Consider the following 56,600-nt stretch of genomic DNA (forward strand, 5'->3'; position numbering starts at 1 on the left):
TTAGAACTACAGACTCCCTAATTCACTTCATTGAAAATGGCAACCTGAAATTTAATGTGCAAAGCTATCAACTAAATTAAATTTTGTTACAAAAAGTGTGGCTTCATATTTTTTTAATTCAAACGTTTTAATACACATTTCAAGGTATATTTTGAAAGCCAAAGTATATTATGCTTCTTTAGTGCTCCTGAGGTTTTTACACTGGGGGCAAAGCAACATAACAATAAAAGGGTATCTTGTAAAATGGACTAATGTAAGAAGAGGAGGTTAATATGACTTAGCTCTAATATAAATTATTCTTTTTGTAAGTCATAATATAAAGGACAGTAAGTAGCAGTGTTTTGCATTACTTAATTTGAAATAACACAATGTAATATGTAGCCAAAATTACATGATATGTGGGAAAAGGAGTAAATAAAGATATGGGATTTCTTTTGGTAAGAAAGTGTGAGAGTGTGTGTGTGTATGTGTGTGTTGAGCTTTCTTTTTAATCTTCTGGAAATAATTAAGAATCATGTAAAAAATGAGAAATAAATAACAATTTCAATAGGCATCATAATTAAATTTTCCTATTTAATAAATTATAAGGGTATATTTGCTGTAAATGCATTGGACCACAATTTAACAGGAAGTAGAAACAAACAAAGTGATATCAGATCATCTTATGTAATCTATAATTGTTATGTAATTATGTAAGTGATATAAATAATTCATAATATAATTTGATAAATATGCTTTAACTCACGGAATATTTATTTCCTAACTTATTTATTGTTTCATAGAAAACAGCATTTACTCTGTTCCAAGCGCTCTGCAAATGTTTACTGGTCTATTGCTCATAGCAACTGTATGAGATAGCTTCTGTAATTACCCTCATATTATAGCCAAGGACTAATCCATAGCAAAGTACTTTGAACACATACATTGAGTCTGAAATAAATTTTTATCCTTAAATTTCATGTAGTTTGATTTGTAATATTAGGTAGTTCTGAATATCACCCTAGTTTCCTTTAAATGAAGCAGCATCACTAACTTTTCCTTCAGCCATTTCTTTTGAGATGAGGGTACTTCCTAGGACTGTGAGACTAGTGGGTACAAGTTAATTACATTTAAGTATGTGGAAAAGCCCTTTTGGCATTCATTATTTTCTACTAATGTTCTCTTTGCACTGCTCTTAAGAGATTTTCCTTGAGAAGAATTGTCTGAGAATAGGAAACTGAAGAGAAGAAGTAACTAAATGAACGGTATCTCTTCCACCTTCCCACACCACAATTTAAATTCACAACATCCCAAAGGAGATAAGTATCCCGTTTGTAACACTCTGCTTCTCTATCTTAAAGGAGGTATGTATAGCAGAGAAAGACCATTAATGGTGCTTTTGTCAATCATTCAAGTGTTTTAATGCATTGGCTAATCATTAAAGAAGAAATCCATATTTTAAATGTGCTCCTGAGGTTTTTACATTGAGGGCAAGGCAGCATAACAAAATTTAGAATAGGCAGGGGCATGTCTTTGTATCAGTCAGGATAGGCAATTTATGTTGTAGTAACAAACATCCCCCACCCCCTACATTTCAGTGGCTTAAAACAATGAGGTTTAATTATTTCTCATCTTACCTGTCATCTTGGTTTAGCTGGGCTCTGCTGTACATTATCTCCACTCTGGAACCCAGGCTGAGATAGCTGCCTCCATCTGGAGTGTTGTCAGTTATTGTAGCAAAAGGAAAAGGGCTCTAGAGTGTTTTGCTCTGGTAATTCAATGCCCTGAACTTTGTAAAGTGGGAAGAGTGTTTGTAAAGGGATTGGAGGAAAAAGACAAATTGTATGAACCTTAAAGTGAATGAAGCAGGCACTTTTAAAATTGTAGATCACTTTTAGGAAAGAATAGATATGAAAATTGAAAGCATAAAACTCATTTCTTTTCCATGATCTGGTATGCATTGGAAAGTTTTCACATACCTTTACAATGAGTAAGGAGATTGAGGAAGAGACAAAAACCTCCCAACAAAGAAAATCCCAGGGCTAGAAGGCTTCACTGGTGAATTTAACCAAACACTAATAGATGAGTTAATACCAGTACTTTTCAAACTCTTCCAAAAATTGAAGAGGAGGGAACACCCTCAAACTCATTTTACAAGGCCAGTTTATATTTAAACTGATAATAAAGCCAGATAAGGATACATCAAGAAAAGAACACCACAGGCCAATATTCATGATGAATGTAGACGCAAAAATTCTCAGCAAAATACTAGCAAACCAAATTCAACAGCGCATTAGGAGGATTATACATCATTATCAAGTGGGAACAAAGCCAGAGTTAGAGAGAACAGGGTACACTACTAAAACAATCCAGGAAAGAGAGAATGGTTTAGACCTGGGCAGGGGCAGGAGGCATAGTGAGAAATGGTGGAATTCTGAGTATACTGTGAAGTACTTGATGATAGAGTGAATGTGAGGTGTATGCAAAAGGAGGGAGTCAAAGATGCACACACACACACACACACACACACACACACACACACACACCACATTTTAACAATGGACTAGTACTCAGCCATAAAAAAAGAAGGAAATCCTGCTCTTTGCAAAAACATGGATGGACCTTGAGGACATGATACAAAATCAGATAATTCAGAGAAAGACAAATACTGTATGTTTTCACTCATATGTGGAATCTAAAAAAGTTAAAGTCACAGAAATAGAGAGTACATTGGTGGTTGCTAGGAACTAGTGGTTGTGGGAAGTGGGGAGATGGTCAAAGGGTACAAACTTTCAGGTAGAAGATTAATATATCCTGGGGATCAAATGTACAGCATGGTGAGTAGAGTTAACAGTGCTGTGTTATATACTTAAAAATTGTTAAGAAGGTAAATTATAAGTTTTATCACCACAAAGAAGAAAAAATGGAGTTCAACTTCAGTATGGTCCTGGAATTTAAACACTGCAAGATTGCATGAGACTGAGAAAACCATTTTCTGCTCTCTACCCTAGTTCCAACTGCCACTTACTCAGCACAAGTTACCATAAGGAAGGATTCACAAGTTGAACAGTTTATTTATTTTTTTGCCTTTGAGGGTCTTCCAGGATCTAAGCCATCATGCTCTTCTAGATACTCATTGAAAACTTGGCTGGTTTCTCCTTGGCTTTGGAAAGCTTGTTGTTCTGACCATACCTGGCCTCAAGGTGTGGGAGTGACTCCAGGTTCTTTTGCTCACCTGTGAAGGGCTTGTTCCTCCCAAGAATTACTTCATTAAGAGTAAGAACAACCACTGCTCTTTATAATTTTAATGAAAAGAACAGTCTTAAATTTATCTGGTGTTTTCCTGCTACCCTGTGAAGCATAGTATTTCATATCCTACATCTAAACTGCAAGTGGAACACCCCTTGCACATTTTTCCCTTAAATCCAAGTGTGAGTGACTGTGGATAAAATGAGAGTTCCTATGGCCAGGATTCTCACCTGGCCCTGGTTGACTAGCTCACTGCATACCTGTGGGCAATTTGACTCTATAAAAAGTGCTCTGCCCAGTGCTCTGGGCAGGACACGGTGGCAGGGCTGCAAGGCTGCAGGAGAGCAGAGCAGAGGCTGGAGTGGTGGCAGTGCTGAGGACAGAGGCCCAGAGGATGGCTGTGTGGGACGACTGTGCAGGATGGCTGTGCAGGCAGAGAGGCCCAGAGGATGGCTGTGCAGAGAAGTCCAGAGGACAGCTGTGCTCTGGGATGGCTGGCGGACAGTGGCACCCAGAGGCAGAGACTGGCTTGCTGCCTGCAGACTCACTCTGAGTGAACAAGATTTTAGTGACTGACCTGCCACCTGGAAATAAAGTTGGGTATAACCCTTTCACCCCAAAGAGCATTTTGCTGTCATTTTCTTCGGTCACACTGAATCCATAGCGAACTTGCCTGGAGCTGAAACCCATCGGCAAGACAATTGGCAAAAGTCGGCAGGGTTCACTGTTGACCAAGGAAAAAGGCAGGCTGCCCTTATGGGAGGGGTGCTTCAGTGGGCTGCCCCTGTGAATGTGGAGACAGTGGACCATCCCCCTATGGGTATGTGGTCTGAGGTGGCTTGCCTCCTAGAGGACTGGGCCTCACCCCAGGACTGGAGGCAAGTGGAGGTGACACCTGAGGCAGTAGGGGTGGCCCTTGGCATAGAAAGCAGGGCCTTTGAGAAGCAGAGTGCCCGTGAGGCTGTGGGGACTGTGGGTTGGCTGCTTCTCACAGTCTTAAAAAGGTCTACAGAGGAGACCCAAGAAATGGTGGCACGAGAACATGAGCTGCAAACTTGTGTGGTTTCCCTGAGGAAGGAGATGGCCTGGAAGTGGGAGGAGGCAGCATGGGAGCACCGGCAGCAAGGTGCCATTGGAGATGAGACAGCAGCGCTGCCAGGTGCTCTGAAGGAGGAAGAGGCCATCAAGGAAAAGGACAAACTCCTAAGGGAAGCACAGGAGGAGGTGACACGAGAACATCAGCTGCGAAGCATTGAGCTGAAGGTAAGAGACGTTCTGAAGACTGAGGTAGCATTGCTGCAAGGCACAGTAGAAAAGGTAACGGTTGTAGCAGAGGAGGCACTTGGGGGAGGGGAGAGAAAGGTGCCATCAGGCCTGGGAATGGAGGAGCTGGGGAAGGATGAAGGGGTGGTGCCCGAGGCACTGGCCCCTCCTGTATTGAAAGCACGCCCAGTGGTTGTAAAGAAAAGAAAGACCCAGCAGCTAAAAGTTCCCCAAGGAGAGGCACAGCCCCCTCCCCAGGTTGTGGAGCACTCTATGGTCTGCCCCTATACTCAGGCTGAGCTGGTGGATTTGGGCTCCCGGTTTAGGCAGAAGCCCTCGGAATCATTATCAGCATGGCTCCTGCGTCTGCGGGACTTAAGGGTGGATGGAATTGTCCTGTCGGGATCAGGGATGGGGAAGCTGTCTTTCCTGGCAGTGCAGCCTGCCTTGAGGCAGCGATTACAAAATGCACATCAGACCCCAGGGAGTCACTCCCTCCTCAATTGGCTAATGACTGCACTTCGTGCTGTGTGGCCCAATCCAGGTGATCTGCCATCCTCTCCTGTCAGATGGCAGATGTATGCTGAGCTCCAACAGGTGCTACGAGAGCTAGGCATAAGAAATGCCATCTATAGTCCAGAAAATTATAACCCAGATGAAGGATTTTCACTACTGGGATGAGAAATAATGTACTTCAAATGCCTCCTACATCCCTCTTTGGGTCTCTAGTGGCCATTCTTTCCCCTCACTTAGGGCAGCCTATAAGCGAGGTGACACGTACAGTAGCAGACTTAGGAGAGACAGAAGCAATGAGAATCCGGAAAGAACTAAGACCTGTTACTCACAAGAATTTACATGGCCCCGTGAGGGTTACAAGGACCCAGATGTGGGTTGATTTAATATGGGCAGGAGTAGATGGAAGGAAATTAGATGGGAAGCCAAATAGGATCTTACTGGAGCTATGGCAACAGCTGAAACCAGAGCAGCAGTTCCAGCCATTAAGACCACAGAGGCAGAGGTCAGAGACAGAGGCATGAGTCCGGCCTGTGTGTCTGCAAGACTTTTTGCTGGAGAGGCTGGAGAACAATGTTCGAACTTCCTTGCACAGGGACCATTGCAGAGGACTAAGGGCACAGAGATTGAGAGGAGAGAACCCTGGAGGGGTGGAGTGTGGATAAAATGAGAGTTTCTGTGGCCAGGATTCTCACCTGGCCGTGGTTGACTAGCCCACTGCACACCTGTGGGCAATTTGACTATAAAAAGAGTTCCACCCAGTGCTCTGGGCAGGATGCGGTGGCAGGGCTGCAAGGCTGCAGGAGAGCAGAGCAGAGCAGAGCAGAGGACAGAGGCCCAGAGGCCCAGAGGAAGGCTGTGCAGGATGACTGTGCGGACAGAGGGGCCCAGAGGCAGAGACCGACTTGCTGTCTGCAGACTCACTCTGAGTGAACAGGATTTTAGTGACTGATCTGCCATCTGGAAATAAAGTTGGGCATAACCCTTTCATCCCAAGAATGTTTTCTTTGGTCACATTGAATCCATAGCGAACTTGCCAGGGGCTGAAACCCATTGGCAAGACAGTGACATACAATAAAAAATATATATTCAAAGTATAATGTGATATGTTTTAGCTCTACCTTTTTGATTATTTTTCTCTCCTATGTCTTTGGATATCTTTCCAGTGTACACATAAATCATAGCCCTCACTAGAATACAGTTTCCAAAAGGGACCACGTCTACATCACTACTTTATCCTCAGGGCCTAAAATAATGTCTGGAACACAAAGTGCTCAGTTATATTTGATGAATACAAATGAATAAGAAGGCAGTACTATCTAGCCAAAAATATACAGGTGTGGGTCTGGAACCAATCTCTGTTAAGCCACTTTCTAACTGTTGTGACCCTGAAAAATAGCCTTTCTGAGTGCAGTTTTTCTCACCTGTGTACCCAGCTGGATAAGTGCATCCACCTTGTGAGATCCGACCTTAGATATGAGCATAGGACAGGTATCTGGCTTTGTAAGGATTTATGTGAAAAGGTGGGAGCATTGTAGCTGATCCGGTTATCAGTCAGGACGCTGCTGCAGGGACGGCTAAAAAGAAGGCAGGTACACTAAACAGTCTAAGTCTATAGCCAGGTACCTGTGAGTTCCACTGATCAGAACGTGTCTCTTGAATTGTGTTTTTAAAAAAATGTTATTAAGGTATCATTGATATACAATCTTATGCCCAGGTTTTACATGAGCAACACTGTGTTCTATACTTAGCATGAATTTTAAGAATGAAGTGGAAACTGGAGCACAGATGGGGAAGGGCTCCAAGCACCTTGAGGGGTCTGGAAACTCTCAAATGTCTTCAGTGGGATAGTTTTAGATCTGGGGATGATGGATGGTTTTTGGTAGAAACTAAGTGAAGATGTGATTGCTGTTGGCTAGTATTTGAACTTTCCTCTCAATAGGGAGGGCACCTGTTCTTTGTTCTAGAGGAAATGCTTATCTACTACCTGGTGTCATACACAGGAACATATCTTCTGACTTAATAAAGGGAAAAACTCTCTCACAGGTGGGATGCCTGGCAAAATAGGGCCTTACCTGTTCCCTGAAAACGTGCGGGGGGCTGAGTGACCACTTGCCAAGGAAATTGGAGAAGGGATTCTAGCAGGGAAGGGAAATTGGGCCAAGTGACCTTGACAACCCGCTTGGAACCCCAGGTTTCTGTGATTCGGTGACGCACAAACGGAAAACTGAATAATACCAGATGGTAACGGCTGAAGGCTGATTACCACTTAGCCTGGGTAGTTTTCCTAGGGGAAGATAAACGTAATTAGATAAAGATTGACTCAGCTGGAGACTGGGATTTGTAAATAACCAGGGAGGCATCCATATTGACAAAGAAACAGATCATCAGAGCTTTTGAGTGGCTGTTCATAATAAGCAGCCCCTTTGAAGTACAGATTTGAAGTATATTATTGGACAGGAATAACCTGACTCTAAAACTCTACACTTTTACCAGTTCTCCTTCTGCCAAAGTTCTACCATTAGAGATTTTGTTTTTAATCTTACAGAGTTTTGATTTGTCAGTGGTTACCTATCAAAGTGAGTTAAACCAGTGTTTAAGTCTTTTTTAATTGGTGGAATGGAATGAAAATTATTTTTCAAATAAAATTTTATATGGGATGATAGCATCTAAAATAATGCAGAGTTCTGGATGAAATGGGTGCCAGAAAGCTCTCCCTGTTGAGGCTCTCTTAATTTTTGCTACACTTGCTTCCCCAGAGAACCTCCCAAAGGCCCTCTGCCAAAGTTTTGCATTTCCAGGGTGAAGTTTAGAAAATAATCCACAAAATTACTATCAGCAATCAGTTAAGGAAGGGTTATACAGAGGGTCTAACCTGAGGGGAGAGGTTGGGGCCTGGGAGGATGGGGGAGAGGAAAAGAGCCAAATGCAAATTTTTCCTTTTAACCCCTTTTGGTGAGCCTGAGGCTCTAGGCTTCCTACTACCAGGAATGAGAGTTTTCTTCAAAGTCTGCACCCCTCCTGGATCTGTCTAAACTCATTCCAGGTTAATCATATCCAGCCATGAGGAGATGCTTCAGGGCAAAGCACAGAATATTCGTGTATCATATCCCAGCAGTAAAGAAATGACACATGAAAATTAGGATAATTTGAGGAAGATTATTAAAGGGAACATATACGAAGGTGTGAGTGTAGGAAAACCATAAGCACTGTGCTTGAGTTAGGGGCAGCAGAGCTGTTCTGCTTGAAGCCTGAAGAAATGAAGACAGGGAGAGATTTTGGAACCCGAAAGGAGAGGGTCTTGTCAAGCCTGCTCCCTAGAAAGAAGTAGTTAGCTTTAGTGAGAAATACAGCCAGAAAGGTGATTTTGCAAAGAGGAAGCCAGAGTACAGAATACACGTACTCTTCTCCTTCCCTCTAGTTTCTTATTGAGGTGTCCAATAGCCACCTCCAACAGGAAGCTGGAGGGCAAGAGGCGGCCTATTGCTGTGGTCTGTATAGGTGAGCTTGGGCAGGAAGGAGGATAGAGAAGGGTGGAGGGTAAACATATGGTAGCAAATGGAAGCTGTCAAACAATAAAAACCTTTGATGAATAAATCTGCCAGCCAATAAGCATGTTGTGAATGCTGGCTAATGCCAAATAATGCCCTAGATACAGCGTAAAGGAGGAAACAATTCTTCATCTAAAAAAAAAACTTTTAGCAGTTATTCAGATTAGAGAACTGCTGAGCCTTGGGGTGCTGGACAGTGGAATCCAGCTTCTGTGACTTGGGTATATCGTTCTCTCTCTTCATTGCATCAAGGGAGCCTAGCAACCACTGATTCCACAGGGTTTGTAGTCACGACTTTACATGTTAAGTCTCAAATGCCAGAAGTATTACACAGCTGAGTGCTTCTCCTTCCACTGTATCCCCTCCAAATTTACCACAGATGAAAGTCTTTGTAACTGCAGTGCTGTAGCATTCCAGGGGCTAGGAACAATTAGTTTAAGTCATTTGTATATTTTTATACATATTTTCATTATACTATATATTATACAGATATTAATATTTACTTCCTTGGTTTTTGGTATGATGAGTGGTCTTTTTACTGAAACTGAAGGGCCCCTACCCATAAGATGGCAAACCTCCTGCTTCTCTTCCAGGTCCTCGGTTCCCGCCGGCGCTCTCTGAACCCCAATCACCCCTCGCCCCCCTAATCCCAGCACCTAGCCAATAGCCACCAGCCCCGTAGAAGTAACACCACAATCACCCCACGCCCCTTCCTATATAACCCAGCACCTTTCCCTAATAAAGCAGAATTCTCCAGTGAATTGCTGCTGTGTGTCACTCCTTTCTTTTCAGAAACTTAGATATTCTGGGTATTATAAGACTCTTATTTTATTTAAATAAATAAGTCTTATTTAAACTTTCCATTTTAATTGACTTTTTGTGATAATACCTCTCTGTTAGGGAAAGAGAGGGTGCCTCTTGCTTTGTTACTCCAAGTGGGGACAGGAATCCGATTGCCCATTTGGTTTCCATTGACATCATGTCACATTACTGTGAACGAGGGTGAGAGTCCTGGTCTCCCAGTCGGTACTGCTCAGACCCTAGAGTCATGTTATTTCTTTGATCCCAAGGTTTCTAGTCTACTTTCCTTTCTCTACCTATCAAAGCCATCTTTTGTATTTAATGGGAAGGACAGGGAAAATTATGTTTATTCCATCTTTCTAAAAGAGGAAGTCTTTTTAACTTGATCTGTATTATGTTTCTTTTTCATTCATTGTATATTTTTTGATCAATCATGCCAGGAGTTTGCCTATTTTATTAGTTTTTCTAACGAATCAGGTCTAGGTTTATTGAGCTCTTCTCATTTCTTCTTTTCTGTATCATTAATTTCTAGGTTTATCTTTATTATAATCTACCTTTTATTTTCTTTGAGTTTATTTTTTTCTAACTTCTTAAGTTTATACCTAATTGATTACTTTTCATTCTGTTTTTTTATTTTCTGGAATAAGCAAATAAGGCTATGCATTTCTCTCAATGCAATACTTTTGTTGCATCTCACAAGTATTAGAATGTAACATAAATTGGTGTTGGTGATGGTTGTAGGAATTCAAGAATTTCATCTACGTTGTATTGGATGTCTTGTCCCTCTAGATGTTCTCTCCTCCTTTCTGTACCCAGTTGACCCGTATGGATTATATCGGGGGCTCCCTTGCCCTCTAACTTCTGGTTGGATATGGGCCAAAGGGAAGCCTAGGCAGGAAATTGGAGCAAGGGTCAAGGGAGTTCCCTAGGCTCTCCTTGAAGGGTGTTTCAGTCTGGGTGCATCCCTCTAATGAAGATTAAAGCTACTATGAGGTAGTCTTCTCCACGTGATGAGCTCCCTATCTCCCTCCAGTTCTCCCTGATGTCCGCTGCTGGCTTCTGCTAACAGGTCCTCGTCTCTTGCCCCTTCAAGCTTAGGCTCCTGATGTTAGTAGCTAGCCCCGGGGTATTGCTTTGATCCCTTGGGACTTCCCTAAGCCTCACCTATATTTTTATAAATAGTTCCTTTATTAAACTCTTTTCAAATGACTTCTTTTGAATGTGCCATCTGCTTCCTTCCTACTTGTAGCTCATCATCTTAAGTGAATCACTAAAATATGGGCTTAAACTATATTTCCTGCAACTAGAAATAAATGATGATAGCATCTTACTAAAAGGTAGGTTTCTGGATTTCAAACTGAACAATTTCCTCCTTCCACTAATGAAAGGAAATGCACTTTTTGACTTACTGGAGACATATTCAGTGGTGACGTAGGACTTTCAGGCTGTAAAAACTGCCTTAGAATTGGAAGCTTGGCCACAATATTATGATAGTGTACATACATATTTAAATTTTAAAATACAGAAAAGAACAAAGAATAATACTGTACATATTTTAACTGGAGCTGGGCTTCTTGACAATAGAGAAGGTGAAAAAAAAATCTATGAACATTTCAGTGCATGTGAACTCTTTCTAGTGTGTTCCAAGTTGTGCAGCAGGGAAACCTTTGGAGGAGCAAGGGATATAAAAATAAGTGAGGAAATGAAGTACATTTTTTAAGATAAATAAATCAGTTTTTTATTTGTTTAATAAATCATCTTCCCTTTGGTATTACTTTCTGAGAGTTTTTTTGCTAATCCTCATTCCAAATAGCCAGAAGCAGAATTTTGTACTTTTCCGAAGTTCATTACATTTGTTCATGCCACTATTTGTTTTGTTAGTGTTGATAAACATTCCCTTTTGAACACTGAGTTGGGAAACTGCTGTTTTATAATGACCTAATCAATGACTTTCAAGAGGTCAGTTTAAAAAATTTTGATGCCTTCTCCCTCTAGGCTCTATATGAATTGGGAGATAGAATATGCCCCCTTGGAGAAATATCTTAGAGCATTCTGTTCAGTTGTGAGCTGCTGGCCTATGGAAGAGTGAATTACTAATCTCACTTTCCAAATTTCTATTTATTAAGACCAAATTCCATAGATCTAAGGAAGATATGAAGATAAATGGGTAAAGAGAATTATGATAGATCAATGTGCTTGTTGAATTTATCCAACATAATTTGTTTATTTTTTTTTTTTACTTCTAGAAGGAAAACTCACACACATTACTCTGCTGTTCCTTGGAAAATTGGACCTTGATTATTATAATGTGAAAAATAGATTTTGTGTGTTAAAAGGTTGTTAAATTTCAACTTTGGCCCTAAAATGATAGAGATCAGATACTAAAATTAGATGATATTCAAAAATTCATTTTTTCAAAGTAAATGTCTAAGAACTAGTGAGACAATTAACCTACATTAAAGACATAAAAATGTTGACAGCATAGAGTAAGGGTTAGCAAACTTTTTCTGTAAAGAGCCAGATAGTAAATATTTTAGATTTGCTGGCTATATGGTCTATGTTGTAAATACTCAGCTCTGTTGTTGCAATGCAAAAGCAGGCAAAGCCAGTACTTAAACAAATGAGTGTGGCTCTGTTCTAATAAAACTTTATTTAAAAGACAGGCAGCTGGGTTTGGCCCACATGTTGTAGTTTGCCCACTGCTGGCATTGAGGAAGGAAGGGTTTATGAAGAGGCTCTTTGGCAAAAGTTCTCCCAGTCACCACAAGAATCTCATCTTAACCCAACAGAGAGGGGGTCCTCAAGAGGACTACTTGGATTGTTTGACCTGTGCCCCCTTGACTTTATGAGGCATGTTTTTCCCAAGACTGGCAATTAATTGCACTCCTTATCAATGGCAGAACAAATATCCATGAGTGTTTCCTGTGTACCCAAGGTAGGTCACAGGGGAGACAGCGCTTGCCTACACTGGTTTAATTTAATTTAAGTTCAAAAGAATCACCTCAGAGAGCAAGAGGACTCCAGCAGACAGTTCTATGTGGAGTAGATGAAAATCTGGGGCAGAGTGGGAAGTGGTCCCAAAGAAAAATGTGACTAGACATTGTCATCTCTGAACTGAGATTATATTTGACCAGAGGATTTCTTTTTTAAACCAAGAGTGAATGAACTGATAAGTTTTGGAGCTGAAATTTCATGCAGGAGCAAAGGAAAAACTTCCCCCAGTGAAAAAACTTGCATGGGATTGTGAAAACAGAAATAAATTGCATTTTTGTTTGTTTTCTTTTACAAATGTTTTATAACAGAAAATTTCAAAAGCATGGTCCAAAGAAGAGAGAAGAGTATAATGACCTCCCCTGTATTCATCTTGCAGCAATTAACTCAGGTCTGAATTTGTTGCAGCCACATTGCCTATTGACTTCCTTTTCTTCATTCCCTTATCCCAAACATGGAATTAGTTTGAAGCATAGCCAACATCTGTACTTCCTTTAAATTAGAAGTAAGAGCCAGAGACTTGATCAGCCTCCGGTTCAGTTATTTGACAAGACTATGTCATGGGTGGTGTATATACCCTGATAGTACTTCTAGGCCTACAATGTCTGGCTCTCTCTCTGAAATGTTAATGTTGATCAGGATTTGGGATAGTCTGATTCATCTGTTATAAAGTTCTTTATCATTTTCACATAAGTTTTACAAACCATTGATTTTTTTCCCATATCCATAACTTTTTAGGGAAAATTGCATTTTGATTGTATCTCACTGGTTGTGCTTGTGTAGCACATAGGTTTTATATATATGTACATATATATACTTGCTAGTTTGTTGAGATCCCCTGGGTGTGGAACTCATTAACCTTTTCTCAAGAGTCCTTTTCATTCATTAGTCTTGGAGTTTGGGTGTATTTATATTAGTTTGGAGTGATGTCTATAAGCTTATTAGCTGTAGAGATAAATTTTACTTTTGCTCAACTGCTTCGTCCTGCATGAAAAGGCAATCTAATTCTTTGTCCAACTTTGGTAAGAACAACTGACTTCTAGGGTATGGCCTTCAAAGAACTGGTTGGTCCTCTGCTTTGAAAGGTCCTTGAGTGCCAAGTACATGGTACATTTCTGGTCTGCCTGGTAAGAATAAAGTTGCTCCTCAGTCTGAGAAGTTGTCACTTTTTTTTAGGTGAAATGTTTCATAGATACTGTAATGTCTCAGAACCATAGCTTTCACACTTGAAAAGAAAGTGGATGATTTTCCTTAATCCTTGCCTTCATTGGGTAATTGGGTGAAATGATAGACTTCCAGTTGGCTGAATTATTACATTCACTTTTACGCATTCCATTCGTAGTTCCTTCTTATCTTTTCTTTGATGGTGTTATCCAAACCAGCAAAGATATTTGATACTTTCCACATCTCTCACTCCTTCCTATTTTACCACAGTCTGTATAGGACTCATAACATGCTTAAAAAGAAATGTAAATATTGTGTGTATAGGGCTGAAAAGCCAGGGGCTGTATCTACAAATTTGCCTATTTAAAAGTATAGGCATTTAGTTTAAAAAATTTAAGTGGTACTGAGATCACATTCCTGGAAGGAAAAGATTAAGCTCTTAAATAATCTCAGTGTCCTAACATAAGCAAGTGGGCCTGCAGTGAATAATCCCAGTAAAAAGACACCTTTTCTATGCTTCTGTCATTTCTAAGTTGACCCAAGAAAGCAGGTGTGACAGGTATTGTGATTTTTTTCATTGATTCCATATTCTATCTAGAACTAATTATTTTCAGCTCATGCCTTTAAATGAAGCAGAAGTTCTTGGATATTTTCCTCCCTCCATACATTTCTACTTGGCCACAAGGAATTAATGTCAGGTGTCTTTCCAAAGCATTCATCAATTTTTCTTCGGTCAGCAAGTTTGTTCATAGTTTTACCTTTCCCAAGAAAGAAATATGCAATTGGTCGCTTCGTCTGATACATATGTTTATATTGCCCCTTCCTGTGACTGAGCATTCTTGCCCTTTTGTTCAGAATCTTGATCTAGTTGGTTTTCTGGCCAGAATAAGAGGGAAATGAGGAAGTCAATGTCAGTCCTGTTTGTTTCAAGAGTTCTTGAAGATGATCTTTCAGTTTTTCTGATTGGTTTCATTATTTTGGAGTTAGGTTTAATATAGTAGAGAATGATGTTGGCCAAGGTGAAATTTTGCTGTTTTAGGGGAGCTGGGTTCTGACAGTGTATGGTTCAAAGAGAAAAGTATGATTGTTTACTACATCTTCCATGGTGATTCTTGACTTTTGATAAAGATATTCCAGGAGTCCAGAAAATGTGTCTGCTTTGAAAATGTCTAGGCTTCTTCAATATGGCTCTACTTGAAATGGCAAACTAAGCTTTGATCCAAGACTTTGTTTTGTGGTTCCTCTGAGACCAAACATATCTGCATACTTCTTAAAATATATAGCCACTTTCTCTGAGTTTTGGCCTGCCTGTTAATTTTGTTTACTGTTGTTCCTGGGCTTTAGAAGAACAAAATAACCATGAAAAAAGTCAGAGGACTTTTTCAAAGAAAACTGCAAATTAGTTAAAGAATAAAGTTATTGAGGGCCAATTTAAATTCATTGCTTGGATCTCTAGGAATAGCACTACTTTGTGATGTAAACTGATCATGTCTATTTCAGACAATTCATTTTTATTGTCAAAAAAAGAAATAATCTGGAGAATCTCGGTTGTGAAGAGTCCAACTTCCATCTCTCCTTGATAACTAGCAATATCGTAAGTATCATACTACCTTTCTGACTTCTGGTAAAACATTTCCTTCACTTCATACTCTCTATCTTCATTTTGCTGTCAAGATTCTTTGAGTGTACTTGAGGCATGTGCTGTAAAGTCCAAAAGATCAGTTAGATCATCAACTGAAATGTCCCTGTTTTTTATCCTCTATCCACCATCTTATATTATCTTATCTCAGATACATATAAGAATTGTCAGGTTCTATGTTTTTTTGCTTGATTTGTCCCACTGAGCACTGCTAAAGTCCTTTTCTTTAACGTAGAAATGTCTTGCCTAGGCTTAACAAATGAATGCATTTGGGTTGAATTGATGAATACTTTCAAACAATACTTCTTTAACTGCCACACTCCCTTAATCTTCATGTAATGCCTCAATGAATGGGGAGAAGCAAGTTTCTGTTTTACCTTCATCTTTGTTGTGCTGTCTTGTGAGCAGCAGTGCTTGCATATCTTGGAAAATGTGGTTTTCCTTATGCCGGTATTATAGAACAAATTTTCTGTTAACATATCCAGCATAGTTTGATTTTTATTCAAGTGATAGTTTATCTTCAATTCTTGCAGTAAGCAAAAGGCACTCAGAAGGTGGTAATATGCATTCCATGGTAGTTGCCACATTTCCACCAACTCTATTTTTATCAGAATTGTAGTGTAGGTGCCCGTTTTGTCCTTTTCCATTCCCAGAAAGCCTTCTTGTTTGTGATTTCTAAGAACTTTTCACACTGTGATAGGGAATGGTGGTACCAGACACACATGAATTAACAAGAGCCAGAAAAGAACTTTGCTTCCTTGGTGGAAATATTTTGTCCTTTCAGGATATGACCACATTTTCTATGTGCTTTTCATTCAAATTGGTTTTTATGATTATGAAGAAATAAAAATCTTTGGAGTTTTTGTGTTACTCTTTAATTTCTTTCAATTTAAGCTCAAAAGCTCTCTGTTCTTTGGGAGATAGCTGTATTACGGCAATACTGTTTGGGATCTTTGCACTTTTTTCAGGATTCTGTAATTTCATACAATTTAGGATGATGACTAGAGGTTTTTCATATCAAATGTACTTATTAGCTACTGTTATTTGAATAGAGGCCTGCAGAAGATAGACATTACCTTGTTCTTCAAAATGGTCACAGGTATTTGCTTGTTCAAAATGGTCACAGGTAAGTATTTATACTAGTTATAATATAGCTTATTAAAGCTTATTGAACTAGTCACTTGTTCTCCAATTTCAGAAAAATCCACTGTCTGTTTCTTAGCATGACACTTGATTTCTTCCTTAGTTCCCAGAGAATATACATGGCCAAAGTAATCTCACCACAGCCTGGGTAATGATGCTGATGAATAATTCTGACTTGTGCTGGTTTAGAAGAACCTGTCTAGTTTTGAATTTTTGCTTCAAGTCTGTCATACTGATCTCTTTTGACAAAAGGTGAGGAATAGTTTTCAGAAGAAAATATTGAAGTTCTACCATGATACCTGATGATTTCATCTGAAGTCTTCCCCTTCTGATACCTTGAATTCAAGAAGTTTATTTTTTTCCATCTCTAAGATTGTACTCTCACATTCATTTTCACAGAGAATTTCCAGTGCCACCATGGTATCATCTTCCTTTTGATGGTAGATGATCCAATACATGGCAAAAACCTCTGTAAAAATTGAGTCACAGAGTTTAGTTTAAGAGCAGGGCCATTTATCTCTTCAAAACTTAAAGCCCAAATACATTGGCTTGATATTCATCTTGCTGTTTGTTCATTTTGTGTAAATGTACACAAATGCACAGTTTATTTTCCATTACCTTGAGAACTTGGTAGAAAGCCCAAAAGCTCTCAGTGAAGGGATCTCTTGGGTCATGCATGGAGAAGAGTAATAGGAATACCACCAAAAATGTCCCTCTTGTCACAAAATCTTAATGTGTAGGAAATAACTCAGTTTCCTGACTTTAGACATTTTTTCTCTTTGCCAGGAACATGGACCTAAGGATTCATGTTTTTCACTGTCAGGGTCTAACCTGCCATTACCGAAAATCTAGCTTAGTTGTTGATAAAGATCCAGACTAGAAATCTCATTTGGTGTGGTTTTCCCTTCCATAAATGACTTGGAAAGTGAAGATTTGCTACTTGGCTTTCTTTGTAAGCTTTGACTACCCCCCTTGCTCACAGATTCATGATCAAACTCTAACACTGCAAACCATTTAACTTCCTTTAGTAAGTTTGGGTGTTTCATGTGATTCGGATGGCATTTATTGGTTAAAAAAGACTGTATCAGTCATAGTATGAATTATCTAACAAATCCTATTTTCCTGTCAACAATTTAAAAAGCTGTGGTTCCTCTGTGTATTTGCTTTTTACTTTGTATTTTTCTTCTGTCTCTTTTCTAGACTTGCCGGTTGTTTTTAAATCTAATTTATATGCTCTGAATCTGCATTATTTTTCATGATGTATTTTAGAGCTGGCCCCAACTCACACAAAGACTGAAAATTTTGGACTTTGTTCCCATGTTCTATTGTTGTAACTTTGCATTTTAACCTGGGAATAATCATGTTCACATTCAAAGCATTTTGGAATGACATCTACTTGAATAGCAAAACTGTCAGGTAGAGTGCTTTTTGGCAGTAAAACATGGCTCTCCAATGCACTTCTTGGATCTGATGGTCTTCAAAGTACTGGTGGATCATGAGACTGAAGTAGTCAGTGAGGACTTTGATGTTGACATTTGTGGCTTGTGCCAACAATTTTTCCATTGGTTCCAAAATTAATGCATCAATTTTCAAATAAGCTGAAGCAAATCTGAAAACTTTACTGCTAAATTTCATCTTAACATCTTCTGTGGCTGTTTCTGTATTCACAAAGGCTTTGAACTCATTTTGGATCAATGAGACTGAGTGGTCCAATTTTGGGCTGTAGACAAAATTTCAATTTGTAATGATGTGGATCACTGAATTCATCAAAAGGGTATGATACACAGGTCAGTTCTATGGATGTCTGCTTTTCCTTGTGTCATCTATTTCATCTTCCATGACGTATTTTTTAGTGACTTAGAATCTTCAGTAAATGTACTCATTGCAGAGGCATCATCCATATCTGCCTTCTCTTTATCTTATTGTTTTTGCTTTGCAGTTCTCCACTTCCCTCTTTCATCAGAGTTCATATTTTTAACTACCTTTTTCCTCCTACAAGTCTGAATGGGATCTTCAGAGGATGTTTTCTGCAATTCTTTGAGTAGGTGTTTTGTTTGGATAGCTAGTTTGTGTGTTAATGCTCATACCAACAAGGTGATTTTTAGTTAACAATTTCAGGATTGCTCCACTCACATCTTGTGCAGTTAAGATTTCCCTGTGGTTTTGGTCAGTTTCATGACTTTCTAACCATTGATTTATATCCTCTTTTGTCCAGTCATTTTCATTTTCTGGCAGGTTCAGTTGCACTGCCATTCTGAAGCCTGTATATAGAAAAAGAAAAATTGCTTAGTATTTCTGTAAGTGAATTTTTTAAAATAATCAATGGATTTTTCAATAGGATATATGATAATAGGATAATATATATAATATGTATATATAATACATAACATATTGCATAATATATATAATTTTAGAAGTTCAAAAGTATATACATGCCATCTAATTATCCTTCTGTGAAGAAACCACCATTATCTGTTTCTTCTGTGTCCTTCTAGAGGAATACTACCAAAGACAAATACATAAGCACTTTTTTTTTTCACATGAATGGCCACATACTATACACAGTTCTCTTCACCCTGCTTTATTCGGTAACTGTATCTTGGGGATGCTTCCAGTCAGTATATATAGAGATGTTCATCCTCTTTAGTGGTTGTTTGCTATAATGTGTGTTAGTTGTATTATTTTAAAACATTCAATTCTGTTATATAAAATAAGAGAAACAAAAGAGGATATATGAAAACTAAATAGAGAAAGATGTATAAAATAAGGATATATGAAACTAAGTATCTAATCAAGTAAGTTTGTGAAACCTGCTATGATAGATGTGGATAAAGTAAAAAGAGCATGTGTGTGTTAAACATAGTTAGGAAGGGATAGCAGAGTCAAATAGATATTCATTATTCATGAGACACAGTTGAAGCATTTGATACTTTTGAGGTCTCAATTGGGTCACCTGTGGGGGATACCCACTCTGATCTTTTGTGTCCTCTACTCAAGAAACATAAATAAAATCCAGAATAGTTTATCAGGCTAATTGTTGAGATATAGCTGTGGTCAGGCATACAGTGAATCTTCTGCATCTTCTCTGTTTATAGAGTAAGTGTCTGGCATTAACACAGGGCTTCTATCTGTTGATTCCCCTTAGGAAGACCTCAGATCTGATTTTCAAAGTTACACAATCAGTGGAGAATGCCAATATAGATGAGAGAAGGGGAGACGGGGAAGAGGATATATGAACTTATGTAACTCAGGTAGTAAGATCCTTCTACCTTGTCTAACTGTGTCACTCATTTCTTTCCCCCTGCTTTTTGTCATGTATTTTATTGATTTGATAAGGCATGTGCCTCAAGCATCTTAATTTGGTCTGTGAGCCATTCTATCCCATGACTTCTGGGATAGCTTACTGGGTGGTGAACTTGGAGGCTACTACTATATCAAAGTAATTTTTTACATAATGACTTATAATAGCTAATTCTTGGACAGTAACAAATGGCATCACTACTTGGTCTGCAAGCTGACAGACTACTATCTGGAAAATTAGTGACAATCTGGGTTACAGAAATATTGCAATGGTTAGGAAAAACAAAATCCAAATTATAAGAGTCAGCTTTAGGTACAATCCAAAAATGTCCCCCAAAATGTGAGCCATTCCAATGACTCCATCATGGGAAAAATAAAATTAACAGTGGAGATAAACCTGGGGTATTATGGCAAATAAATTATTTTATAGGCCCACTTCCATGAAGTAATGCACAGGAATATTGCCCCCCAGTGATAGATACAAATTCAGAACTATTATTTACCTGCACTTCCATCATAATGATTTACCTTACTTCACCATCATTATGTTGACAGAGCAATGGTTCAAGGTTAAGGCTGTTATTTTTTCATTAGTAACTCCTGTAAGCATAGAAATTGAATTAAATACATACCTTACAGCTATGTTAATACTAAGTAGGCAAAGATATGCAAAATTGATGGAAATTTTATTCCCCTAAAACACTACAACAATCATAAACCCAAAAGACTTAATGCTTTCTAAAAAATATAAATTAAATGAAGTTTCTTTTAGCAATTTTTCCTATAAAGATTAAGAAGCTCAAATTTAAAATAGGCTGGGGAGAGAAAAAAAGAGTGGGGGGAGGGGAAATTGCTTTAGGTATTCTTATCTTTAAGCCTCTTTTGTGGGACTACATCAAACTTAAAACTGTGCATCAAAGGACACAATTAACAGAATGAAAAGGCAAACTATGGAATGGGAGAAAATATTTCCAAATGAGGTATGTGTTAAGGGGTTAATATCCAGAATATATAAAAAATCTCCCTACACCCCAATGACAACAAAACAAGAACAAATAACTCAATTAAAAAATGGGCAAAGGACTTGACAGACAGTTCTCCAAAGATGATATTATGAACATCACTAATCACTAGGGTGATTTATCATTTCACATCCGTTATGATGATTGCTATTTTGGAAAACTCCAAAACGCCACAAACATTGATGAGGATATGGAGATACTGGAAGGAACCCTTGTACACTGTTGACAGGAACATAAAATGGTTTAACCTACATAGTCTACCCTACAATAATGGTTAAAGAAACTTTCCTGACAGAAAGGAAACAGTAAGAGAAGGAACCTTGGAACAGCAGTAAGGAAAAAAAGCATACAGTAAGCAAACATATTGATAAATATAATAGACTTTCTTCTCTTTGGTTTTTAAAATTTGATTGTTGAGGCACTGATATGGTTCTAAATGTATGTAGTGGAAATATTTAAGATAATTATGTTATAAGTGGATAGAGTAAGGGGATATAAAGGGAAGTAAGATTTCTACACTTCACTTAAACTAGTAAAAGAACAACATTATGTCATAAATCATATATATATAAAGTAACATTTATAGCAACCACTGCAAAAAGCTATACAAAGTGATATACTGAAAAATACTGTGGATAAAAATGGAATTGTAAAAAATATTCATGTCACACACAGGAAGCTAGCAAAATAAGATTAAGAAATGAAAAACAGAGAACAAACAGAAACAAAAGATACAATGGTACACCTAGTCCTAATATATCAATAATTCTTGTAAATGTAAATGGCCTGAATACAGAAATTAAACGACAGAATTGGTAGAACAGATTAAAAATGGCATAATTAAATCCATTTTAAAAGTGTTTAAAGACACTCACTTGAAATATGATGATACAGGTAGGTTGAAAATAAGACTATAGCTAAAGATATATAATACAAATATTAATCAATAAACACAACAGTGGCTATATTGATGTCAGATATAGTAGACTTCAGAACAAAGCATTTACCAGAGACAGAGGACTATTAAGTCATGATAAAAGGTCAATCCAACGATGGCACAGTCATTCTAAAAGTGTATGCACTAAAGAAGAAAGCTGTAAAATGTTTGAAGCAGACACATAACTTTTCAGTTTTAGACACATCCACAAATATAGTTGGTTAGTCTAACTCCTTTCTCTTAACAATTGATAGAACAACAAGACAGAATATTAGGAGGCTATACAAGAACATCAATCAACAGGTTCTAAACCACAATTATAGAACATGCCGTCTAACAGCAGCAGAATATCAGTCTTTTTAAGTGCCCAAGATAGACCACATCCTAAGTGATAGAACAAATTTAAAAGAATTGAAATCATACAGAATATGTTTGTCAACCACAATGGAATCTTATTAGAAATTGGTAGCAGAAAGATAAGAGGAAAATCATTAAACAACTAAAACCAAACATTCCTAAATAATTCATGGGTCAAGGAAAAATCTCAAGTGAAATAAAAAATACTTTACAATGAATAAAAATGAAAATTCAAAATATGAAAATTTATGGTACCCAGTTAAAGCAGTTTTAAAAGGAAAATTTTTAGCAATAAGTGCATGTATTAGAAAAGTCTCAAAAATAATAGGCTAAGCTCTTACCTCAAAATCTAGAAAACCTTGAAAAAGGACAATATGCACCAAGAGCAAGGAGGAAGAAGAAAATAATAAAGAGAAAAGCAGAAATCAATTGAAAACAAGATCAATGAAATGAAAAATTTGCTGCTTGAAAAGATCAGTGAAATTGACAAGCTCTGGCAAGACTGAAAAAGCATAAGAAAGGGAATACACAACTTACCAATAGCAGAAATGAAACAGTGGATTTTATTTTAAATCCTGTAGACATTAAAAAGATAATAAGGAAGTGCTGTGAATACCTTAACACACATAAAATTGACAACTCAAATGAAATGGATCAATTACTCCTAAAACATCTACAGTTCACTAAATATTAAATACATCATTTGAATAGTCCCATAAGCTCAAAGAAAACTGGATTTTTAATTCAAAAAGTCTACCCCTAAAGAAAAATTTCCAGACCCATTACAGGTTCACTGGAGAATTCTACAAAACATTCAAATAATTCATACTGATTCTATGCAATCTCTTCTATAAAATAGTAAAAGAGGGAATATTTCCCAGTTCACATTATGAAGCTATTATTACCCTGATGCAAAGCCTCAGTGGACCCAGCCTCCTGGTAGGCTCTCATGTGGTAGGCTTCTGCCCCACCCAGTACCAGGCCAGCTCCTGCAGGTTCAGGCTTCCCCCACAGCTGGGCTGCTTGCACTAGTGCTGGGCTGGGCTCCATGTACCCAGACTCCACATTGGTTTCTGAGGACCCAGATTCCTGGCCTACCCCAGCCTCCTGGCTGGTGCCTGAGGACCCAGGCACATTGCCTGCCTCAGTACCAGGCTGAATTGGAAAAAAAAAAAAAAAAAGACAATAGATAATAACTCTTGGTGAGGATATGGAGAAAGGGAACACTTGTACACTGCTGGTAGTGATGTAAAGTGATACAGCCATTATGGAAAACACTATGCAGATTCCTCAAAAAATTTAAAATAGAATTACTATATGATCCCACTTCTGGGTATATATCTTGAATAGACATATGCACTCCCATGTTTACTGCATTATTCACAATAGCCAAGATATGGAAACAACCTAAGTGTCCATTGAAAGATGAATGGATAAAGAAGATGTGAGATGTATATAGATACACAGACACACATATATGTCATTACACACACACACACACACACACACACACACACACACACACACTGGAATATTATTCAGCCATGAGAAAGAAGGAGGTCCTGTCACTGGTGACAATATGGAAAGACTTTGCTAAGTGAAGTAAGTCAGACAGAGAAGGACAAATACTGTATGATCTCACTTATTTGTGGTAACTCATAGTAACAGAGGCTGGTTACCAGAGGCTGGGCAAATGTTTGTCAAAGGGTACAAATTTGCTGTTTTGTAGGACAAGTCTAGATACCTAATGTACAAGAATGATGATTAAACTTAATAATACTGTGCTGAACACTGGAAATATGCTAAGAAAGGATAAGAGTGTAGATTTTAGATGCACTTATCACCATCACACACAAAAAATGGTAATAACCGTGTGAGCAAATGATACGTTAATTAGCTTGACCATGGTAGTCATTTCACTATGTATTTCTGTATTGTATCATTATGTTGTACACCTTAAATATGTTTTTATTTAAAAATTTTTATTTTAAAATGCTGCATTTGAACACTTGTAAGATACAGTGTCAATAATACTTGGAGAGATATAGCCTTAACCACTTTTATAAAATTAGAAGAATGAAAAGCATAAACTAAATGTCAATTTAATAAGTTCAAAGAAGAATATACCTGAAGTAAGTAGAAGGAAGGAGGAAATAAAGATAAGAGCAGAAATCTATAAAGAGGAAAACAAAGTTGTAATAGAGAGAATCAAAGAAGGCTGTAAGTTGTTCTTGATAAAGGGTAATAAAATTGACACATCTGTGGAAAAGAGTAACCAAGAAATAAAAAAGATGTCACAAATAAACAATATCAGATGCTGTAAAAATTCAAAAGAAGAGAGTATATTCTTTTTACATGAATATACTTCTAATGAATTTTTAAATGAACACATGAATGAAACTGTAAAAGAATACATTTGAAGACTGAGACGAACTGAACAAATCCCTTGAAAAATATAGTACACCAGAACTGATTCAAGAAAAAAATGGAAGAAGTCCCATTTCTCATGTAGTAGATCACAGCAGGCCACCAACACTCTCCCTGCAACAACTAGAAAAAGTCAGATAAATTACAAAATATATTTCTGAAGATACCACAGAGTCGTAGATGAACTTGAAGACAAGGACTGGATGTAAAATTCTGAAGAGGGAAGATCCCTTCCTATGTAGGCTTTGGGGCATTGGCTGGTCTGCGCTGGGATTGAAGACATGGCCTACTGCAAGGAAGAGAAACCAGCAGGGCTTTTGACAGTCACATGGATGGATGTGATGGATTGGAATCTAGAAGTGCTCCGAAGTCGTTAGCTGTCATGGAAATGCAAAGTAAAACTACAATGAGATAAGACAACATACCAGCAGAATGGCAAAAATCAAAGACTAACAATGCCAAGTGTTGCTGGCAATGTGTAGTCAATGAAACTCTCATATTTTCTTGCTGGGAATATAAATTGTTTCAGCCACTTTGGGGAACTATAGGGCAGTTTAAATAAAGCTAAATGTATACCAGCCCTAGACTCAGCAATTACAATGAAAAAGATCCAAGTGCCGGTACAGGCAACAGCATGGATGAACCTCACATATAATGTGGTGTGAAAGAAGCCAAAACATTGGAAAACACAGGATTCCATTTACATGAAGTTCAAGAATAAGGAAAATTAATTTACTGTAGTAAAAGTCAGATAGTGGTTCTGTTTTGGTGGGGAGATATTTACTGTGAAGGGGCACAAGAAAAACTTCTGGTGTGATAAAAATATCTTGTATCTTGATCTGGCTAGTGGTTACACTGATAAATATATAGAGAAATTTCACGAGCTTTTCTCTCAAGATTTGTTTATTTTATATAAATTATACTTCATTTAAAAAGCAATGATGCCTCCAAAATTCATAAAATGAACAGATGAATAAAAGAAAAGAAGTATTTGCACAGGAAAAGATGATGGAATATTACCAATCAAGGATAATGATTAATTCAATTCTGGACATCTGAGGTCTGAAAGTTTTCCTAGGGATTTATTATTGCAGCCTCAGATTACGTGATTAGCTTTTGTTTTCACAGGCCATTGTTGATTCATAATGGCTTTATTGTTGTCTAAAACCTGATCCCACCTTCCTCTATTAGCTCTGCTGTATCTGAGTCATTTTCATGTGTTGCTCTGCTAAGTCACCTTTACTCCACCCTGTAAAAGTACAGCTCACTTCTGTTGCACCTGCTCTATTGTAATACCCAAAGCAGGGGCACTCTGATCATTCTGCTGCTGGCTGTGCTCTGGCTCCTGAGTTCTCAGACCTGGAGTTATGCTCCATCTCCTGCCCCATCCTACCCATCTCCTGGGGGCTCCCTGACTTCCTCTCACAGTTTGACACGCTCAGCCCTTGCTCCCTAAGTGATCTCTCACAACCAGGTTATGAGACTGAGTTGTGAATTCGATGGATTACTTGATTTGTACATGAGCTGCGTACCATACATGTACATGTGAACACATACAGCCAGGTTCTCATATACAGGCTAGGGAATGGGGAGCTGAGCCTGAATGTTTGGTTGGGAATGTAAGCAAGTGAAAAAGGAATGACTTGTGACTGTTTTCTCTACCAGATTATGGATCTTTAAATTATGATTGAATAGCTTTCATTTTCACACTGCTTCCCCTAAAGCCTTTGTGATCTTGATAACTTTGCCTTGCAATAACTTACTTTTAAAAAATAATTGAAGATGACATTCTGGGAGAATATACGCTAAAGGAATGCCTGCTATATGACTTCTGCTTTTCTCCCATTGTGCCACTGTTCATAGGTATTTCATGTATTAATGATCTCTTTACCCTATCCCTTGTTACAAAACAGTTTTTAGATAATTTAGGAAGTGGTACAGGATCACAGATACATGAAAGCCCATGAATAAAGAAATCAGTGGGGAGGTAGGATGGGAAAACAAGGTGAAGCCTTGGAGTGTTTAAAATAACTGTTTTCAATTCTATATACTTTTTTAGAAGTGGGCTGAAAATTTGGTTCTGAGCTTCTCAGCAACCAGTATAAAAAAGGAAACATAATTTGTTGCATGATTGGACCCAAATATATTTATTATGTATTATATTATATATAATAACTCTAAGGTTAACTGTACAGTTTGTTAGCTTTTCTAAAGAGAGATGAAGATCAGGCCTTTACTTAGACATGTAATCCTCCATGTAATTCAGGCAGTTCAGATGAGGTAATTCACACATTACCTTGTTCCTCACTCTGGGAGAAATCAGACATAATGCTGCTAAAATTTCAAGGGCTTCCTGTAGTAATCTGTCTGTCTCTGTCTCTCTCACTCTGTCTGTCTGTCTCTCTAGTATCATCTGACATTAGTATTTGAGAAGCTGTTGGGCAGTTTTATTTTCTAGCAGCTCCCTACTCCTCAGAGTAGATGGTGGAAGGTCTCTTTGCTTGATGTAAAGTTCATCTTTAAATTTTCATTATAAGTTCTTTCAGAAGATGTTGCTAATGCCTCGGGAGAGCAATAAAAGTGCCTCTAGTTTTCAGTGGTATCTTTTATTGAGTGTTACAGCTCATTTTGCAACTAATATAAAGCAGACTCATGTCACAGCAATGAATAGTCTAGAATTTCTAGGCTTAAAATGTAATTTTTTGCTTTGGGATATATTTTAATTTTTCTAATTGAATAAAAGATTCCTTCCTATTCAATAAAATGCTGCTATAGATAGTAATGATAGTATTAATAATAGATATTGTACTTACCTAGATTGTCTTGAAAATTTTTTCTACATAAATGAGGAACAAACCATGTGTTTTGGTGTAGAAATATTTAACGAATGTGTTTCCCTCCTCCTACGATGTTAGAGAAAAATATTTTTTTCATTCTGGCTTTTATGAAAGTTTTATCTTAGCCTCAGCTCTAATTGTCTCAGAAACAACAGGGTGTGTCTCAGACACGGATGTGTGAAAAACTGGCAGGTGGAGGAAGGAAGCCCCTAGATGTGATTTTAGTTTCGTTTTCCTAGATCTGAGTTTACACAAGTGCCTTTTCTCTCTGAAACGCTTTTTTGGGTAAACCATTATTACTCTGCCACCTTCTGGCCTGTTTGGTTAAAATCCAAAGGCTTAAAATCTGTTCTGTGCTTGAGAGTTTTCAGGACTGTAGAGAGCCCCACGGACTCGGCTGCAGACCATCTCTGGGGCAGGCTGAGTGGCGCCTGGGAAGACCGGCTTCCAAGGCTGCGGGAGCCTTGCGGGGCTCTGGGTAGGGAACAGCTTATGTTGGTATTTCCCTGGCTTTCCATCCACCTCCGTTTTCCTAATGTTTAAAGGGTTGACTTTCGGGGACTTTTTGGAGCTCCCTATAAATGCTAAGGGCCTCTGGGTTAGTTCTGTAGGGCAGGCCGGTGACAGGGGCCCTGATGGCCGCTGCGGGGATTTATCTTTCTAAGGCCGCTCTCAGGGCCAGGTAGAGGACTGGCTGAGTGAGAGTCACAAAAATAGTTCACGTTAAAAAGTCCACGGCAAGAGCTAGCTAGCATTTACTTATGTGCTCAGTCAGCTTTTGGTCCCCACATTCCTCTGTTGATGCACACTGCTTTTACATGTTTTTTAAACATTTATGGGACACTTACTATGTAGCAGGCACTGTTCTACATGCTTTATATTAATATACTCTTCACAGCAATCCTCTGAGATAGAGGTTATTGTTATCTCCATTTCACAGTTGAAGAAACTGAGGTACAGGGATGTTAAATAATGTGACTGTTTCTTTCTACATAAATGTTTAATGTTTATATATTTATGTGTACATATAAATACACATACATTTCTAGATATCTGTATTTATATATATCCCATTGGTTCTGTTTCTCTGGTGAACCCTAACTCATGCAGCCAGGTCACAAATATTACTTCTGCTGTGTGTTCCATACTGAGTTTTATTCCACTAATTTGTCCAGTTGCTCAGACTCCATGATGCCAGACCCCACACCTTCAGCAGGAGCAAGCCCTGTCTTCCATCCACTTTCCTCATGTTGCCTTTCTGACTGCCAGACTAGTTCTCAATTATTACCCCCTTAAGGAGGGGCATTTTTTACCTAGCTGTTCCCTTATCCCTTGAAATGTTAAAACTATAGGTAATACTGTATATCTGTACTTTGTACATAAAGAAGGACATCCTATGTCATTAGGAAATTGCAAATTGAAACAACAAGATACTACTATACATCTCTTAGAATGGCCAAAATCCAGAACACTGCCAACAAATGGTGGTGAAGATGTCGAGCAACAGGAACTCTCATGCATTGCTGGTGGAAATGTGAAATGGTACTGATGTTCTGTAAGACAGTTTGGTGGTGTCTTACAAAACTAAAAGATTCCTGCTGTCCCATCCAGCAATCACACCCCTTGGTACCTACCCAAAGGAGCTGGAAACTTATGTCCACGTAAAAACCTGCACACAAGAAAGCATTTTAGTGGGCTCTTTGATTCTAGAGGAGTGAAATAAAGAATCTATTCTGAGATGTAGTGTTGCATTTCTTTGCATAATACTGTAAAATCTTGTCCTCATTGTGGGTGGTGATATCTTTACGTATTATATTTCTTTTCAGAAAAAAACATTAATTCTTTCTGGAGACTTCAGAGGATTTGTAACCTAATCTCTGAGTCAAGGATTCATATTTAGGGGTTGTGCCATCTGGGAGAGTTGAGCAAAAGCCATCCTACAACCTGGCTATTGAAAGTGGGGCTGAGGAGAGAGAACCCCCCTAAAAAACTTTGTAGAGGAGCTGAGTGTATGAACTGTGAGAATATTAATGGATAACAGAAACATTTAACAGTTTCCCCTCCTTCTGTTATAAATTTTGTTTTCATATGTCAAGGCTTTGCTTACGACTTACTAAATGTTGTAGCCCAATCTTAGTTGAGTTGTGAAGGATTAAGGGACAGGCCTGTGTCCACAGGCCTATGAACACTTTGGGGAGTGCAGCCACTTGGTAGAGCCTGTTACCACATGGACAGGTGGACTGCAGAAGAGGGAAGCAGCTGTTGGAGCTTGATCAGCAGCAGATGGGACTTCTAGCAATAGGGATGTGTTCATGCACCATGTGAGTATTCCTCATAGATGCACAGAATACTAGTGAAAAGAACCCTGATAGTGAATAGTCATTTTGATGACAAGAGAAATTGGGTTTGAAGCCTGGAATGCCAAAGTTACATTGTGAAGAGATAGACAAAGAAGTGGGTAAACAAGCAAATATTTATTAAGCATTCAATTCAATCTATATTAAGATATTTCTTAAAAGCCAAGCTCTGGAATGCTGTTTGAAGCTGTTCTGGCTGGTTTAAATCTAGGAGCAAGCTCCTAGGTTGGTCTTCCTGGCACTGGAAAGTTGAGAGCACAGATTGCCCTTAGGCAGTCATCTAATCAGCGGTCAGGGGAGGCTCCTTGGTGGAGTTGATGTGAACTGAGTTGTGATGGACAAATCAGAATAGTGACATGGAAGATTTTGGATGAAAATAAGGGAATATTTGACAGAGAGAACAACATGAATATGGGTTGAGAAATAAAGAAAGCAAAGAGGGTAGTAAATGGGAAAAAGAAGGGAGGGGAGATGGGATCTAAAGAACAGGTGGAGGCAAGACTGTGTAGACAGGAGGCAAGAACGGCCGAAGAAATGGATTCAAGTGCACATGGGAACAAGGCGAAGCAGGGCATTCAAGCCTGTGACTCCTCTATTTTCTGCTTTCTTTCCCTTCCCAAAGCAATGAGTTGGGAGAAGGGCAAGGGGTACGAGGCATTGTGTGTGTATGTGGAGGGGCAGATGGAGGATGGGAATGAAGTGTGCCTTCCATGTGTATTTTTAGGCCAGTGGAGGTAATTTTTAGGAGGTAAGTGGCATACTGGTTGATCTCTGGGTTTGAGTTCAACAAACTAAGGAGGGGCTTTTCCTTCCACCATCATCTTATTTAAATCTCTGCATTCATAGTGAAGAAATAATTCATAATTCAGAAAATTCCTAAAGTGATAGAATAGATTTTATTGACTTATAACAAGCTATTACAGGACCAATGGATACTAATTGAAACTCCTTAAATAAATAAATATATGAGTCTGAAAAATGCATATTTAAGACATTGAATAATTGACTCTAGCACATGCCAAGCTGTGTGTGTAGACACATTTCGTGCCCTAAAAAAGGCTGGTAATTCATTTGGGGAGATAAAAGCAAAATCCACGATTAGAGGTAAACTAATAATGTCATCAAAATGCAATGGGAATAGAGAGGGAATAAAGTCATAGAGAGAGAGGAATACATTTATTTGAGCTAATATAGCTTCTTAAATTACTTCTATATCATATGCTTGAGGGCCTTCAATGGAAAATCCTAGGAAGAAGGACACTCTTTCTATGTTCCTACCACTCCTGAGTGGACCTGAATAAACAGATATCACTGGTATTTTTATTTTTTTCTCTGTTCCATATTCCATAGAGATTAGCTTGCCTTCAGCCTGACCAGTTAGACGCCGCAGGTGGTCTCTGACTGCTTTTTTACCCTCCACATCTCCACTCTGCCAGAGGAAATTTGTATTGTGCACTTTACTGAAGTACTGCTCTATACTGGCCTTGTGAACAAAGCTGTTGAGACCCCTCTTCTTCCCCAGATAGAAAAGTGTGCTTGCCTCCTTAGATTTGCACATGCTTCTGTACTGTCTCTTGAAGGATCTATTTAAGGATGCAACATATTTTTCCATTAGCTTGGAATCTTCATCTAGCTCTTGATTTTCTGGCCAGAACAGAAGGCAGGCCAAGAAATAAGGATCTGGATATTGATGATTTAGTCCTAGGACTTGCAGCACTTCTCGGAGCTGCTTTTTTAGCATGCTCAGTGGCTGAATGAACTTGGAGCAGGGTTTTAGACAATTGAGAATAACGTTGGCCAAAATGAAATTTTGTTTGTCCTTTGTCAGCTGTTTATTTGGGTTTTGCTGCAATAAAAAGGAGTATTTGTTCACTATATTTTCCATATTGGTTGCAGCCTCTTTGTGACTTGGATTAAGATATTCCAGGAGTCCAGAAAACCTATCTGCTCTCAAAGCCTGTAGACTCTTCCTGCATTTCTCCTCTTGGATTAATGGACTCTCTGTGCTTTCTAATGGATTCAAATCCAAATGGCAGAAAAATTCTACGTATTTCTTGAAACAACGATTGATTTTCTTGCTTACTACTATCTCCACTGTTTCTTTTTGGATATTCCTCACTTTCAAAAGAACCATATAATCATCAAAAAACTCAAAGCATCTTTTCAAATCTGACTGTAAACTTCGTAAGTAAGATATGAAGTTGTTAAGAGCCAAAAAATAATCGCTTTTTGGATTTGCAGGAATATTCCCCTTTCCAGATAGAAAATCTACCAAAGATGTTTTAGCTAATTTATTTTCTTCATGGAAACAGGGAGTGAGCTGAAGAACCTGAATAGTGTAAAGACCAACTTCTATTTCACCAAAGAAACCAGCTGTGTTATACATGCCGTATTTTCTTTGGGACTTCTGTGGTGACCAGCTCTCTATTTCATAGCCTTTCCTGTAGGTTTGCTCTTGGGATGTTTTGAAAGCTCTCGAGGCATTTTCAGCGGCTTCTAGCATACATATTAGATCATTAACAGTAATATCCTTGCAGTTTCTGTTTTCATCCAACCACCATTTGATTTTACTTTTGTAGACTTGGCCAAGTGTATCTGAAATATAGGAATTTTTAGGCGCTTTCTTTTTGGCCTCATTTGCCCATTCCAGAGCAGTGTTAAAATTCTTCTCTTTAATGTAGAAATATCTTGCTAAGGCCTGACAAATGAATGCATTTTGTGGGAATCGGACATTTCCTGCAGTCAAGACCTCTTCAATTTCTTCATTCTGTAAAGCTTCAATTAATGGGGAAAACAAAGTGTCTATTTCATCTCCATACTCCTTGCGCTGTCTTGTAAGCAGAAGAGTTTGCACATCCTGTTCAAATTTTTCTCTCCCTATTCCAGAAATGTAGAATAAATTCTCATGTAATATCTTCAAGGCAATTTGACACTTATCCAAATGATAGCTTTTTTCGAGTTCTTTTAGACAGTAAATGGCGATCAAAGGATGAATGATGCGCACGCCTGTGTATCTCCCATATTCTGTGACTTCTGTGTTTATTAAAAGTGTAGCGTAGGTTCCCATCCTGTCTTCTAGGCTCTCTGGTTCCCAGGGTGTGTTAGTGTAGATGATCCCCAAAAACAGTTCACACTGTGACAATGAAATTGTAGAATCAGTAACGTAAGAGTTGAGTAGAGCAAGGTAAGAAATGAGTTGTGCTCTCTTGCTTTCAACATTATGTCCTTTTAGGATATTCCTGACTACATTTTCTATATACATTGCATCAAAATTGCTTTTCATGATCATGAAGGAATAAAAATTTTCACAGTTCTTGTGTTGCTTTTCAATTTCCTCTAGTTTGGCCCCAAAAGCTCTTTGTTCCTTGGGAGAAAGTTGGTAAGTTAGTGCAATACTGTCTGCTAATTTTGCACTTTCATCAGGATTCTGGGATCTCATGCAGTTTAAGATAATTACTAATGTTTTTTCATATCGCAAACCCCTGTCAGCAAAAATGGAATGAATGGAATTCTGTAGAACGTAGACATTTTCCTGTTCATCAAAATCATCCACAAGGAGAAGTACAGGAATGTAGTCCTGAGGGCTGGTTGCCTTATAGGTAATCAGATTGGTCACTTGTTCTCCAATTTCTGCAAAATCAGTTGCTTTGTTTTTTAACACAGCACATCTGAAGTTCTTCTTTAGGTCCCAGAGAATATTCATAGCCAGTGTAGTACCCCCACAGCCTGGGTGATGATAAATATTGATGATTTTTGCAAACTCTCGTTTGGGTGAGTCTGCCCAGCAGTCTATCAGTCTTCTAAGGGTTTCATAACTGTCCCTTTTGACGAAAGCTGATGAGTAGTTTTCAGAAGAAAAATAGAAGTTCCACCAGGATACTCTGCCACCTCGGTAAAAGTGCTCTTCTTTTAATTTCTTAAATTCTTGAAATTTAATTTCATCTTTCTCTATGTCTGTATCTCTGCACTCATTTTCACAGAGGATTTCCAGTGCGGTCAAGATGTCCTCCTCCTTTTTCTCTAAAATAACTGAAGAAGATCCACAGGAGGGTAAATACCTTCTTGATGACTGAGTCACTGGTTTTAGTTTAAGGATAGTACTGTTTATCAATTCTAAATTTAAAGTGGAAATACTGTGGTTTGATAATTCATCTGCCATTGTCAGTCTTGTTTGTAGTAGATCTTCCCATTGTTGATAAGTCTGTGAGTTTACACAGATACACAATATATTTTCCATTCCTTTGAGAGCTTGGTAGAAAGCACAGAAAGTTTCAATAAGGGGATCTGCTGGGCTTTCCACTGGAGAGAGTAATAGAAACACTACCAGAAACTTCCGTCTCATCATTATATTTTCATCTGTGAAAAATGAAATCAGTTTCCTGACTTCAGAAGCTCTTTCTCTCTGCCATAAATGTGGTTCTAGAGGCTTATGCCTCTCATTTTTCAAGTCTGATCTGCCATTGCAGAAGATCCAGCTGGGCTGCTGATAGAGATTCATACTAGAAATTTTCTCCCTTATGGTAGTTGTCTTTTCTTCATACTGATTTGGAAAGTGAAGGTTTGCTATTCGGCTCTTTTTGTAAGCTTTGACTACCCCCTTGCTTACAGACTCAGGATCAAAGTCCAACACAGCAAACCATTTAATTTCTTTTAGAAAATCTAAGTTCTTTGTTTGATTTGGATGGCACTTATTTGTTACAAGAATGTACCAGTTGTAGTAGGAGTTGTCCAGTGAGTCTCGGTTTCCTATGAGAAGTTTTACCAGTTTTTGTCCTTCACTCTCTGTCTTATTTGCTCTAACCTCATATTCTTTCTCAGCTTCTTTTCTAGATGCTACTAGTGACTTTAAATTTTGTATAAATGCTTTGAAATCTATATCTCGTTGCCTGACATTGGCCAGGATATCCTTAGAGCTAGCCCCGTCTCTCACAAACAGTGAATGATCTTGGTTTGGTTTCCATGATTCACTTTTACAGTTTTGCAACTTAATATAGAAATATTTTTCCTTACATATAGAATGTTTTGGAATGACATCTACTTCAATGACAAATCTGTCCGATGGTGTATTGTTCTGCAGTAGGACATCCACAAATCTTGGCTCACGAACACACTTCTTGGCTTCATTGATCTCGCTTTCTTCAAAGTACTGTTTGATCATTATGTTGAAGTGGTCGATGAAGGCATCCTTACTGGTGACTTTCACACCGATGATTTCTCCATGGGGTTTGTCCAAGACTCCAAAGTGGATGGTGCCATTGGTGCGAGAATTCATACAAGCTGATGCAAATCTGAAGACTTCATTGCTAAATTTCATCCTAATGTCCTTATCTGATGCTGCTTCTGTATTTGTGAGAGCTTTGAACTCATGTACTGGGTCTATGAGATTGAGTGGTCCTGTTTCAGGTTGTAGAATATAATGTTCTATGTAACGTTTGCTCTCATGGAACTTATCAAAAGGATATGGCATACAAGTCAACTGTTCAGTTTTTAGCTTTATTTTGTTTTTGTCTTTAGCTGTTGCTACTTCATTTAGTGCATTTTCTTCCTTAAGAATTGATTCTTGTTCTTTGCTTTCTCTGGTCTCTCCAAGATCATGATCAATATTAGATGACATCGCTTTTTCCTCTTCCCTTTTTGTTTGTTGGGACTTTTTTTGGTGTTCCTTTTTGGAGAGTTTTGTATGATCTAATTGTCCCAAACCCTGATGGTTACTGTCAAGGGCACTATTGTGCAATCTGTCATATGTACGTTTTATCAAAAGTGCTGGGCCCCGTGGTAGCCCCATTTCTATTAGGTCCTTCTCAGTTAATTCCTGCAGGACTAATCCTGTCACTTCTTCATTGAGCAGAATCTGCCCATATTTCTCATCAATCTTCAGGTCTTTGGTTACCCACTGTTTCACGTGCTCTTTGGTCCAGTCTTTGGTCATTTCAGGCAGATTTACTTGCTCACTCATCAAAGCTGGAACTTTCTTCCTTGGAAAAAGTAACAGAATAAGTATTTTAGTATTATACTTTTTTTCATTGATGCCACATATTCAATGTTATATATAATTTCATGTAAACAGCATATATAAAATATTGTTCAAAGCTGACTCTTAAAACTGATTGGTACTTATTTTAACTGTTTACAGTTTCAACTAGTGCCCTCATTTTCTAGGTGATTATAAGTGTTATTATGAAATAAGCAGTAGCTGCTATCTAGGGTGACATACCCCTTTATCCTTATAATAATTTTCCCTTTTAGACTTCACTTGGTGAAAGTTGGATTTTTGTAACTTAAAACCAGACTCTTAAGTAGCACAGAAGTTGGTATAGCTGAATATTGCAAAAAAACCTTAAAATATAAAACTGAGTTAGTGGAAGTGAGTTGTGGGAACAGAAATGCCATTTACAGCTAGGAAGCTGGCCACCTTTGTTACATAATAATGAAGCAAAGGGTTAACTCATCACCTGCAGTCTTTTGGAACTGGAGTTGTTAGACCACCAAGGCTGAGGCTTTGGGGAATGTGGTGGTAAAATGTTAGGATAATTAATTTGGTTGGCAATCTTGCAGCTCTCAGAGGTTTCAAAGATTTAGATGTAGTTCAAACTGGACTGGCCTGCTTGAAATTAAATAAGGAGAATCGTATGAGTTTTAAATTTCATTAAAACCATTTCAGACATGGAAGCAACCTAAGCGTCCATCAGTAGATGAATGGATAAAGAAGATGTGGTACATATACACAATGGAATATTATTCAGCCATAAGAAGAAAACAAATCCTACCATTTGCAACAACATGGATAGAGCTAGAGGGTATTATGCTCAGTGAAATAAGCCAGACAGAGAGAGACAAGTACCAAATGATTTCACTCATTTGTGGAGTATAATAACAAAGCAAAATGGGAGGAACAAAACAGCAGCAGACTCACAGAACCCAAGAAGGAGCTAGTAATTACCAAAGAGAAAGGGTGTGGGGAGGGTGGGTGGGAAGGGAAGGAGAAAGGGATTAAGGGGTATTATGATCAGCACACATAATGCAGGGGGGTCATGGGGATGGCAGTATAGCACACAGAAGACTAGTAGTGACTCTATAACATCTTACTACACAGATGGACAGTGATTGCAATGGGGTATGTGGGAGTGACTTGATAATATGGGTGAATGTAGGAACTACAATATTGCTCCTGTGAAACCTTCATAAGATTTTATAACAATGATACCTTAATAAAAAAGAAATCTAGGGAAATTTTCATATGAAAACAAGAAAGGAAGAAAGAATACAATATAATAATTACAATCTGGATCTGATTAAAGATCCAATAAATAAGATAAAGCAACCACTAAAAAAACACACAAAACATTTCAGCCTAAATTATTGATAGGAGATTAATGAAGGTCCCATAATTATAGATTTTGCTGAATTGCAAGAGCTGAATATCTGGAATGCTCTAGAGTAGGGGTTCCTAACTTCGACTGAATATTAGAAGCACATTCTGAGATTCTGCTTTAATTGGCTGAGGGAGTGGAAGGGGAACTCAGGCACTAGTATGTGTGTCCAGGCTATTCTGTTGTACAGATAAGGCCGAGAGCAGTTCTCAAAATGTAGTCTCCAGATCAGCAAACATCAGCACCGACTGGAAGCTTGCTAGAAATGTAAATTCTCAGGCCCACCAAGTCCTAGTGAATCAGGGTTAAAAAGATCAATAAAGTGATTTAAATAAGGGAAAACAAGAAAGTGAAAATATGATAAGGATAAATAGACTGAAAGCATTAAAGACCAAATGTGGAGGAAGTGGACAGAGTTAAGGGAATAAGAAGCAGTCTACCTGCTGGACCCTCCAAAGGCCCGTCTAGTGGTTCTAAGGAATTTGGGTGTGGTGGTGCTCCAGCAGCCCACAGTACCTGCCTCTGCTCCAGAGCCAGGTACCTGTCTTGCCAAAGTGAATTCCTGGGTAGAGGGAATTACAGATCAGTGGAAGATTCCTTGAACCTGGGAGTCTGGGAGACACATCCCTAATCCCCCTGTCTCCTTGCAGAGGTCTTAAGTATCATCTCAGGGAAAACCAAAGGGAGAGGTTCTGCCTTACCTGTTTACAAGCCCCAAATGGAACCAACAATATAAGCAGTTATTAACAAACATATTCCTACCAAAACATTTTTTGAAGTCACTTTGGAGGAAAGCCTGAATAAAAAAATATGCCTACCATATTATTTTAAACTTTAATCTTAAAATATTTCATAGTTGGATAATTTGCTGACTACTTTTATGCTTTTATGCATTTTAATGTATTTTGAGCCCACTTCTGTAGACAGCTGAAGGGAAGAGACTCTCATACCCTCAGACACTATTCTTGTCATAAGTTTTGGTGGCTCAATAGATGAGAGATGATCCTTCCAATGTATGGCCTTTCACCCTCTTGACTGCCTCTCATTTAAAGATTTTTGACCTCCACCATCTCCACTCTCATCATCACACCATTGGCCTTATCATAACAGTTAGGGGTTGATTGTGACACCCCCTGCCCCAACTCATGTGTGAAAGTCCTAGCCCCAGTACTCTGGAATGTGCCCTTGTTTAGAGATAGCATTGTTGCAGATGTAATTAGTTAACATAAGGTCATTAGAATGGGTGCTATTTCAGCGTGACTGGTGTCTTTATAAGAAGGGGAAATTAGGACACAGAGGCACACACACACAGGGAAGACAGAACATGAAGGTGGAGGCAGAGATGAGCGTGAGGCCTCTACATGCCAAGGAATGCCAGAGAGTGCCAGCAAACACCCAAAGCTGGGGGAAGACAAGGAACACATTCTTCCTCATGGCCCCTAGAAGGAAACTACCCTGCCAGTACCTTGATCTTAAAGACTTGCACCCTCCAGAGCTGTGAGATGATACATTTCTGTTGTTTAAGCCACTCAGCTTCTGGTGCTTTATGACAGCAGCCTTTGCAAACTAAGAGAATCACCAGTAGCTACATGCCTCCCGTCATCTGATATGCAAACATCCCCCTCTCTCGGCCCTTAGACTCACTACCATCAGTGCTCAAACTCACATTTCACCAAGACCTTTAATCCACGGACACTGTTGCTTTCTCACTTGCCCTCACCCCCACCCCACCCCAGGTCAACTTGGTTTGTTTTGTACATTCACTATAGTCACTTGCTTTCTCCTTTCTCCTCTTGTACCACAGTCTGCTACTCTGCCTATGTCAACTCCGTGCAACATGGCTGCACAGAGACCGGCCACACCCTGACTGGTCTCACTTTAAAGTCAAGGCCACTTTTCTCCAGGGGACAGTTAATGCTGCCAGCCTGTGCTCTGTCTCCCTATTTTACTCACTCTCTCCCTGTCCTAAATGACTACCTTTCACTTTCTCCTCTCTCATCAAATCTCCAACACCTCCTCACCATTGCCAATTTCAGCGGTAACCTTATTTCCTATTGAAATTGGGGAAATTGGAGCAATCAGAAAAGCACTTTCCTGAGCCCCTAAAGCCACATCTATCACTGACCTGCTTCTTGACTTTTCTTCTGTTGCTGGGTCCATATATTTTATCCTAGTTTCTGTTCTCTGAAGGGAATGTCCACACTCCAAGGGAGGTGGTCAACATCTCCACTTGGCCACTAGCCGTCCCATCCCTTCTTTCTACTCAGTGAAGTGGCTCTGACAATTTTCTCATCTCTATCTGGCTTCCTCAGACTTCCCTTGGCTACCAAATCTTCCCCGTCCGCACACAAAAGTGTTACTTATTTCATGTTAAGCTAGAATCTCTCAACTTTACTTTTGCCCCATATTTCTACTTTACTTCCCACAAGTTCTGACTATACTTGTTACTTCTGTTTCTCCTTCTTTCATTCCCTTTAAAACTCACTTCATCAGGTTTTGAGCCTTATCATTCCTCTGAAATTATACTTTGCATTGCTAGAGAACAATGATTGACCTGTCAGCAGCATTTGAAACAAGTAATTGTTCTTTTTTTCCTTGAATCATTCTTCTTCCAGGCTTTTGGGACACCAAGTTTCCTAATTTTTCTCTTCCCTTTCTGGCTGGTCCTTCTCAGTTTCCTCTGTCTACCCTTCTTAATTTTCCATTTTTAAATGTTGGAGGGACTTTCAGGCTTAGCCTGGGAAGCCTCATTTCTATCTGTAGTTTCTCCCTGTGGATTCACTCCATCTTTTAAATATAATATGTATGCCCATGAATCCAGATTAATATTATCTGCCTGGCTTCTCCTGTGATCTCCAGGTTCACATATTTACCTGCTTTTACCATAGGTCCACTTGAATGTCTAACAGTACTTCTAAAATTAACATGGCCCAAACTGACCTCTTGGTATTTGACCCTCTTACCCCCAAACTGCTACTCCCATCATCTTATCAGTTAATGGAACTTACCAATTGATCAAGGCAAAAGTTTGGCAGCATCTTTGAGTCAGTCCTTTTGCACACATTTCACATTCACTCTATTAGCAAATAATTTGAGCCCCACCTTCACAGTACACTCAGAATTCCACCATTTCTTACTACTCCTATTGCCACCACCAGGGGCTAAACCAAGATCTCTTTCCTGGATTGTTTTAATAGTATGTCACCCAGTCTCTGACTCTGGCTTTGCCCATACCTCCCACCCATCACTCTATGTTCAACATAGCAACCAATGTGATCCTGTTTAAATGTAAATGTAATCATGTCACTCTTCTCAAGACCCTCCAATGACTTCTCATCTCACTTGGAACAAAAACCAAAACCCCTACTAAGCTCCATGGTATGGCCCCCACTATTCTTTTTTTTTCCCCTGCTTTTTAAAAAATTTTGGTATCATTAATCTACAATTACATGAGCAGCATTATGTTTACTAGACTCCCCCCATCATCAAGTCCCCCCCACATGCCCCATTACAGTCACTGTCCATCAGTGTAGTAAGATGCTATAGAATCACTACTTGTCTTCTCTGTGTTGTACAGCCCTCCCTGTGTCCCCCACCCCTTACATTACATTTGCTAGTAGTAATGCCCCTTTTTTTCTGCTTATCCCTCCCTTCCCACCCATCTTCCGTAGTCCCTTTCCCCTTGGTAGCTGTTAGTCCATTCTTGGGTTCTGTGAGTCTGCTGCTGTTTTGTTCCTTCAGTTTTTTCTTTGTTCTTATACTCCACATATGAGTGAAATCATTTGATACTTGTCTTTTCCCACCTGGCTTATTTCACCAAGCATAATAACCTCTAGCTCCATCCATGTTGTTGCAAATGGTAGGATTTGTTTTCTTCTTATGGCTGAATAATATTCCATTGTGTATATGGACCACATCTTCTTTCTCCATTCATCTACTGATGGATACTCAGGTTGCTTCCATTTCTTGGTTATTATAAATAGTGCTGCAATAAACATAGGGGTGCATATGTCTTTTTCAAACTGGGCTGCTGCATTCTTAGGGTAAATTCCTAGGAGTGGAATTCCTGGGTCAAATAGCATTGCTATTTTGAGTTTTTTGAGGAACCTCCATACTGCTTTCCACAATGGTTGAACTAATTTACATTCCCACCAGCAGTGTAGGAGGGTTCCCCTTTCTCCACATTCTCGCCAACATTTGTTGTTGTTTGTCTTTTGGATGGTGGTGATCCTTACTGGTGTGAGGTGATATCTCATTGTGGGTTTTAATATGCATTTCTCTGATGATTAGCGATGTGGAACATCTTTTCATGTGTCTGTTGGCCATCTGAATTTCTTCTTTGGAGAAGTGTCTGTTCAGATCCAGTGCCCATTTTTTAATTGGATTATTTGTTTTTTGTTTGTTGAGATGCATGAGCTCTTTATATATTTTAGATGTCAACCCTTTATCAGATCTGTCTTTATGAATATATTTTCCCATACTGTAGGATGAGTTTTTGTTCTATTGATGGTGCCCTTTGCTGCACAGAAGCTTTTCAGCTTGATATAGTCCCACTTGTTCATTTTTGCTTTTGTTTCCCTTGCCTGGAGAGATATGTTCATGAAGAAGTTGCTCATGTTTATGTCCAAGAGATTTTTGCCTATGTTTTTTTCTAAGAGTTTTATGATTTCATAACTTACATTCAAGTGTTTGATCCATTTTGAATTTACTTTTATGTATGGGGTTAGACAATGATCCAGTTTCATTCTCTTACATGTAGCTGTCCAGTTTTGCCAGCACCATCTGTTGAAGAGACTGTCATTTCCCCATTGTATGTTCATGGCTCCTTTGTTGTATATTAATTGACCATATATGTTTGGGTTAATGTCTGGACTCTCTATTCTGTTTCACTGGTCTGTGGGTCTGTTCTTGTGCCAGTACCAAATTGTATTGATTACTGTGGCTTTGTAGTAGAGCTTGAAGTTGGGGAGTGTAATCCCCCTGCTTTATTCTTCCTTCTCAAGATTGCTTTGGCTATTCAGGGTCTTTTGTGGTTCCATATGAATTCTAGAACTATTTGTTCCAGTTCATTGAAGAATGCTGTTGGTATCTTGATAGGGATTGCATTGAATCTATAGATTGCTTTAGGCAGGATGGCCATTTTGACCCACTATTCTTTTGACCTCATCATGTCTACTTGCTCCACTCCAGTCGCTGGGGTTGCCTCGCTGTCCTCAAACATGCCAGGCCAACTGCTGCACCAGGTTTCATACTAGCCACTCCCTCTCCCTGGAATGCTCTTCCTCCATATCTACATAGCTGACTCCCTCACTTCCTTCAGCCTTATGTTTAAACTCCATAGGGGCTGGCTTGGCCTCCCTTTCTAAAATTTCAGTCCCTCCTCTTGCCCTTTCCATCACCCTTCCTTCCTTCAGTTTTTCCTTCTAGAATTTACATACTGCATATTTTACTTAGTCATCTTTCTTATTCTTTATCTCAGCAACTAGACTGAAACCTCCAGGACAGCAGACATTTGTGCCTTTTGTTTGATGGTAAATCACTGGCGCCTAATATAAAATAGGTACTCAATAGATATTTGTTGAAGAAATCAAGACGTTAGAGTAGTGGAACACTTGAGCTATGTTTTTGGAAATCCGTGAGTTAGTAATGCCTTTGGAACAAGGGGCTTGGGAAATTCTTTTTTTGCCACCTTCACCTGTCCCAGCCCCCAGCCTCTGGCAACCACCCATCTGTTCTCTGTATCTATGAGTTCAGTTTTTTGTTTTTTGTTTTTTAAGATTCCACATATAAATGAGATCATAAGGTATTTGTTCTCTGATTTATCTGACTTAGCATAATGCCCTCAAGGCCCATCCATGTTGTTGCACATGGCAGGGTTTCTTCTTTCTTATGGTTGAATAATATTTTAGTGTGTGTGTGTGTGTGTGTGTGTGTGTGTGTGTATCACATGTCCTTTATCCATTCATGCATCAGTGGACACTCAGGTTGTTTTCATGTCTTGGCTATTGCAAATGATTCCTATTTTGGCTGGAGTTTTGTATTTAATTCAAGGTGACAATGATTTGGGCAAAAATGTTGAACAATGATTTCACATAACTCCTTGGCCCAATTAGTGTCTTCAACCTTGTTTTTATGTCTAGAATGGGTAATAGTGTTACTCTCATTGTCACTGGGAGAAGTCTTCAACCTGATCTCCTTTATTCTGTTCTGGGAAAATGTTGAGATCCAGAGTTCTTCCTATGAATACTTAATTTCAGTATCCATTCCTTAAACACTTTTAGTTTTTCTTCTTAGTAGCTGATCAGGAAGGATCAAACCATGAGTTTTCAGGGCAAACCCAGGTACCCACACCCATCTCTAGGAGGCTGGGCCTCAGCCTGCAGTTCTTGCCTCCGGGAAAGAATGCTCCTGATCCTGGTCAGAGGCCGCAGCTCAAATCTTTAACTAGATGTAAACTTTTGATATCATCATGAGTTATGTAGGACAGAGTTTGGCAAGCTGCACATGGCTACAGTTTTCTGCACAAGTTAGTTGCTTCAGTTGCTGATCTTCTATCTACATTTTACATCTGTATTCCTGCTTCAGCCCCAGAGCCTTCTGTCTGCAGAATCCATCCTCCCCAAGCTTGCTGGAAGGTTTCTTTCTAAAGAATTCTGCAGTTGACACAAATACATCTAGCGATACATACACGAAAGCAGTGAGATTTCTCCTTCCTTTCAGAGTTATTTGTTAGAAGTAGCTTATGTACACTTGAAAGTATGCTCTTGTTTTAGAATTAGTTTTAAAGATAGCTTTTGAAGAAAGTTGATGGGAGGGGCGGAAGATGGCGGCGTGAGTAGAGCAGCGGAAATCTCCTCCCAAAACCACATATATCTATGAAAATATAACAAAGACAACCCTTCCTAGAATAAAGACCAGAGGACACAGGACAATATCAACACCACATACGCACCTGAGAGAACCCAGCGCCTCGCGAAGGGGGTAAGATACAAGCCCCGGCCCGGCAGGAGCCGAGCGCCCCTCCCCCCAACTCCCAATGGGAGAAGAATAGGCAGAGGAGGAGGGAGACGGAGCCCAGGACTGCCGAACACCCAGCCCCAGCCATCTGGGCCAGAGTGCAGACACAGTACGTGCCCAGGGGGCCCTGGATGCTAGGGAAACAGGGCAGCAAGAACAGTGAGCGGGCACTGGAGGCCTGGTGCCGGAGGACATAAGAAAAGCGAGCAACCAATTTTTTTTTTTTTGCTGTTTTGTTTTGGCGAGCGCTTTTTGGAAGTCTTAAAGGGATAGGGACCCCAATACTAGGGAAACAGGGCATCAAGACCGGTGAGCAGAGGCCTGAGGCTGGCACCGGAGAATAAAGAAAAACGAGCGACCACCTTTTTTTTTTTAATTAAAAAAAATTTTTTTTTTTTTTTTTTTGGTGGTCGTTGTTTTGTTTTGGCAGGTGCTTTTTGGAAGTCTTAAAGGGGCAGGGTGGGACACTTAATCCAGAGGTAGGGAATCCGGGGATCTCTGGGCACCCTAACCCCTGGGCTGCAGGGAGCAGGGAGGCCCCTTACGGAGATAAATAGCCTCCCAGCCGCTCCTGCTCCAATGCGACTCCACCATTTTGGAGTAGCTGCCCGAGCCAGGCCACGCCCACAGCAACAGCGGAGATTAACTCCATAGCAGCTGAGCAGGAAGCAGAAACCCTGTCTGCGGCAGCTGCGCAGCACAAGCCACTAGAGGTCGCTGTTCTCCCAGGAGAGGAGGGCCACAAACCAACAAGAAAGGAAGTTCTTCCAGCCGTCACTCGTCCCAGCTCTGCAAACTATTCCTATCACCATGAAAAGGCAAAGCGACAGGCAGACAAAGATCACAGAGACAACACCAGAGAAGGAGACAGACCTAACCAGTCTTCCTGAAAAAGAATTCAAAATAAGAATCATAAACATGCTGACAGAGATGCAGAGAAATACGCAAGAGAAATGGGATGAAGTCTGGAGGGAGATCACAGATGCCAGAAAGGAGATCGCAGAAATGAAACAAACTCTGGAAGGGTTTATAAGCAGAATGGATAGGATGCAAGAGGCCATTGATGGAATTGAAATCAGAGAACAGGAACGCATAGAAGCTGACATAGAGAGAGACAAAAGGATCTGCAGGAATGAAACAATACTAAGAGAACTGTGTGACCAATCCAAAAGGAACAATATCCGTATTATAGGGGTCCCAGAAGAAGAAGAGAGAGGAAAAGAGATGGAAAGTATCTTAGAAGAAATGATTGCTGAGAACTTCCCCAAACTGTGGGAGGAAATAATCAAACAGACCACGGAAATACACAGAATCCCCAACAGAAAGGATCCAAGAAGGACAACACCAAGACACATAATAATTAAAATGGCAAAGATCAAGGACAAGGAAAGAGTTTAAAGGCAGCTAGAGAGAAAAAGGTCACCTATAAAGGGAAACCCATCAGGCTAACATCAGATTTCTCAACAGAAACCCTACAGGCCAGAAGAGAATGGCATGATATATTTAATACAATGAAACAGAAGGGCCTTGAACCAAGGATACTGTATCCAGCACGACTATCATTCAAATATGACAGTGGGATTAAACAATTCCCAGACAAACAAAAGCTGAGGGAATTTGCTTTTCCACAAACCACCTCTACAGAACATCTTACAGGGACTGCTCTAGATGGGAGCACTCCTAGAAAAAGCACAGCACAAAACACCCAACATATGAAGAATCGAGGAGGAGGAACAAGAAGGGAGAGAAGAAAAGAATCTCCAGACAGTGTATATAACAGCTCAATAAGCGAGCTAAGTTAGGCAGTAAGATACTAAAGAGGCTAACCTTGAACCTTTGGGAACCACGAATTTAAAGCCTGCAATGGCAATAAGTACATATCTTTCAATAGTCACCCTAAATGTTAATGGGTTGAATGCACCAATCAAAAGACACAGAGTAACAGAATGGATAAAAAAGCAAGACCCATCTATAGGCTGCTTACAAGAAACTCACCTCAAACCCAAAGACATGTACAGACTAAAAGTCAAGGGATGGAAAAACATATTTCAAGCAAACAACAGCGAGAAGAAAGCAGGGGTTGCAGTACTAATATCAGACAAAATAGACTTCAAAACAAAGAAAGTAACAAGAGATAAAGAAGGACACTACATAATGATAAAGGGCTCAGTCAAACAAGAGGATATAACCATTCTAAATATATATGCACACAACACAGGAGCACCAGCATATGTGAAACAAATACTAACAGAACTAAAGGGGGATATAGACTGCAATGCATTCATTCTAGGAGACTTCAACACACCACTCACCGCAAAGGATAGATCCACTGGGCAGAAAATAAGTAAGGACACGGAAGCACTGAACAACACAGTAGAGCAGATGGACCTAATAGACATCTATAGAACTCTACATCCAAAAGCAGCGGGATATACATTCTTCTCAAGTGCACATGGAACATTCTCCAGAATAGACCACATACTAGGCCACAAAAAGAGCCTCAGAAAATTCCAAAAGATTGAAATCCTACCAACCAACTTTTCAGACCATTAAGGCATAAAACTAGAAATAAACTGTACAAAGAAAGCAAAGAGGCTCAAAAACACATGGAAGCTTAACAACACGCTCCTAAATAATCAATGGATCAATGACCAAATCAAAATGGAGATCCAGCAATATATGGAAACAAATGACAACAACAACACTAAGCCCCAACTTCTGTGGGACACAGCAAAAGCAGTCTTAAGAGGAAAGTATATAGCAATCCAAGCATATTTAAAAAAGGAAGAGCAATCCCAAATGAATGGTCTAATGTCACAATTATCGAAGTTGGAAAAAGAAGAACACATGAGGCCTAAGGTCAGCAGAAGGAGGGACATAATAAAGATCAGAGAAGAAATAAATAAAATTGAGAAGAATAAAACAATAGCAAAAATCAATGAAACCAAGAGCTGGTTCTTCGAGAAAATAAACAAAATAGATAAACCTCTAGCCAGACTTATTAAGAAGAAAAGAGAGTCAACACAAATCAACAGTATCAGAAACGAGAAAGGAAAAATCACGACGGACCCCACAGAAATACAAAGAATTATTAGAGAATACTATGAAAACCTATATACTAACAAGCTGGGAAACCTAGGAGAAATGGACAACTTCCTAGAAAAATACAACCTTCCAAGATTGACCCAGAAAGAAACAGAAAATCTAAACAGACCAATTACCAGCAACGAAATTGAAGCGGTAATAAAAAAACTACCAAAGAACAAAACCCCCGGGCCAGATGGATTTACCTCGGAATTTTATCAGACATACAGGGAAGACATAATACCCATTCTCCTTAAAGTTTTCCAAAAAATAGAGGAGGAGGGGATACTCCCAAACTCATTCTATGAAGCTAACATCACCCTACTACCAAAACCAGGCAAAGACCCCACCAAAAAAGAAAACTACAGACCAATATCCCTGATGAACGTAGACGCAAAAATACTCAACAAAATATTAGCAAACCGAATTCAAAAATACATCAAAAGGATCATACACCATGACCAAGTGGGATTCATCCCAGGGATGCAAGGATGGTACAACATTCGAAAGTCCATCAACATCATCCACCACATCAACAAAAAGAAAGACAAAAACCACATGATCATCTCCATAGATGCTGAAAAAGCATTTGACAAAGTTCAACATCCATTCATGATAAAAACTCTCAGCAAAATGGGAATAGAGTGCACGTACCTCAATATAATAAAGGCCATCTATGATAAACCCACAGCCAACATTATATTGAACAGCGAGAACCTGAAAGCATTTCCTCTGAGATCGGGAACTAGACAGGGATGCCCACTCTCTCCACTGTTATTTAACATAGTACTGGAGGTCCTAGCCACGGCAATCAGACAAAACAAAGAAATACAAGGAATCCAGATTGGTAAAGAAGAAGTTAAACTGTCACTATTTGCAGGTGACATGATACTGTACATAAAAAACCCTAAAGACTCCACCCCAAAACTACTAGAACTGATATCAGAATACAGCAAAGTTGCAGGATACAAAATCAACACACAGAAATCTGTGGCTTTCCTATATACTAACAATGAACCAACAGAAAGAGACATCAGGAAAACAACTCCATTCACAATTGCATCAAATAAAATAAAATACCTAGGAATAAACCTAACCAAAGAAGTGAAAGACTTATACTCTGAAAACTACAAGTCACTCTTAAGAGAAATTAAAGGGGACACTAACAGATGGAAACTCATCCCATGCTCGTGGCTAGGAAGAATTAATATCGTCAAAATGGCCATCCTACCAAAGCAATATACAGATTTGATTCAATCCCTATGAAACTACCAGCAACATTCTTCAATGAACTGGAACAAATAATTCAAAAATTCATATGGAAACACCAAAGACCCCGAATAGCCAAAGCAATCCTGAGAAAGAAGAATAAAGTAGGGGGGATCTCACTCCCCAACTTCAAGCTCTACTATAAAGCCATAGTAATCAAGACAATTTGGTACTGGCACAAGAGCAGAGCCACAGACCAATGAAACAGACTAGAGAATCCAGACATTAACCCAGACATATATGGTCAATTAATATTTGATAAAGGAGCCATGGACATACAATGGCGAAATGACAGTCTCTTCAACAGGTGGTGCTGGCAAAACTGGACAGCTACATGTAGGAGAATGAAACTGGAACATTGTCTAACCCCATATACAAAAGTAAACTCAAAATGGATCAAAGACCTGAATGTAAGTCATGAAACCATCAAACTCTTGGAAGAAAACATAGGCAAAAACCTCTTAGACATAAACATGAGTGACCTCTTCTTGAACATATCTCCCCGGGCAAGGAAAACAACAGCAAAAATGAGTAAGTGGGACTATATTAAGCTGAAGAGCTTCTGTACAGCAAAAGACACCATCAATAGAACAAAAAGGATCCCTACAGTATGGGAGAATACATTTGAAAATGACACATCCGATAAAGGCTTGACGTCCAGAATATATAAAGAGCTCACATGCCTCAACAAACAAAAAACAAATAACCTAATTAAAAAATGGGCAGAGGAACTGAACAGACAGTTCTCCAAAAAAGAAATACAGATGGCCAACAGACACATGAAAAGATGCTCCACATCGCTAATTATCAGAGAAATGCAAATTAAAACTACAATGAGGTATCACCTCACACCAGTAAGGATGGCTGCCATCCAAAAGACAAACAACAACAAATGTTGGCGAGGCTGTGGAGAAAGGGGAACCCTCCTACACTGCTGGTGGGAATGTAAGTTAGTTCAACCATTATGGAAAGCAGTATGGAGGTACATCAAAATGCTCAAAACAGACTTACCATTTGACCCAGGAATTCCACTCCTAGGAATTTACCCTAAGAACGCAGCAATCAAGTTTGAGAAAGACAGATGCACCCCTATGTTTATTGCAGCACTATTTACAATAGCCAAGAATTGGAAGCAACCTAAATGTCCATCGATAGATGAATGGATAAAGAAGATGTGGTACATATACACAATGGTATACTGTTCAGCCATAAGAAAAGGGCAAATCCAATCATTTGCAGCAACATGGATGGAGCTGGAGGGTATTATGCTCAGTGAAACAAGCCAAGCGGAGAAAGAGAAATACCAAATGATTTCACTTATCTGTGGAGTATAGGAACAAAGGAAAAACTGAAGGAACAAAACAGCAGCAGAATCACAGATATCAAGAATGGACTAACAGGTACCAAAGGGAAAGGGGCTGGGGAGGATGGGTGGGTGGGGAGGGATAAGGGGGGGGAGAAGTGGGGGGGTATTAAGATTAACATGCATGGGGGAGTAGGAGAAAAGGGAGGGCTGTACAACACAGAGAAGGCATGTAGTGATTCTACAACATTTTGCTATGCTGATGGGCAGTGACTGTAAAGGGGTTTATGGGGGAGACCTGGTATAGGGGAGAGCCTAGTAAACATAATATTTGTCATGTAAGTGTAGATTAGTGATACCAAAAACAAAACAAAACAAAACAAAACAAAACAAAACAAAAAGGGCAGTCCCTGTGTGGTAACCTCCAATGAGTTCTACACAAGGGTATAAAGGGCATATAAAAGTGTAGGCAAAGGGTCTGTTTGCATTTATACAGAAGATCAAAGCCTAATTGGGCTACCCTGAAAATGAACTAAGATACGATATGAAAGAGAACTTCCAACATCAGCACTCTCTGGAAGACTCATGCCAGAAATGATCATCAAAAAACCCCAACAAAGATCCATGCACTGCTACAGCTGTAGATGCACTCATCCCACCAACTCCTGGACTTGCCACGGGAATGAAGGAGATATCTAAGCTGGCCTGTGCATACAGTAAAACAACAAATTTGACTGGATCTATACTGTTGGAACTCTACCAAGAATTAGGAGAAGTGCAAATTGTAGCGCTCCAAAATCTTACAACTACAGACTATTTACTGTTAAAAGAACATAAGGGATGTGAACATTCCCCAGGAATGGGTTGTTTTAATTTGTCTGATTTACAATATCCACCATATCATAGATAAGTTTTCACAAATGCCTAAGGTGCCTAACTGGTTCTCTTGGTTTCACTGGAGATGGCTGGTAATTACAGATATGCTTTGGTTATGTAACTATACTCCTATTATGTTAATGTGTGTGCGCAATTTAAGTGGTAGCTTAAAACCTATACATGCTGAAGTTACTCTACAAGAAGATATGTCAAAGAAATAATCAATCTTTCCATGTTTTCTTCTGCCTGCTACTTCTATAGCTTTTCTTCTTCTTTCCTAATTACAACCCTTAAATAGAATTCGTGCCTCATATCAAATTTACTGAGTATCATAATTCTTCCAAGTGGTAAAGATACCTCAAGACAAATGCTGGGCATAGAAGCTACAGGGCATAAATATGCAAAGAAATAGAAAGCTAACCATTTCAAACAATAAGGCTTCTCTCTCACTTACCAACTCTACATTTCCTTGTATGGCCCCGGAAGATGACTGGTTAGCCAGAGACGGGTAAGATTCCTCAAGGGAGGAACAACCTAAGACAGGCACAGTCGCAGGGGGGTCATCAGGTGAGAAATTGGGGATCAACAGAGGTGAGGCTTAGAACCTCACCCCCCCATTCTGAGAGAAATCTTCTGCATATGTGGATGTTTTATTGCCCTTGTCTAGCTTGGATTAACACATAGTCTACAGGCACACACCTGATCATCTACATTTGCTCTCTTACAACACTAAACTATGCTTTCTACTTTTATCTTGCATCTACCTACCACTTCAGCATTTTATTAAAAATAATAATAATAAAGAGAGAAATGTGGTATCCACATATAAATCAAGTATAAAAACCAAATGAGTATTCATATTTGAACTGACTGTTTATAGTTCATAATGCATGAGCAAAACCAAAAGTTTCTGTGATGACTGCCCTTGTACTGTTCACTATGTAACTTATTCATTATGTAAGAATTTGTTCTCCATGTAAGAACTTGTTTGTTATGTCTCAGCAGATTGGAGACTGACGAAAATTAGGCTTGGGGTGGATTAATGATTGTGCATTGAGCATTGACTCCCCTATACAGAATTTTATTGTCGTTAACAACCATTTGATCAATAAATATGAGAGATGCCCTCACAAAAAAAAAAAAGGACAGACTTCCAATAGTAAAATAAATAAGTAACCGGGATGTAATGTATAGCATAAGGAATATAGTCAAGATATTGTAACAGCTTGGTAGGGTGATAGCTGGAACCTAGAATTATGTATATAAATGTTTTATCACTGTGTTGTACACTTGAAACTAATGTAATGTAATACTGTGCGTCAACTACCCTTCAATAAAAAATAATTATCTAAAAAAAATATATATATATATATAAATAAAAATAAAAAAATTAAAAAAAAAAAAGAAAGTTGATGAGCCATATATTTTTAATGGTTAGAAAACTTACCAGAACTTTTCTGAAAACTTCCACTTTTTATATCGGCAAGTTGAATTAAGTCTTCCTGAGAGTCTTTGATCTCAAGCTGTTAGATTAATTGCCTTTTCTTGAGAATTTGCAAGTCACCTCCAGGAAACACCTATGAGGAAATAGAGAGGTGAACAGAATAGACCTGATCCTTTTCCAGTTTTGCCTTAGGATACACTTGTTGAGAATCTGTTACATAAAAAAAAAAAAAAAATTATATAACAAATGAAAATGCAGTTGCTTGGACTGTTGCTTAGAAACTGTTTATGGGACAGATTCCACACCTCGCCCCCCAACCCTGCCCCCAACTTTCAACTATGAAAAATTTCAAACATATAGCAGATTTGAATAAATAGTTAAAGGAACATCCTTCACCTAGATGGGATCTCTTCCTATATTTTACATATTTTTAATGAAATAAATGAACATCCAAAAATACAGTGCAGGCAAACTTTTTCTTTCTTTTCTCCCACATTTCACTTTCAATAAGAGCAAATCCTATAGGGTGTGTCTTGAAAACATGTCCGGCATCTGACCCCCCAGCCACCACCTCTGCCACTACCACCTGGTCGGGGCCCTCATCTCTCTCTTGGATTACAGGGGTACTTTCCCTCTTGCTATCATTCATCCCTTTGGGGACTTTTCAGAACAGCAGCCAGAGTGAACCTGCTCAAGTGTAAATAAATAATATGCCAATATTCTGTGCAGTCCCTCCAAGGGTTTTCTGGTTGCCTTAGAGAGAAACCTGAGCTCCTCATTATGAGCTGCAAGGCCTCCAGTGACCTGCCACCCTGTTACCTCTCTGATATTACATCTTCCTTTTATTTCTCCCTCTAAATCTGGGCTGCCTGACTTCCCTGTTGCTCCCTGGGGGAAGCTGCTGGCTCCGTGCTTGTTTCTTCTCCCTGGAATGTTCTTGGATACCTGGCAGAGCTCCCTCCCTCACTGCCCTCGGCCCTGTTATCAAACGCCACCTTCTCACTGAGGCACTGCTTGACTTGCCTACTGAAAATTACTCCATCGCCCAACATTTCCTAGTCCTCTGACTATTTTTTTTTAATCTACTTAGGACTTACCACAATCAAATATTCCATATATTTCTACTTGTTTGTCTTGTTTCTTTTCTCTTCTACCCATTATTCTGTGTGCTTCATGAGGACAAGGATTCTGTACATTTTGTTCACTCTAAGGCCTAGTACATAGTAGCTTCTAAATAACATGTTTTCTCAGTCGTTTAAAATAATGGATTTTTGGAAACCCTGGTATTAGTACAGTCTGTGGGTCAAAGAACAATTTGCTCATTTTGCTCAGGCAATTATTTCACTTGACTTGAATCCTAGAGAGAAATCTGGGAAAATCTATCTATCTACTGTGCCACTAGTTCAGCCAGAACTAACTCTAGCTTCCATCACCTGGTCACAAAGAATGAAAAAAAAGTGTTATCAAGAGGAAAGGAAAATTAATAAATATCTTTCTGCCTCCAGTACTTCTAGGTACCTCGATTTCATAATATCCTATAATAGTTTTCTATGTGTCACTTAGGGTCCCCAAATGGGGTGCTTTCTCAATCTGGGTTTTCCTCAGGGGACTTTCCGTTCTACTTTGGGTCCTCAATGCCCGACCCTCCAGCTTCATCTGCAGCTGCTGCTCTGGAAACTGATCTGTGAGGTGCTTACCGCTGTCCACAGACACACTCTGCTCGGGCTTCACGCAATACCTTCTCTTAACCAGAATCCTCTTTTAGTAATTTCACCACCCACCCTCTCTCTGAATCTCCTAAAAATTGAGAGGACAGATTCTAGATTTTCTCTTTTGTTTTAGCCAGTGGTTTTAGCCATTCTAATGAGGCCCAGCATTCTAACACATCAGGAATTTCCTTCTGCAGTCCACACCATCCTCCAGAGCTCTGGCCTCTATGCAGCCAGGGGCGCACTGTGTACTGTGTCTAGTGTAGGGGAGACTGCAAGGGGAATGCTGTGTTACCTAACAGGCGACAGCTTCTCTCACTTTCTTTTGCTCAGGTTCTGCTAATAGATATCAGGGAGATAAAAGTATTCTTCTCAAATAAGGTCACTGACAATTATTCCCCAAATCTGGAGACTTTTCTTCTGTAAAATGGAAAAATTGACAATAATTTGTCTTAGTACAATATACTAAATTCTTCAATAATATCCTTGGACCAAAGGGAAAGGGTTTGGGAGGGTGGTTCAGGAGGGAGGGGAAGGGGATTAAGAGGTATTATAATTAGCACTCACAATATTGTTGGGTCACGGGGAAGGCAGTATAGCACGGAGAAGACAAGTAGTGACTCTACAGCATCTTACAACGCTGATGGACAGTGACTGCAGTGGGGTGAGGGGTTCTTGGTAATATGGGTGACTGCTGAAACCACAATGGTGCTCATGTGAAACCTTCATAAGATTGTATGTCAGTGATACCTTAATTTAAAAAAAGCTAAAAAAAAATAATATCCTTGGACCTACTATAATTTTTAAGTTTCCCCACCTCCCTCTCCCCTCATTGTGGCAGTGGTGAACATATGATTATTTGAGCCTATTATATTCAGTAACGCTTTTAAAATGGTTTACACCTTGTCGCTTTTCAGAGCATCTGCATACATGCTGGTGGATCTAAGTAAAGATCACAATAATGGCATGGAGAAATTCTAAGAATGCTCTGACGTAACTCTTGGCTTCCTAGGGGCCCTCATCTTCCTGTTTTGAAACAATTGTGAACACAAATCTTTTGATTAGTAGGAATATTAATTATTGTTAAATTAATTATTGCTACAGGATGCCTCTCGAATGACTACTTCAGTTTCCTCTCTAAATATTGAAGATATTCAAGCATTTTCTCTATTTAGGTGCTTGTCAGTACCAGATCAGCAGAGCGTTTAGAGACAAGCGCTGATGCTCACGGCTCTTATGTCTGGGGGTTCTTGGCAGCACTCCAGATACGCCTTTGCCTGAGGCGTTCTGCTCACAGCAGAGGGGGAAAGGCACTTAAAAATCCTGGCTCCAGACCGGGAGAGCCACACACACGCAATTTGATAAAAGGAAACCACACTCAAGCAAGTTCAGTTTCATTTCCTGACGTTAAGTTTCCATTTCAGATTTTAACCGGACTGCTGTATGAGGTGAATGTGAAGGAAACACATAGAAAAATAGCCTCTGGAGGGGGTTATCTTTAATTAAACGTAACTCCTAATAACATCTGAAGTTATATAAAACAGAATTTTGCATAATTGCGCATGACCACAGATTCCTCTACAATCTTTTATGCTTAAATTCCTGAACTTCTTTGCACTGTTTCTCTATGATCTCCCCAAGCCCTATGACCAGAAACATCCCTGTGACTCTTAAGCACACTCAACTCGTTTCTTTTTAGAAAGACTACTTGCAGTTAGCTTCAGTCAAAACTATTAATATATGTCCTCAACCCATCGATATTTCTAACTACTTTCAGTATTTTTTATAAGCATTGGTTTCTGTACAAACACATGTATTTATATAAAAAGTAAAGCTGGAGTTTTAAAAAATGGCTGTCCCCTCAAAGGCATATAAAAATAAAGTTTTATGATTCAGTAACTTACCAGGATTTTCGTGAAGCATCCTCTCAGAAACTTGAAACAGTTGATTTTAACCTTTGCTTCTTACTCTGATGGTTAGGACACATATGATTGTAAGGATCCTTTTAAAAAACTAAGCCATTAAGTTGTGAAGTTATCACAGAGTGATGACACTGACTCTGACTGTTTCTGAGGGTGTATGAGATCGGCAGAGCAGGAGCAGAAGGAGGAAGTGGAAATGCACTTTCAGTTTTGCTTAAGAATGTAGTTCCTCAGATTTAGGAGGATGTAAAATATTAACATCACAGGAAATTACAGAAAATTTGAACCATTGCTTAGAAACTGTTCACTAGACAAATTTTTAGAGTTAGGTGTTTAGAAATTGGGGTGGGGAGGTAGGGAAGTTGTGGGAGAACCTACAGAAAAAAATAAAATAGGAATACCTGGAAGAACATTAAAATCTCATTGTGATCTAAGTGCCTGTTAGGGGCTGAGCTGTGCTTTACCACAATTCATATGTTGAATGTTGAAGGTCCAATCTTCAGTACCCCAGAATGTGACTATATTTGGAGAAAGGGTCTTTAAAGATATAATTAAGTTAAAATGAGGTCTTACGGGTGGGTCCTTAATCCAATCTGACTGGTGTCCTTATAAGAAGAGATTAGGACGCAGACATATGCACAGAAAAGACTATGTGAAGACATAGGGAAAAGAGGGCCATCTATAAGTCAAGGAGAGAGGCCTCAGAGGAAACCAACCCTGACAAAACCTTGATCTCATATTTTAGTTTCCAGAATTATGAGGAAATAAACTTCAGATTTTTAAGCCACCAAATCTTTGGTAGTTTTTTATGGCAGCCCTAGCTACTAATATTTCTGTGTGCTGGGTCACCATTTTTTCATTATCTTTTGAAAATTAAAACATTATTTTTTTTAGTATGAATATAGTAAAAGTTCATTTTTCAAGCTTAAAAGGTACAGAATATACAAAGGAGGGAAAAAAAGTTTTATCCAAATACAATCTCTATTTTCTATTGTTTACCTCCTTTAATTATTTTCTATACATACCTTTAAAAGATATAGATTTGATATTGTAAAATTTTACCAGGCCTTGGAGCA

At 39.0% G+C, this 56,600-nt stretch overlaps 2 protein-coding genes across 4 annotated transcripts; both read right to left on the reverse strand.

Moving 5' to 3' along the window:
• Positions 1-10,377: 10,377 nt before the first annotated feature.
• On the reverse strand, positions 10,378-52,026 carry LOC118909104 (sterile alpha motif domain-containing protein 9). The gene is given in 30 exon segments (XM_057504520.1): positions 10,378-14,083; positions 14,085-14,334; positions 14,336-14,417; positions 14,420-14,471; positions 14,473-14,553; positions 14,556-14,920; positions 14,923-14,994; positions 14,997-15,262; positions 15,264-15,334; positions 15,337-15,578; positions 15,581-15,799; positions 15,802-15,939; positions 15,942-16,248; positions 16,251-16,384; positions 16,387-16,573; positions 16,575-16,729; positions 16,732-16,848; positions 16,851-17,033; positions 17,036-17,209; positions 17,212-17,269; positions 17,271-17,366; positions 17,369-17,735; positions 17,737-17,757; positions 17,759-17,980; positions 17,982-18,114; positions 18,117-18,140; positions 18,143-18,368; positions 18,370-18,554; positions 20,097-20,193; positions 51,897-52,026. Coding segments are annotated over 28 exon segments (4,542 nt in total). The 5' UTR covers positions 18,547-18,554; positions 20,097-20,193; positions 51,897-52,026; the 3' UTR covers positions 10,378-13,960.
• Positions 30,688-55,596, reverse strand: SAMD9L (sterile alpha motif domain containing 9 like). Of its 3 annotated transcripts, none has more exons than XM_036879230.2 (2): positions 55,507-55,596; positions 30,688-35,501 (listed from the first exon to the last, which is right to left on the reverse strand). In XM_036879230.2, the coding sequence occupies exon 2, from the start codon at positions 35,484-35,486 to the stop codon at positions 30,729-30,731; it is 4,758 nt and encodes a 1,585-aa protein (XP_036735125.2). In that variant the 5' UTR covers positions 35,487-35,501; positions 55,507-55,596; the 3' UTR covers positions 30,688-30,728. The 3 variants fall into 3 exon arrangements, with proteins under 3 accessions (XP_036735125.2, XP_036735126.1, XP_036735127.1); XM_036879231.2 differs by lacking the exon at positions 55,507-55,596 and adding an exon at positions 51,897-52,026 and having other exon boundaries at positions 30,688-35,505; XM_036879232.2 differs by lacking the exon at positions 55,507-55,596 and adding an exon at positions 51,897-52,024.
• Positions 55,597-56,600: the final 1,004 nt, after the last annotated feature.

Source organism: Manis pentadactyla, chromosome 7 (genome assembly GCF_030020395.1).
Source record: "Manis pentadactyla isolate mManPen7 chromosome 7, mManPen7.hap1, whole genome shotgun sequence".
NCBI classification, from domain to species: Eukaryota; Metazoa; Chordata; class Mammalia; order Pholidota; family Manidae; genus Manis; species Manis pentadactyla.

Bases quoted from the DNA above. Each gene is read 5' to 3' on its own strand.
- SAMD9L (XM_036879230.2), bottom strand. From the start codon at position 35,486: ATGAGTGAGCAAGTAAATCTGCCTGAAATGACCAAAGACTGGACCAAA.